The following is a 72,089-nucleotide window of genomic DNA, read 5'->3' as shown; positions in this document are numbered from 1 at the left end:
CGTGCAGTCCTGGAAAGGGTCATGAAAAAGAATCGTGAGAGATGATTTCTAGCCTATTAGCTTGTAAACATGTAAACGTTCTGGCGATACTGATCCTGGTGAAGGTATGTGGACGTTGTTGTTGTTGTTGTTCAGCTGCTAAATTGTGTCCGGTTCTTTGTAACCCCACGGACTACAACACGCGAGGCTTCCCTGTCCTTCACTGTCTCCCAGAGTTTGCTCAGATTCATGTGCATTGAGTCGGTGATGCTGTCTAACCATCTTACCCTCTGCTGCCCCCTCTCCTTTTGCTTTCAGTCTTTCCCAGAACCAGGGTCTTTTCTAATGATTTGGCTCTTTGCATCAAGTGGACAAAATATTGGAGCTCCAGCTTCAGCATCAGTCCTTCCAATGAATATTCAGGGTTGATACTGAAAGGCTGTTGCTGAGCCATGAAAGACGCCAGGATTCTTGGCCTCTGGAGGAGAGGCATTCAATGACAGGCCAGTGACGGGGCTTGATCGCTCACAGCTTTTGTGTAATAAAGTTTTATTAAAGTATAAGGAGACAGAGAAAGCTTCTGACATACACATTAGAAGGGGGCAGAAAGAATGTCCCCCTAGTAGCCTTTAGAGTATGTTATATACCTACCAGCAGGCTGTTAATTAGAAAAAGGAGATGTCTCAAAACTCAGAATGGCACCAGGCCCCTCACCCACAACATGCATTTTGAGATAACATTGGCACCAGGTGAGTCATCCTGGGCCATAAAACAATTGACATGAATCTTGAAGAAAGGCAGGTTTCCAAGTAAATATATAGTTTCATTAACCTAGATTAGGAGAACAATGTATGAGTAAAACATACAGACTTGTTGAGCCCTTATTGGTTCTGAGTCTTAAGTGGGAATGACTTGAAGAAAGACAGAGTCTAGGGTAAATAAATAGTTGGTTAACATAGATTAAGAAAAACATTTCCATAAGAAAAACGCATTGGTTAGCTCAAGGTTTGAGAAAAATTAAGTTCAGGTGGAGTCAGGTATTGTTATGGTAACATAGAATTTTTTTTTTACATTATTTTATTTTATTTTAATTGGAGGCTAATTACTTTAGAATATTGTGGTGGTTTTTGCCATACACTGACATGAATCAGCCATGGGTGACATGTGTTCCCCATCCTGACCCTCCCTCCCACCTCCCTCCCCATCCCATCCCTCAGGGTCATCCCAGTGCACCAGCCCTGAATACCGTGTCTCATGCATCGAACCTGGACTGGCAATCTGTTTTACATATGATAATATACATGTTTCAATGCTATTCTCTCAAATCATCCCACCCTCGCCTTCTCCCACAGAGTCCAAAAGTCTCTTCTTTACATCTGTATCTCTTTTGCTGTCTCGCATATAGAGTCATCATTACCACCTTTCTAAGTTCCATATATATGTGTTAATATACTGTATTGGTGCAACACAGAATTTAAAGAGAAACCTCCTTTTAATTTTGTATACAGAGGACCATGTGAAGTCGTGTCCAACTCTTTATGACCCCATGGACTGTATGTAGCACGCTAGGGTCCTCCGCCCATGGGATTTTCCAGGCAAGAATACCAGGGAAGCCCCTTAATTTTGTTTAGAGAAGGGGAAAAAAAATCTGATACTTGTAGCTTATTTCCTCCTGCCACTTAAGAGAGAGATAAAAAACATCTGAAACTTGCAGCCTATTTCCTCCGTTTGGAGACCCCTAGTCTTCCTGCCTGTTACCCTCTCAATATCCTTTAGGATTCACTGGTTTAATCTCCTTGCAGTCCAAGGGACTCTCCAGAGTCTTCTCTAGCACCATAATTCAAAAGCATCAATTCTTCTGTGCTCAGCCTTCTTTATGGTCCAATTGCCACATTCATACATGACTACTGGAAAAAAACATAGCTTTGACTATACGAACCTTTGTCAGCCAAGTGATGTCCCTGCTTTTAAATATGCTGTTTAGGTTTGTCATAGCTTTCCTTCTAAGAAGCAATCAGGAAACGTCTTTTAATTTCATGGCTGCAATCACCATCCACAGTGATTTTGGAGCCCAGGAAAATAATATCTGTCACTGCTGCCACGTTTTCCCCTTTCATTTATCAAAAAATGATGGGACTGGATGTCATGATCTTGGTTTTTTTAATGTTGGGTTTTAAGCCAGATTTTTCATTCTCCTGTTTCACCCTCATCAAGTGACTCTTTAGTTCTTCTTCGCTTTCTACCATTAGAATGGTATCATCTGTATATCTGAGGTTGTTGATATTTCTCCTGGCAATCTTGATTCCAGCTTGTGATTCATCCATCCCAACATTTCACATGATATACTCTCTATATATGTTAAATAAGCAGGGTGACAATATACAGCCTTGATATACTCCTTTCACAATTTGGAACCAGTCTGTTGTTCTATGTCTGGTTCTAACTGTTACTTCTTGACCTGCATACAGGTTTCACAGGAGACAGGTAAGGTAGTCTGGTATTCCCATCTCTTTAAGCATTTTCCACAGTTTGTTGTGATCCACAAAATTAAGGGCTTTAGTGTAGTCAATGAAGCAGAAGTAGATGTGTGGGAACTCGTATGTATTACAGGAGGGAGTGTGTACTGGGAAAATTACTTTGAAAGTCAGCTGGTCAATCTTGAAATATTTATACTCTTCAACTCAGAAAGTCCAGTTTTAAATACGCATCTTAAAAAACCCTTGAAGAAGTGCAGGAGGAAGTTTGTGCACAGGATTTCCTGCAGCATCGGTGAAAAGAGTAAAATGTTGGGAACAACCTACATTTTAATAATAGAGGAAGAAGTAAGGTGCGGTATTCACACAGCAATACTACGCAGACCTGCCGTTACCCTGCGTAAAAGTTGGTTCAAAAATATGAACACCTTGAAAGGATTTTCATATCTTCATCAAGATGTTTTTATTTAATAGGAAGAAGATGTTGACTGACACTTCTGCAGAGTAGTCCAAATATGTTGTCATCTAAACTAGGACAGTCTTAGGAGGGGACAGCTGACAGATCAGTACTGCCCAGCACACGGGACACACGGTCATCCTAAGGACAACCATCAGAAGTACTTCGTGCGCCCATGACCCAGACGGCCAGCCACCCGACATGCATTGTCATCTAGTGGGGTACTTACTGGGCACCTACTGTGAATCAGACACGTGTAGGTCCCGAATAAACTGCAGTGATCTTGACAGCCTCGGTGGCGCCTCTGAGCTAATACTGAGCAGACCGGCCTTGCCTAGGGCCCACTGCTCCAAGGCAGGACAATGGCAGATTGTGGCTTTTCAGGCTACACGTGAGACTGGCTGTTTACACCAGCGAAGGGAAGGGGGTGGGGAGGGACTGCGGCTGAATGGAAGCCAGGAAACCATAATGGGGATGTTGGCAGCCCATCACTGTGACAGGAAGAATGAAAACATTCTTTTTTTTTCTATCAATATTTACTTTAACATTTTTAAAATTAATTTTTCTTAGAGTATAATTGCTTTACAATGTTGCGTTCATTTCTACTGTATAGCAAAGTAAATCGGCTCTATGTATACATATATCCTAAGAGGGGAAGGATGTTAAATAAGTAATTATATGATTTATGAACTGCAAATGTAATAAGTGATTTCAGAGAGTCCAGGGTGCATGAATGGGAGGATCTGATCCTGCCCAGGACCTCACAGGTGTTCCTAAGGAAGTGACTGGAAGCTGAGACTGAAGAGAGAGATAGGAATGAGGCCAGTGGGAGGGACAAAGGGGATTCTACGAAGAAGCCCGTCTCACGTTGAAAAGAATAAGCACGCAGCACGTCTGTGGATTCAAACGGGAAGTTCATGTGCTTGGTTTATTTTTTATTTTCCTACATTATTAGAAAAAAGAAACCCCATCCTGCTCTTGAAAGCTGCACTTCATTGTGAGTATTTGACTCGGCAATAAAAGGCAACAAAGGGGACTTCCCTGGTGGTCCAGTGGCTAAGACTTCGTGCTCCCAGTGCAGGGGTCCTGAATTCGATCCCTGGTCAGGGAACTAGATCCCACATGCTGCAACTAAGACCCAGTGCAGCCAAATAAGTAAATAAATATTTTTTAAAAAAAGGCAGCAAGGATAAACTCTAAGCAAGCACAGGGAACCATACCCAGTATCTTGTAATAACCTATTGCAGAATTTAATCTGCAAAAATACTGAATCTCAATGCTGTATGCCTGAAACTGACACAATATTGTAAATCAAAGACATCAGTAAAACATAAAATAAAAGGCTTTCTGGCGGTTTCAAGTAAAGCAGTCTGCAGACTCACTGGTTTCCTGGGATGTGCCCAGAGCTCCATGGCAGTCAGAGAGCGGGGAGAATCCCTTCCTGATGCCGACCCTGGGGACGGACCCACCCCTGCTCCAGCGCCGCATGGCCAGGCGTCCCGGGACGTGCGCTGCTGGTGGCCCCAAGCCATCGCAGGCCAGCAGCTGTGTTCTGTCAGGGCCCCTCTGCGTGTTTTTATGAGCTGACTGGTTTTGATGTCCCCAACTCCTGCTTGCTGCTTCCTGTGTTAGGGTTTTATCTTTCAAGTGGCCCCGGATTTCTGTATGCAGAGGAGCCCACAGTGATGGGACCCAGCTGGGGTCACCATGAGACAGGGGCAAATCCGGCGCTGATGAAAAGTCTTGCCTCTGCTGGGATGGCTCTGCCCTTTCCTCTGAGGCAGTAGATTCACTGCCAAGATCTTACTGGGAATCAACCCTGGACATTTGATGCAGGATTCATGACTGACCAGGGATGCTGGGAGCTTACCTTCTATCTCTGGAGTGCTCCTTATTTCTAGGGCTATTTGTGGACAGTTAGGAAATTAATTTTGCTTAAGATAAAATGAGATTTTTTTTTTAATTAATTTTTTTGACTGCCCTGAGTCTTAGTTGCAGCATGTGGGATTTAGTTCCCTGACCAGGGATCAAACCCAGCCCCCTTGCATTGGGAATGTGGAGTCTTAGCCACTGGACCACCAGGGACGTCCCAAGTCTCCTTAACTTTAAAGACCTTTTTACAATATTTATTTATTTATAAATAAGTTGGGTTTATTGGGTTGGGTCTTAGTTGCAGCACTCCTTTCGTTGGATCTTTTGTTACAGCGCACAGACTATTTGCCATGCAGGCTTAGATTCTTCGTAGCATGTGGGATCTTAGTTTCTCCCCCAGGGATGGGACCCACGTCCCCCACATTGTGTGGCAGATTCTTAACCACTGGACCCAGTGAAGTCCCTCTCTTAACTTTTAATGCCCAAACTATGATAATTCAAGCTTCTCTGGTTCCTTTCCTGGTGGTACAGATGGTAAAGAATCTGCCTGAGATGCAGGAGACCTAAGTACAATCCCTGGGTTGGGAATATACCCTGGAGAAGCGAATGGCAACCCACTTCAGCATTCTTGCCTGGGGAAAAATCCCATGGACAGAGGAGCCTGGTATGCTACAATCCATGGGGTTGCCAAGAGTCAGACACGACTGAGTGACTAACACTTAAATAGCCCTTAAAAGGGACATAGCTATCTTTATGTCCCCCTGTCGTTCCGGGAGTCTCTGAAAGGGATCGTGGCGGCAGCCCCCAGCCAGTCTCTGGTGCAGTCACCAAGCCGGCTGCGGTCCCACGCTCCCCTCCGCTGTGCAGCTCCTGGTGCAGGGTCTTGGGGTGCAGGGCGCGGTGATGTATCAGTGGGGGCTGCTATGAGGACACCAGTGCTGACCGCTCCCTCACCCCGCCACTGGCCTGGGAGGGAACGAGACACCTCCAGGACACCTGAAGAGGCTGGTGTAAAGGCTGCCCCCAACACGGGGCTGGGCTGTCTCCTCCCCTCTCTCCTAGTTTGTACTATTCTCCTTAACTATCTCCAGAAGACCTGCTTCTGGTCCTTGTCCAACATCTTACAGAGATGTTCATGAAAAGCGTTCCTTCCCGGGATGGTTCAAACCCCATCCAGGAGGCCTTCCTCTGTAACACAATTGCTCTCATGCATATGGATGAACGCAAGCAGATATGCGAACATGAGTTCCCTATACTAACAGCATCACCTATACTAACAGCATCTGTTTTTGCCCCACCCCAAATGTCCCATCCCATGGGCACCTCTGTTTGTCTCATGAGTGCACAGCAGAATACACAATTAGCTAACTCTGATTTATAATAGGAAGGAATTAGTGATTGATAACCAACTTACATCAGTTTATTTATTGATTAAAGGTAAACTGAATCACCCATATCTTTTTTCCCACATTTATTTAGTTGGCCGGGTCTTCATTGCGTCATGCAGGATCTTTCACTGTGGCGCGTGGACTCTCTAGTTCTGGTGGGCAAGCTTTGGTGGCTGCAGCACACAGGCTGAGTTGCTCTGGGGCATGTGGGATCTTAATTCCCAGACCAGAGATGGATGGAACCCGCGTCCCCTGCATTGCAAGGCGAATTCTTAACCACTGGACCACCAGGGAAGTCCCAAGTCAGCTTAAAAGGCAAAATAATTGACAAAAGTGGACAAAATTACTAGATAATACATTTAAATGTAGATTATTCTGGGGTGCACAAACAATAATAAAAAATACTAGTGATTTGAAAAATTCATTTTGAGCAATAGCCTTTCAGAGGTTTACTTAGAACCAAGAAGGAAATTTTAAATTCATGGAAAACAGTGTTAAGCAAGCAGAGTAAGCACAATGATTCAAAAGAATTAGGAAAAATATCCCCCAATTTGGAAATAATTTTCTTAAAAAATACAGAAAATTCACAGGACTTGTAAATGTTATCATCCTCATCCAAACTCTTACATTGAAAAAAAAACCATGGTTAGTAAAAAAAAAAAAAAAAATGCTTAAAGGCTCATAAAAGTTTGCCAGAATTTTGTTTGTATTTACAATTTTAAAATTTATTTACTGGTCGCACTGGGTCTGGAATTGCCGCATGTGGGCGTTCTCTAGTTGAGGCAAGCAGGGGCCATTAGTTGCAGTTCGAGGGCTTCTCATTGTGGAGCATAGGTTCTAGGGGTGCTTGGGCTTCAGTAGTTGCTTCCCACAGGCTCTGTAGTTATGGCTCAAGGGTTTAGTTGCTTTGCCACACTTGGAATCGTCCCAGACCAGGGATCGCACCCATGTCCCCTGCATTGGCAGGCAGTCTTACCCACTGTACCGCCAGGGAAGTCCCTGTATTTATTTTTATTTATTTTACTATTTTTTACTTCTCTGGCTTTTATAATTGGTTACTTGGTGTCATAAAGCTATCACGTATTTGGTTTGGAAGTGGGGCCACTTTTGTTAAGTGGAGACCACCGTGGAGGTTCCCTGGGCTCCTGGCTGCTTCCTGTCTTTGGCACAACATGTGACATGTTGCTCAGCCATTCTAGAAGCAGTGCTGAACTTAGACTGAGCCACGGTCCAGGTTTCACTGAAGCCCTTTAGGAGGGGGTGTGCTCAGCATGGGTGTCATGGGGGCCGGGACCCCTCAGGGTGCTCTTGCACATGCTCCCTGCTTGTGGATTTCCTGAGGGTCTCTGGTCCGGGGAGCAGCCTCAGGGAGCAGCTCTGCTCCTACAGTCAGGGTTCCCATCCTGGGACCACGTGTTAGCCTAGGATCTGAGGAGGCAGCACGTCTCATGCTCAGCGGAAATGACCTCTCAAAAGGGCTCCTCCTCCCAGTCCTGGCTCAGACCCCAGACCCAGGTGAGGCAGGCTCTGCTCCTGCTGGGGACGATTCTTCTCCATTGCCCCTTCTTCAGTGACCCTCTTTAGTGCAGGTCACCCTGCCCCTTGTCCTTTTCATCCCCCTGTTGCTACGCCCTCTGGGGTACCTGCAGGAACAAGCATGAGGTCAGAAAGGCACCTGGAGGCAGAATTTCAGCACGGGCTGCCTCTCGTGGTCTCCTCCCCAGGGCAGGGCCTCTCCCATCCCATACTGTCCAGGCACTGACGCAGATCTTGGCCTCAGTCCTCAGTGTTCCGGCTCCAGGAAGGCGGATCTGAGGGGGTGCAGGATGGCCACCCATTTACGTGGTGGAACACTGCTGAAAATGGAGCACAGAGATTGAAGCTCTCAGAGACTCCTGAGTGACCCCTGACGGTGGCCTTGCAGAGTCCTCAAGTCCATTCTTCTGCCTGAAATCAGGATTGTATCTGAGTTGTTATGCAAATTTAACATCCTAGAGAAGCCGCCTAATACAGTTTCAACCCATGAAGATCACCCTGGGAGAGGCTGTGAGGTGTGAGGACTCAGGAACTTTGGGTATCCCAGTCATCATGAGCTAGTTCAGTCTCTCTGGGATTCAGTTTGCTTAACAGAAAGATGCTTGCTCCTTGGAAGAAAAGTTATGACCAACCTAGACAGCGTATTAAAAAGCAGAGACATTACTTTGCTAACAAAGGTCCATCTAGTCAAAGCTATGGTTTTTCCAATAGTCATGTATGGATGTGAGAGTTGGACTATAAAGAAAGCTGAGTGCCAAAAAATTGATGCTTTTAAACTATACTGTTGGAGAAGACTCTTGAAGAGTCCCTTGGACTGCAAGGAGATTAAACCAGTCCATCCTAAAGGAGATCAGTCCTGGGTGTTCATTGGAAGGACTGGTGCTGAAGCTGAAACTCCAATACTTTCAAAGAACTGACTCATCTGAAAAGACCCTGCTGCTGGGAAAGACTGAAGGCAGAAGGTGATGACAGAGGTGAGATGGTTGGATGGCATGACTGACTGGATGGACATGAGTCTGAGTAAACTCCAGGAGTGGGTGATGGACAGGGAAGCCTGGTGCGCTCCAGTCCATGGAGTTGCAGAGTCGGACATGTCTGAGCGACTGAACTAAACTGAACTGAAAATGTACAGGGATTGGACCCGGTGCCTTCTCATTCTCTTCTCTCAGTGGCATTTTACGGTGTTTGGAGTCTGGTGGTGTCTAGGGGAACAGTCCTGATGACAGGTGTATGTAGGCAAAGGAAGGGCTTTGCAGGCTGTGGTCAGGGACCAGGGAGAACATGGATACCCCTGGCCTTCTGCCAGCACTCACCCTAGCCCGTGGTTTCTTATCAAGACATAGTCCCCAGCAGTGGAGATCGAAGGGGAGTCCGGTGACCCCTAGAAGCACGTCAGGAAAAGGCATCAAGTCCAGTTCTCAAGTTAATGATGCACTAAGAGATTCACAGACAAGAGCGTCCTCATCATTTGAGAGGGCTTCAGTGATTCCGAGAGCTGGGCCATCATCGATGAAGATGCTGATCCCGAGCAAAGCCTGAGACCGAAATCAATCAAGCAGCCGTGTTTATAGAGTAACGTGTAGAAAATAGATGCTTTTAATTGCTAATTGTTCTCGAGACCCCTACTAAGATTTTTTTTTTTTTAATGTGGCCTAAATGTTCTCCTTGCAGGCATGGGTGAAGGAATTACAGTTTATTCAGAGGCTGACATGCTGCTGATTGAAGTACAAAGCAGGGTAATCAAGGTTGGTTTTGTTTTTTGCATATGGCTTTTAACATTTACAAAGAAAATGATTTCAAGGGGTACACGCTAGAAAGAAACAAGCTGTAAACAGTTACCAATCAGTCAAATACTCTGATTACTAAGAATATCTCCCCCTCCCACCCTCATCTCTTACCACCCCTTCCCCATAATCAGCATATAAATGCAACAGGAATTATTCTTTTGTTCACTACTCTTGGTGGGGAGGGGATAAATGGTCAGACTTAAGGGTGTCCCAAGCTCTGAGACTCCAGTTCCCTGGCTTGGATACCTTCACACAAAAAACCTCCTCCCTGACCCAGGCAGCGAGGCAGCCTCATGGGATTATCTCCAATTCAGGTGATAAGAACAAGAGTCTCTTTGTCTTCCATCCCTGCTCCCCAGAACTGGACTCGGGGAGGAGGTGGGGGGAACTCCTCAATGGTGCGTTTTAATATAGGAGAAAGGTCAGAGAGCATGAGGAAATTGAGTTGACCTAGACAGCAAGTCTGCAGAATGCCTGTTCTTGGAAGAATTCCTCTCTTGCTGGAGTTTTGAGAAAATAGCCTTTTCCTGGAGTCCTGTAGCCCCAGGAGCATCTTGCAGGACACCTTACAATGTCAGTGGGTTGACAGGCCTGGGAACCTCAAGGTCACTGGTAATATAATGTGTTCAAATCGCCCTTGCATTATGGGGGATGGGTAACGCTGTTCACCCACCTACGCCAGGGCAGAATCAAGCCATGGTGACCCTTGAGAAACATCCTTGGGCTATTTCTCAGGATAGGTGGTCGTAAAACCCCTCAGAGCCATGGGGTTTTCCAACATACAGAAAGAACCCCTCCAATCATTAAGCAGCCTTCAGACTGAGGTCTACACCTTTTTAAGGCATGAGTGCCTGGTTGTTGTTCAGTTGCTAAGTTGCGTCCGACTCTTCGTGACCTCATAGACTGCAGCGCGCCAGGCTCCTCTGTCCTCCATTGTCTCCTGGAGTTTGCTCAAATTCATGACCATTGAGTCAGTGATGCTATCTAACCATCTCATCATCTGTCCCCCACTTCTCCTCTTGCCCTCAATCTTTCCCTGCATCAGGGTCTTTTCCAATGAGTCACCTCTTCGCATCAGGTGGCCAAAGTGTTGGAGCTTCAGCATCAGTCCTTCCAAGGAATATGCAAGTTTGATTTCCTTTAGGGTTGACTGGTTTGATCTCCTTGCGGTCCAAGGGACTCTCCAACTGGGTCACTTTTTAAGCTCAGATTTTTAGCCAAGCCTAACTTCAGGACAAGATGTGTACACAGAGGCAATGTGACCTGTGTCTGCTCCCTCCTTTCCTAAGTCCAGTATTAGCCCACAGAACTATTCAGGTCTTCCATTGCCTCAAAGGAAACCACAGTTCAGAGGAACATACACAGAGCAAGAAGTATGTCAGAGACAGGCAAAATGGAGCTCTCTGCAAAAAGCAGCCCTTCCTCCTTGGTTTCATTGCTGTTTTATTTTTTAATTATTTGTTTCCAAGTGTAATGGATCTTTGCCATTTTCCCTGGGAGGTAGTATTCTTCTGGTCTACTGTCTTGGTTGGGATGAGATGGGGGCACAGTTTGAACCTTCCTATCACAGTTGCCCTTGCCCCACAGATGGGGTCCTGCCAGCTGGGAGGTGTACGCATCCTGACTAAGTAAGGACTGGCAATGACCGCAGGGTGGGCCTGTGGGCTCAGTGATCCCCTGATGAATGAATCTGGACCAGGCCCACGTGCTCTGTATACCCTGTGACCACGGTGCTTCTGGGGTCTGTGGAATCAGTGACAGCTCAGATCCCATATCCAACAGATCTCAAAAGTTTGGGGTTTTCTCTTCCCCAGTGTTCAGTGACCACAGCACATGACTCTCTTTCTCTCTGGGGAAAGATTAGGGGAATTAGTACCACCCTCAGAAACTTGTCTCAGATAATAAAGAATCTGCTTGCAATGTGGGAGACCCAGGTTTGATCCCTGGGTCTGGAAGATCCCCTGGAGAAGGGAATGGTCACCCACTCCAGTACTCTTGCCTGGAGAATTCCAGGGACAGAGGAGCCTGGTGGGCTGTAGTCCATGGGGTTGCAAAGAGTCAGACATGACTGAACGATGAACGTTTTCACTTTTCTCAGAGACTTAAAGGGTGGTGTCCCCAGTTCATCTCCATTTAATGCAGCCTACTGAAAAGGGCTTCTCTAATGGCTCAGCTGGTATAGAATACGCCTGCAACATGAGAGACCTGGGTTCGATTCTTGGGTTGGGAAGATCCCCTGGAGAAGGGAAAGGCTACCCACTCTGGTGTTCTGGCCTGGAGAATTCCAGGCACTGTATTGTCCGTGGGGTCGCAAAGAGTTGGACACGACTGAGCGACTTTCACTTTTTTCATTGAAAAGAGCAGACACCACTGTGTATTCAGACTCGAAGCCATTCTTCTCCTGGCTCCTCTTCAGTCACACAAGTCTCCTCTGTTTCTAAAGAACATACCTCCATACAACCTTTACAGGGTGCGGCTCCCTCTGCCTGGAATGGCTCCCCTCAGCTCCAGGTCTTTTCATGGTACTTTTTAGTGATGCATCTCCTGACTATGCTATCTAAAACTATAACCTAGGACTTCCCCACTGGTCCAGTGGGTAAGAATCAGCCTAGCAATGCAGGGGATGTGGGTTTGACCCTAATCAAGGAACTAAGATCCCATATACCTTGTAGCTAGTGAGCCCATGCACTTTGGAGCCCTCCATGCATTGCAAGGAAAGATCATGACACAGTTAAGACCCGAGGAAGCCAAATAAATAACTATTAATTAAAAACACAAACCTGTAATCCACCAAACCCATCCTATCCTCTTTCTAGGCTTTTCTCCACAGCACTTCAGTCAGTTCAGTTCAGTCGCTCTGTCATGTCCGACTCTTTGTGACCCCATGAACCGCAGCACCCCAGGCCTCCCTGTCCATCACCAACTACCGGAGTTTACTCAAACTCATGCCCATCGAGTAGGTGATGCCATCCAGCCATCTCATCCTCTGTCGCCCCCTTCTCCTCCTGCCCCCAATCCCTCCCAGCATCAGGGTCTTTTCCAATGAGTCAGCCCTTCGCATGAGGTGGCCAAAGTACTGGAGTTTCAGCTTCAGCATCAGTCCTTCCAATGAACAACCAGGACTGATCTCCTTTAGGATGGACTGGTTAGATCTCCTTGCAGTCCAAGGGACTCTCAAGAGTCTTCTCCAACACCACAGTTCAAAAGCATCAATTTTTTGGTGCTTAGCTTTCATCACAGTCCAACTCTCACATCCATACATGACCACTGGAAAAACCATAGCCTTGACCAGATGGACCTTTGTTGGCAAAATAATGTCTCTACTTTTTAATATGGTATCTAGGTTGGTCATAACTTTCCTTCCAAGGAGTAAGCGTCTTTTAATTTCATGGCTACAATCACCATCTGCAGTGATTTTGTAGCCCCCCAAAATAAACTTTGACACTGTTTCCACTGTCTTCCCGTCTGTTTCCCATGAGGTGATGGAACCAGATGCCATGATCTTAGTTTTCTGAATGTTAAGCCTTAAGCCAACTTTTCACTCTCTCCTCTTTCACTTTCATCAAGAGGTTTTTTAGTTCCTCTTCACTTTCTGCCATAAGGGTGCTGTCATTTGCATATCTGAGGTTATTGATATTTCTCCCGGCAACCTTGATTCCACCTTGTGCTTCTTCCAGCCCAGCGTTTCTCATGATGTACTCTGCATAGAAGTTAAATAAGCAGGGTGACAATATACAGCCTTGATGTACTCCTTTTCCTATTTGGAACCAGTCTGTTGCTCCATGTCCAGTTCTAACTGTGCTTCCTGACCTGCATACAGGTTTCTCTAGAGGCAGGTCAGGTGGTCTGGTATTCCCATCTCTTTCAGAATTTTCCACAGTTTATTGTAATCCACACAGTCGAAGGCTTTGGCATAGTCAATAAAGCAGAAATAGATGTTTTTCTGGAACTCTCTTGCTTTTTCGATGATCCAGCGGATGTTGGCAATTTGATCTCTGGTTCCTCTGCCTTTTCTAAAACCAGCTTGAACATCTGGAAGTTCTCGGTTCACGTATTGCTGAAGCCTGGCTTGGAGAATTTTGAGCATTACTTTACTAGCATGTGAGATGAGTGCAATTGTGCAGTAGTTTGAGCATTCTTTGGGAGTGCCTTTCTTAGGGATTGGAATGAAAATGGACCTTTTCCAATCCTGTGGCCACTGCTGAGTTTTCCAAATTTGTTGGCATATTGAGTGCAGCACTTTCACAGCATCATCTTTCAGGATTTGAAATAGCTCAACTGGAGTTCCATCACCTCCACTAGCTTTGTTCGTAGTGATGCTTTCTAAGGCCCACTTGACTTCACATTCCAGGATGTCTGGCTCTAGGTGAGTGATCACACCATTGTGATTATCTGGGTCGTGAAGATCTTTTTTGTACAGTTCTTCTGTGTATTCTTGCCACCTCTTCTTAATATCTTCTGCTTTTGTTAGGGCCATACCATTTCTGTCCTTTATGGAGCCCATCTTTTCCTGAAATATTCCCTTGGTATCTCTAATTTTCTTGAAGAGATCTCTAGTCTTTCTCATTCTGTTGTTTCCCTTTATTTCTTTGCATTGATTGCTGAGGAAGGCTTTCTTATCTCTCCTGGCTATTCTTTGGAACTCTGCATTCAAATGGGAATATCTTTCCTTTTCTCCTTTGCTTTTCGCTTCTCTTCTTTACACAACTATTTGTAAGGCCTCCTTAGACAACCATTTTGCCTTTTTGCATTTCTTTTCCATGGGGATGGTCTTGATCCCTGTCTCCTGTACAATGTCACGAACCTCCATCCATAGTTCATCAGGCACTCTGTCTATCAGATCTAGTCACTTAAATCTATTTCTCATTTCCACTGTGTAGTCATAAGGGATTTGATTTAGGTCATACCTGAATGGTCTAGTTTCTTCAGTTTAAGTCTGAATTTGGCAATAAGGAGTTCATGATCTGAGCCATAGTCAGCTCCTGGTCTTGTTTTTGCTGACTCTATAGAGCTTCTCCATCTTTGACTGGAAAGAATATAATCAATCTGATTTCGGTGTTGGCCATCTGGTGATGTCCATGTGTAGAGTCTTCTCTTGTGTTGTTGGAAGAGGGTGTTTGCTATGACCAGTGTGTTCTCTTGGCAAAACTATATTAGCCTTTGCCCTGCTTCATTCCGTACTCCAAGGCCAAATTTGCCTGTTACTCCAGGTGTTTCTTGACTTCCTACTTTTGCATTCCAGTCCCCTATAATGAAAAGGACATCTTTTTTGGGTGTTAGTTCTAAAAGGTCTTGTAGGTCTTCATAGAACCGTTCAACTTCAGCTTCTTCAGTGTTACTGGTTGGGGCATAGGCTTGGATTACCGTAATATTGAATGGTTTGCCTTGGAAACAAATAGAGATCATTCTGTCGTTTTTGAGATTGCATCCAAGTACTGCATTTCGAACTCTTGTTGACCATGATAGCTACTCCATTTCCTCTAAGGGATTCCTGCCCACAGTAGTAGATATAATGGTCATCTGAGTTAAATTCACCCATTCCAGTCCATTTTAGTTCGCTGATTCCTGGAACGTCGACATTCACTCTTGCCATCTCCTGTTTGACCACTTCCAATTTGCCTTGACTCATGGACCTAACATTCCAGGTTCCTATGCAATATTGCTCTATACAACATTGGACCTTGCTTCTATCACCAGTCCCATCCATAACAGGGTATTGTTTTTCCTTTGGCTCCATCCCTTCATTCTTTATGGAATTATTTCTCCACTGATCTCCAGTAGCATAGTGGGCACCTAACGACCTGGGGAGTTCCTCTTTCAGTATCCTATCATTTTGCCTTCTCATACTGTTTGTGAGGTTCTCAAGGCAAGATTACTGAAGTGGTTTGCCATTCCCTTCTCCAGTGGACCACATCTGTCAGACCTCTCCACCATGACCTGACCATCTTGGGTGGCCCCACACGGCATGGCTTAGTTTCATTGAGTTAGACACAACTGTGATCCTGTGATCAGATTGGCTACTTTTCTGTGATTATGGTTTTAGTGTGTCTGCCCTTTGATGCCCTCTCGCAACACCTACCGTCTTACTTGGGTTTCTCTTACCTTGGACGTGGGGTATCTCTTCACGGCTGCTCCAGCAAAGCGCAACCGCTGCTTCTTACCTTGGATGAGGGGTATCTTGTCATGGCCTCCTGACCTTGAATTTGGAGTAGCTCCTCTCAGCCCTCCTGCGCCCGGCACTTAGAACCGCCTAAAATTTTATTGTATTTATTAACTGATTCTGTTGCCTGTCTCCTTTATTAGAATGGATGCTCCAAATGAGGGCAGGGATCAGTTACTGTGTTGGTGATGACTGAGTATCCAGTGCCTAGAATAGAGCCCAGCACAGGGCAGGTACCCTTTGGTGGTGGTGGGTTAGTCGCCAAGTCATGTCCCACTCTTGCGACCCCATGTACTGTAGCCTGTCAGATTCCTCTGTCCATGGGGTTCTCCAGGCAAGAATACTGGAGTGGGTTGCCATTTCCTTCTCCAGGGGATCTTCCTGATCCTGAGATTGAACCCGGGTCTCCTGCACTGTGGGAAGTTTCTTTACTGACTAGGTTACCATGGAAGCCCAGTTCAGTTCAGTTCAGTCACTTAGTCGTGTCTGGCTGTTTGCGACCCCATGAATCACAGCACACCAGGCCTCCTTGTCCATCACATACTCCCGGAGTTTACTCAGACTCATGCCCATCAAGTCGGTGATGCCATCCAGCCATCTCATCCTCTGTCGCCCCCTTCTCCTCCTGCCCCCAATCCCTCCCAGCATCAGGGTCTTTTCCAATAAGTCAACTCTTCACATGAGGTGGCCAAAGTACTGAAGTTTCAGCTTCAGCATCAGTCCTTCCAATGAACACCCAGGACTAATCTCCTTTAGGATGGACTGGTTGGATCTCCTTGCAGTCCAAGGGACTCTCAAGAGTCTTCTCCAACACCATAGTTCAAAAGCATCCTTTTTTTCGGCACTCAGCTTTCTTCATAGTCCCTTAGTTAAATAAATGATTGAATGATGAATGATGTGGGCTTAATTACTCTCCACCCGCAGGCGACCCAACCTTTTCTTAATGCTCACTGTCTCACTTCCTGTTAAAGCCCCACCCCCACCAGTCCCAACGTGCCTTCTGGTCGGTCCTGTAGGCCAAGCAATATAATTCGAGACACGATGTTTCACGCAAGTTCTATTTTTGTTTTGTTTTGTTTTGTTTAGTTTTGAACTGGGAGGGACATCCAAAGAATGTAATTTTTCATACTGATCACAGTAAAAGCTGAATGATTCTTTTAATACCCTTTGAAATAATTTTGTTAGAAATTTGCTTCATGTTTTCACACCCATTTTCTTGGGTGAAATGGGTTTATAGATCTCCTTCCTTTGTGCTATACTCTGTTACATGATTTAATGCTCATTGTTATGTTATTTTCCCAAATATTAAATTGACTTTCTCTCCCTCTGCCCCCTTCCAGGATCTATGTTATGACACAGGAATTACTGGACGTTTGAAAGAACTCACTCATGAAACTCTCTAGGCCCAGTCATTTTTGCAGGCAACTGTGAGTAATTTCTAGTCTCCTTCAGGCACAGTAGTCTGTTCCGGTATTATAGATTTTATTACAGTAATTTTGATAATGTAATATTTTCTGCTAAAATTATCTATTTCACCTATATTTTTCATTTGAGCTCTACAGAGCATATGTTAACAATTTAAAATTTTCCTGTATCTGTCTTAATACATTTCATATCTAATTTTTGTTCAGATATTCTTTTCTTCTAGATTAATTATTAGAAGTTTGTTTTATACTGTTGTGTTTCATTGATATTTTACTCTACATTTCTTTAATGTTTTACTCTATGTTTCTCTCTTAATTCATTAATGTCTCCTTTTAATTTGTTATTTCTTTATCCTGTTTTCCTTAAGGTTACCTTACTCTTTTCTTCAAACTTCCTTATGTGCACCTTTAACTTCATTTATTTTCTCTTATAAATAAAAAAGCATTTAAGTCTATGAATATAGTATTTAAAAATCTATATTTTTTTATGTGTAATGTTACTGACTAAAAGTCCTATAATAAAGATCTTGTCTGATCTTTGTCCTGGGTTCCTGGACTGGAGCTCCTAAACTCTTGGAAATTCCCAAGTGATGTCTGAATCTTTGTTATTCATGATGAGCACTGGATTATAGCTTAGTTTGTCCCAAAGAGGTGGCTCAGGTGGGGGCTGGTCTTGCTGTAAAGACCAACCATGTGATTAGCGGGTTTCTCTTTTGAGCCATGAGATACCAGCCAGCGCAGCCTCCTGCCCTCCCGGTAGGGAAGGTGGAATAGAGATTGAGTTCAATTACATGAGCGATGCAATCAGTCATGCTAGGTAATAAAACCCTAATAAAAACTCTGAACACCGAGGCTTGGGTGAGATGTGCCAGGATGACAGTGCATCCTGACTGCAGAGGGATAGGGCGCCGGAGCTCTGTGCTGGGACCTCCCCTACCATCTCTTCACTGACTGGTCTTGGTTTGTGTCGTTTAGAATAAAGCTGTAACAATAAGCATAGCACATTCCTAAATTCAGTGAGTGTTGCCAGTGAATTATTGAAGCTGAGCGTGATGTAAGAGCACCCCTGGATTGTAGCCAGTTGGTCAGGAGTGCAGGTGGCTGAGGGATCCCCAAAATTTGCCCCTGGACTCTGACATGAGGGCAGCCTTGTTGGGGATCACGCCCCAAAGCTGTGGAGAGGGTGCTAACTCTGAAAGGTTTGCGTCAGAACCGCACTGCAGAGTTGCAGTCTACGCATTATTTAATATTTTATTTTTTAACACAAGTATATATTTTAATCTCTTTGCTCTAAGAGTTGTTTGATATTCCTTTCAGATTCTCAATATAATTCGAAATAGCCATGGGGTATTTTGTTTTTTAGTTGTTGTTGTTTTGTGAACAAAGAGGAGCAGGGGTGTAACCAGCCCACCAGTCCAATGATCATTTCATCAGTCATAAGTCTCTGTAGCTATTCAAACAAGTCATGGTTACAACTTCTTTATGACTTTCTTCTATTTTTCCACACTGTGTGTATGTATGCTGATTTGATGGTGACGGGTAGGCATGTTCCTGGATATGAGGTTAATCTATAAAGTTGCTAATCCAATAAAAAAAATGATTGATGTTCTCTTCAGTGACCAAAGAAAAACATGTCTGGAGAGGAGATGAAAATGATTTTCTATTAAATTGCTATTATTCCTCTGCATGCATTACTTGACGCTTCAGTGGGAGAATGCTCACAGAGTTAGTACTTGGTTGGAATGAGTGTCGGAGGCCTCCGGAAAGCAGAGTAGGCTAGGGCAGCAATCACTGTTTCTAGTTTTCAAATTTATTTTATTTAAAAAAAAATTTGGCCATGCTACATGGCGTGTGGGGTCTTAGTTCGCCCACTAGGGATCAAACCCACACAACCCCTGCATTGGATGCATGAAATTTTAACCACTGTTTCTATTTTTTAGTAAAGGTCTTAAATGAAAATATGGTCAGAGTGTAAACATAACAGATATGTGGCAAACACGCCTGAAATCAGGGAAATCACCTGGAGAAAAAGTGCTGCAGTGGTGGGCTCTGAATGAAGCAAAGGATCTTTTCTGATGAGTCATTATTTTCTAATGGGTCTTTCCCACCCTCTTGGTCCAGGAGATTCTATCTGGAATGCTATGAGAGCCCAAGAGCTTGAATCATCGTCTCTGACAATTAGAGTAACTTCAATTTGTTTAAGTTGAGAGATGCAAAGAAAAAGAGAAGGAGCAGAGACAAGCAGAATGGGCCCCCTGGAAGTAAAAAGAAAATGGAAATAAACATTTAATATTAAGGAGAAATGGCCACCACATAAATATACAACTCATCTTCCTGGACTTCCTTCTTTTCTAAAATAAATACATTTTCTCAAACTCTTATACAGGGATAAAAAAATAAAATATTAGAACCCAACTGACAGGCACAATGAAATTGGCACCAGGGATTCTTTTTTTAACCAACAACATAATATCTAGCAAATGTAATCTGTGATCCTTAACAATGATTTATATTTTTTATAATACAATAATAGCCAGCTGTTAATGGTGATTTATATTTTTGTAACGTGATCTCAACTGGATGTAATATAATGAACATATTTTAAAACCCACAAAAAGTTTAGGAGTCAGAATACAGCACATAAATTGTATTCATAGCCAGTATCTAGCACAAAATATCTTGATTCATCAGACACCACAGGAGGAGTTGAAAGGCTTTTGGCTGGAACCTCCACCTGCCAGTAATTCACCAAATGATGAGCTCCAGTGAAAGAGAGGAGGAACCTGCTGTATGTTCTTTAGACCTTTAGAAAGCATGGAGTTGTTTCTTTGGCCATGTACACGCAAATCTGCCAGAAAGGTGATACTGCAGAGGTCAGAGGAATTGGGACTGTTAAAAATGCATGCCGGGGACTTCCCTGGTGGTTCAGAGATTAGGGCTCCGAGATTCCACGTTAGTGGGCTCAGGTTCGATCCCTGGTTGGGAAAATAAGATTCTGCATGCCATGTTGTTGCTGTTGTCACTTCAGTTGTATCTGACCCTGTGTGACCCCATAGACGGCAGCCCACCAGACTCCCCCGTCCCTGGGATTCTCCAGGCAAGAACACTGGAGTGGGTTGCCATTTCCTTCTCCAATGCATGAAAGTGAAAAGTGAAAGTGAAGTCGCTCAGTCGTGTCCAACTCTTAGCGACCCCATGGACTGCAGCCTACCAGCTCCTCTGTCCATGAGATTTCCCAGGCAAGAGTACTGGAGTGGGTTGCCATTGCCTTCTCCTGATGCATGCCATGAGGTGTGGCAAAAAAATTAAACAAACAACACATACTTCTTTGTTTGTGCCTGTGTATGTTCATTCACCAATGCTCCCATTGCAAAACTGGAAAATTCTACAGTGTCACCAGCATGCCTTTGGTGTTGAAAAGCAACAAGGGCAAGATTCTTGCCAAGAGAATCAATATACATACTGAGCCTATTAAGCACTCCCAGACCTGAGACAGCTTCGCAAAACACATGAAGGAAAATAATCATAAAAAGAAGAAAGCTAAAAACAAAGGCACCTGGTTCACCTGAAGCCCATGCTACTCCACCCAGGAGGCCCACTTCATGAGAACCAGTGGAAAGGAGGCTGAGCTGCTAGAACCCATTTCCTGAGAATTTAGGAGAAAAATGATCCCAGGTTAAGAAGTGAAGCCACAAAGCATAGTCATGAGAATTTATAGGCTGGAAAATATTTAAATTAACAACCTTCAGCTTTAGAAAAATTTCTCAATGATAAACCTCTAAAACATCAATTTTGAATCTGTGTAGCTTTCTGGCAAATTCCCCAGGACATATCAGCTGAAGAATGTATAACATCATCGAACAAAAATCCAATTAAAGTTCTGGAGACTATGCCAGAAAGGAGGACACACCATTACTGGCAACTGAGAGTCTTACGTCTCCACTTCCAAGAATAATGATTAAAATGCCTTCAGATGATTGTGCTTCTGCAGAAAACTATGAAACTGGACATCATACAAAGAGCAACTACCTGGAGGTACCAGAAGCAAATGACCTCCAGTGAAGAACGCAAGCTTACTTGAAGAAGGCACAATGGAACCACACCAGCAAGTCTCATCTGCCCAGATTTTAGCCCGAGGTTAAGAAAAGCCTGTGGTGCACCCTAGTGGGGGCAGGGAGTAGGGGGTGTCAAAGAGGAGTCAAGGGAATATTAGAAAATATGTTGATAGTATATCATATACATGATAATGAAAATATGCATATCAAAATTTGTGAGATGGCAAAAATAAGGTAAACAGGGAAATTTATTTTTTAATTTTAATTTAAAAATATTTATTTGGCTGTGTTGAGTCTTAGTTGTGGCCCTCGGGCTCCGTAGTTGCAGTGAATGGACTTAGCTGCTCTGAGGCGTGTGGGATCTGGGGCTTCCCAGGTGGCTCAGTGGTAAAGAATCTGCCTGCCAATGCAGGAGACACAGGTTCGATCCCTGGGTCAGGAAGATCCACTGGAGGAGGAATTGGCAACCCACTCCAGTATTCTTGCCTGGAAAATTCCATAGACAGAGGAGCCTGATGGACCCCCGTCCATGGGGTTGCAAAGAGTCGGACACGAATGAGAACACACACATGTGGGATCTTAGTTCTCCAATCAGGGATCGAACCTGAGTCCCCTGCATTGAAAGGTGGACTCTTAACCACTCAACTATATGGTAAGTCCCACAGAGAAATTTGGAATTTTAAATACCTGTGAGGGAAAGGAAAAGTCTAAAACTCAATGATGTAAGCTTCTACTTTGAGACACTACAAAAAGAATAATAAATCATACCCAAAGCAAAGTTAAAAGGCTTTGGAGACTAAAATTGTGAGCTGTTATCCATGGGCAATGAGTGGCTAGCAGCATACCAGCATTCTCATCCAGGACAAGAAGAACAGCCAGGCAGAACAAGGAATTATTTATTAATTTATAAATATGTATTAAATTTATTAAATTATAAATTATTAATGATAAATTATTATTTCCATAGGCAGCAGAAAATTTCTGAGGTGACTAGAACTAAAGGGGATAAGATTCTTGTATTAGTTTTCTGTTGCTGCTCTACCAACCAACCAGAAGCTGGGTGGTTTAAGACAACACATTTATTATTTTGCAGTTACACAGAAGTCTGAAAAGCATCTCACTGGGTTATAAAATAGATGTTGGCAGGGCTGTGTGCCTTTTGGAACGTTCTAGGGGAGAAGCCGTTTTCTGGCCTTTTCCATCTCCTTGAAGCTGTTCCCATTCTTGAGCTCATGGTTCTCTTCATCTTTTTTTTTTTTTTAAACAAAAGCACAACAGGACAAATCCACACTTTTATTTATTTTCAAGAAGTTTAAATCCTCGAAGGGTACAGCATCACATGGATTCTGTGTCCAATGGCCTTAGTAGGAAGGTTACTTTAGAATTTGGCACGAACCATGCCACTGTTTCCATGAGCTCGAGTTATCTTTCCCCAGATTACTCTGATTTTGTTAGGTTTTCCACCAGGAGTTACTGTGTTGTTCTTTGCTTTGTACACATAAGCTCATCTCTTGCCTAGATAGAATTCAGTCTCATCTCGAGCATATACACCTTCAATTTTTAGGAGAGCAGTGTGTTCCCTTTGGTTCCATAAACCCCGTTTATAGCCAGCAAAAATGGCCTTGGACTACAGCCTTCCAGACATATTTGTCATTTTAGAAGTCCCGTTCCCAGCAGGCCCCACTTACTTGCCCCCAAAGTTCAGCTGCAGGAACTCCACACACCTCCACAGGGTCCTCTTCCTTCATCTTTAAAGCCAGCAAAGCAGCATCTCTGACCCCAGCCAGGAAAGGTTCTCTACTTCTAAGGACTCATGATTAGAATGGACCCATCAGAGAATGCAGGATAATCTATTTCCCTGCATCAAGGTCTTTAATTCATTCACACCTGCACAGTAATACAGAGAAAAATGGAACACTTAAGCTTCCTTTCTGTCCATAAAGTCTCAAAGAAAATGATGTAAACGTTTTCAGTAACAAATTATTCAAAACTCAATTTGTAAAAAACACTTAAGTTGCTATTACCATTGATGTAATCAAATACCTACTACCAGGCGATCTAATTATTTTTTGGCATTTGATTTAGTCACTTTTTATAAGAGAGAAAATTCACAGACATAGACAAAAAGCAAACAAATTTTAGTAAATATTTTATTTGGACATTTTAAAATTTAACTTTGTAACCACTTGTACTCATTATCACTGAAATCTAGCAGATTCCCCTTGAAATTTAGTTGCAGGTAGAGAGGTTGGAACTAGAGTGTTCAAGACAGTTTATTAACATTTTGGAAAAAAGAAAATCACTCATCCCATGAATCTCCAGGCATGCTCCTGAAACCCACCTTGTCCACAACCCTCCTCCTCCTTTTCCTCAATGCCTCCTTCCATGCTGGAACTGTGGAGGACTCTAATGCCATATTCTCCTTCCTCTTTTCACTTGATCTCTCACATGTATATGTCTGGGAAGAACTTAACTGCGATGGAAAGTTCAGGGTCGTTTTGTAGGAATTTTTTTTTTTTGGTTTATCCATCTGCCTCCAAGCATCCCTAGAGAGTCATGTCCTGCGGTCCAGGCAAAGCCCACAGAAGTCGATTTAATGGAAATAGTTGTCCCTCTGTCATTTTGTGAAGTTCTAGTCAAAGCCAGAGCCAGGGTTGAGTTGACTCCAGGTAGTAAATTAGAGGTGTGATTTGTGTGGTGCCAGCAGCGAACTTAGCCTTGGTTTGGTAGTTAATAAAACTACCATTCCAATGGGTAGTCATTCACATCGGGCTTCCGTGGTGGCTCAGACAGTAAAGGATCTGCCTGCAATGCGGGAGATCTGGGTTCAATCCTTTGGTCGGGAAGATCTGGAGAAGGGAATGGCTACCCACTCCAGTATTCTTACCTGGAGAATTCCATGGCTGGCGGGCTACACCTCATGGGGTCACAAAAAGTCATTCACACAAGTTCTGTGAATTGAATTTGGAAGTGAGGGAGTGGGAGGGAGGGAAGGGGACTCTCGGAGGTGGTCAGTGTTTCCTTGGCTTGAACCTGAGCGCCACGCTGTTGATGCAGAACCTCTGCCCAGCAGGCCCAGGTCCATCGGGGAACACATGGCCGAGGTGAGCTTCACACTGCAAGGAAATCAGTCTCTGTCATCTCTTACCAGGGACAAGGCTCTTTAAGTAAAACCCAGACAGATGAAGAACTTCACAAAATGACAGATGAACCCCACATGGCGGGCCCACTCGCGTCTTTGACCTCGGTGTTGGGGGAAAGTCTATTGTATCAGAATTTGATTCAGAAATGAGAGGATATAGAGCACATGGGGTGGTAAATAGCTCTCTACTTGATCAGTGAGAGTGTGAGCAAGTGATTTAACTTAGGCCTTGATTTACATCTATGAAATGGGGATGATAATTATACCTACGTAACAGAGCTGTTATTATGATTCATTGATACAATGCATTGGGACTTCCCTGGTCCCAATGCAGGGGGCCTGGATTCGATCCCTGGTCAGGGAACTAGATCCCACTTGCCAAAACTAAGACCCGGGGCAGCCAAATAGATAAATATTTAAAAAAAAAAAAAAAAAAAAAGCAGTAGCACAGTTCCCCAGTGAGTGAATCTTGTAGCCAGTATATTATTATTGTTTTTTTCACTGAAGACAAGACTAAGCTACATTTATCTGCTTACAAAACCAGAACGTTTGAGCACCCAAAGATATCAAGTTGAATCTGCTGTCCGGATTTAAGCCACTCTCTCCCACCAGGCTCCCAGGAGAAATAAGCCCCGATGTTAACCTTTAGTACTGCTCTGCTCTGCTTGTAGGCGACATGCTGCAGAGCGGGAAGGGGGCAGAGAGATGCCAGGCACCCTGGACCTTCCTGCCGCTCCCCCTGCACAACAGAATGTGAAGGGTCAGCTCTTTCTTTCAGACCCTCGCTCATTCCCATATCTGCAAGGCTAGAACCAGGCAAGGCTCCTTCTCTGGTCTGCAGTGCCGGGAGTGATGGGAGAGAGGAACCAGTAGCACCTCGGGAGACACCCAGAGTGCTTCCATGATAAAAGTGCTCCTGTCCATAACACCAGATGTGCAAGGACAAGTGAGCTGTCCGCTGCACTCAGGAGGCACAGGGGAAAACAAAACACATGAAACAAAGACACCCACCTGCTTACAGACGACCTCTGTGCGAGCCAGTCCCAGTGAGGTGTCCGCACGTCTCAGGATCCCCGTGTTACTCTCATCAGAGCCAGATGTCCCGTGAGCCTCAGAGAACGAAGGCCATCCCGTGCCAGAGCAGAACTTCTTCTCAGAGCTGTGTTAGAAATCACGACACCTACAGCTGTGCAAACCGCTATGAACAAACAAAGAGCGCTGTGTGCCCCAACCCACGTCTCTACAGAGCACAAACCGATTCCCTTCTTCTTTGCCAGATCTCAAGGCCAGTTCTCTGAACCACAGGGGTCTGCCCACTGCACCTCCACTATTCAAGATGCTGTCTCGTCACATCAAAGGTTTCTTGTTCCTTGGATGTTGAAGGCATCCCTCTCAAGCTTCGACAAGGACCAAAAACACGAGAAGCTTTGTGAACCGCTCCACGTTAGGAAACAGATTAAATGCCCGTGTTCGAAACTCAGGGAAGGGGGAAATCGAAATGAAATGAGTGGTCAAAGGGTTTAGCGTATCGTGGGTTCAGCGAATCAGAGAAATGTGACAACTGATTAAATAGCCGTGTTCAGCCACAGGAACTTTCGGTTATCTGAACACAGAGCCTGACTGCCTTTGGGGATTCAAGAGTTGCCTCTGCCACTTCTTAGCTGTGTGATATTGGACGGGCTGCTTACCCTGTCCAAGTCACAGTTTTCTTACCTGTAACATGGGGACAATAACATCTACGTTACAGAGATGCTCTGAGGGCTTAGGGAGTTATGCAGAGGAACATGTAGTGATTAATAAGCCTGGGCACCCAGACTCATCACTGCAGTGCAGTGACCTTCTCGGGAAAGCCCCACAGGAACGAATGACGCTGGGGGTAGGGGGTGGGGAGGACAGAGGCGCGAACAAAAGAAGGAGGGCAACAAGCAAATCTACTCATCAGAGACCCACTCTCTAAGTACTTTGTTAGGTGAACTCCTTTTCTTTCTTTTTAGGGTGAAATGTCCTATAGATATCGATTAGGTCTAGCTGGTCCATTGTATCATTTAAGGTTTGTGTTTCCTTGTTGATTTTCTGTTTAGTTGATCTATCCATAGTTGTGAGTGGGGTATTAAAGTCTCCCACTATTATTGTGTTACTATTAATTTCCTCTTTCATACTCATTAGCGTTTGCCATACATATTGCGGTGCTCCTATGTTGGGTGCATATATATTTATAATTGTTATATCTTCTTCTTGGATTGATCCTTTGATCATTTTAAAAAAAATTTTTGGCCACACTTTGCAGCATGTGGGATCCTAGTTTCCCTAACTAGGGATTGAACCTGCGTCCCCTGCGTTGGAAGTACTGAGTCTCAACCACTGGACCGCCAGGGAAGTCCCCAAAGATGAACTCCTTTACATCATGCTAGAAAAACAAATTTCAGAAATTTAAATGGCAGGGAAATGGCTCTCTCTATCTGAGGGAGAGACAAGAAATGAATTGTAAATTCTGCAACAACAACAACAACAACAACAAAAAACCTGAGTGAAAAGAGGGGCAAAGTGGCAAATAATCAAACCCCTAGACTATGAGCACAGAAGGAAGCTCAGTTTAGAGCACAAACCCAGCAGAAAGAATCTAGGCTAAGTCAGTGACTCAAGCACTGAGGGGTCTTGGGACCCATCTGTTACTAAAAAATTATCGAGGATCTCTGAGAGTTTGATTTACATGAGTTGTGCCTAGCAGCACTTAACAAATTAGAAATTATGAGTGAGAGTTTTAAAGACATTTATGCATTGAATTATTTTTTAAAATAATAAATTCATTATAGGCTAACACAACCTATTGTTACAACCTGTTGTTACAACAAACTGAAACATTTAGTGAGACGAGTTAACACTGTTTTGTAACTTTGCAAATCTCTTTTTAAAAAATTAATTTATTGGCGTATAGTTGCTTTACAGTGCCGTGTTAGTTTCTACAGCAAAATGAATTGGCCATACATACACAAACGTTCTTTCTTTTTTTGGATTTCCTTCCCATGTAGGTCACCACAGAGCACTGAATAAAGTTCCCTGTGCGATACAGTAGGTTCTCACTAGGTATCTGTTTTATACATCGTATCAATAGTGTATATATGTCAACCCCAATCTCCCAATTCATCCCACCCCCACCTTTCCCCCTTGGTATTGGTATGTTTGATCTCTGTGTCTGTCTCTATTTCTACTTTTTGCAAATCTCTTTAATGTCTAGCCTTAAAAAAATGACAACTGAATCTCCAGACGTGCTCATGCATTCAATCTGCTGCAACACTGTTCTGACTGAAGTGCAGGAAGAGGATGTAGTATCTTGGACGTGTGGGTGTGTGCTAAGTTGCTTCAGTCATGTCCAACTCTGTGCGACCCTATGGACTGTAGCCCGCCAGGTTCCTCTGTCCATGGGATTCTCCAGGCATGAGAACTAGAGTGGGTTGCCATGCCCTTCTCCAGGAGATCTTCCCAACACAGAGATCGAACGCAGGTCTCCTGCGTTGCCAGCAGATTCTTTACCGTCTGAGCCACTAGGGAAGCCCCAGTCTCCTGGATACACAGAAAAGAAAGCACCTCGAAGAGCCCTGGAAAGATCCTGGGAACTCGGGTACAGCTCTGAGGTTGACTTCTGAGAGCCTGGGGTGTGAATCCAGGCTCTGGTATGTCTGTATTACCTTGGCAAGTTATTTAACCTCGTAAAGTCTCTGTTCCCTCGTCCACAGAATAGTAACAGCATTGCTACCTCACAGGGTTGCTGAGGATTGACTGAGATGCTTTCTTCATTTAGCATTTTTACCATCATGTTGGACACATGGTACCTAAGTTAGTGGTTATGATTTTTAAAATATCATTATTATCAGTAGTAACAGGTATCCATGAAATTTGTGCAGCTGTGGGTCCAATTAGAAGTGTCTGCACATTCAGACTGGGGCTTCCTAGGTGGCTCAGTGGTAAAGAATCTGCCTGCCAATGCAGGCGATGCGGGTTCAAGCCCTGGGTCGGGAAGATCCCCCGGAGAAGGAAATGGCCACCCACTCCAGTATTCTTGCCTGGAAAATCCTATGGACAGAGAAGCCTGGTGGGCTACAGCCCACAGGGTTGCAAAGAGTTGGATACAACTGAGCACGTGTGCACACACGTACATTCAGACTGGCTTCTCTGAAACCCCTTTTCTTTTCCAAGGGTTCAAAAATATTCATCTAAGCCACTCTGGTCCAGGGAAAAACATTTTAAATATCCTTTAATAATAGCTTTTTCATCCTCAACATTATATATAAACTAGTGATCATTAAAACAAATCTGATGGAGAATTATGAATATAATAATTTTTTTAATGAATGAATCTAAGACTAATAAAAAGTCATTTAAAACATTTTATGGGAAACAATAAACTTTTATTGATGCAATTAACAGAATCTGGAGATTTTACCAGGTAATATGAGAGGACCATCATATATCCTTTAAGAGGGGCAAACTTAAATATTAAGAGCAATTAGAAATTGCAATATATATATTTAAATGATTAGCAGATTGTAAGACCTGCCCTTGAGAAACTAAAACCATTCTGGACCACCTTTACTCTTAAAGGGAGTAAAGATATATATCATGTATACTCTTTAAGGGATTCCTTTTATTTAGTTTTATTATATGTTTATTTGCTTTGTTTTTGTCATTGCTTCTAGAAACTCCATGGCCCCCAAACCAGCAGCAGAGGCACTTGGTGATAACTGACAACCCTCATGGTAGAAGAATTCCCATTCATTTCAAGGAACAGGAGCACAGAAAAGGTTAACAATATTACCTAGTTCCTACAACACGTTGGATGCCAGGATATTCTGTGAAAAGGGAACTAACCTCAGGCTCTCAGATTCCTTCTATTCTAAAAAGATTTATGACTGTGAAACATGTGATCTCACAGTAGATTTTAATAAACACATCCAGAATTGGAGAGGAGGAAGGAAGGGGAATAGAGGAAGGGGTCAAAGTCACATAATTCCAAGGTTAATGAAGTAACAGTCTGGAGTCCAGTGCTCTTGACCTGGAAACCCTGGACCAAATGACTCTGAGTTGGAGAGTCAGCAGCTCCCCTGAACCGTACTGGTTCAGCTCAAAGGGAAGTCTGCAGGCAGCAAGGAGCCCAGTGGCCAAGTGGCTGTGATCCCTCATCCACTTGATTTCTTAACTGTTAAGTTTTGATTGACTTTTCACCTCCTTTCGACTGTGTGCGAGTATTTGAAGGGATGTTCATTTCTTTTCTACCCCTGCTCTCTATTACTGAGGATGGAGACTGAGGACAGGAAAAGAGGGAAAATGAGAGGTCCAACAGGAATCCTGACAGTTATCTCCCCTCTTGAATGGGAAGCACTGTCAGGAATATAGTCTTCATTTATAGATTCTCATTAACTAGAAGAGATTTCTTAGGAGTTCCTCATTATCAAAAACATTTTCATGTATAAGGCCCTAAGGCAGCTCTGTCTGTAAGAATCTCATTGCTAACATGTATCCGGTGCTTGGCATGTGTCAGGCATTGCTCTGGGGCTTTCATGTGTATTAACACATAACTCAGTTACTCCTCCCAATAGCTTTATGAGCTCAGTACTACTAACATGCTCATTTTACTGGTGGGGAAATCAAGGCACAGAGGGGTTAAGAAACTTGCCCAAGGTCACACAGCAATTAAGCCAGGATGTATATCTATAGACTTCACCACTCTACTACATTGTCTCTCTTATAAACAAACACAGCTTTAAGGACACAGAAGATTCTAGAACATAAAAGATTCTTATGAATACATTCTTATTTTTCTCAGACTAAACTTCAGGAGGAAAAAAATAAAACAACCTCAAAAGTCCTTAAGAAATCAAAATGGAAACTGCAACTAAAACTAAGTGATTAAAAAGAAACAAATAGGTTGGCAGATTGGTAGGTCAGTAAACTGGCTACTTGCTGAAAGTGCTTTTGAAGACCTGGCTGGTTTTATTAGTCTTGGCTGCCTTGGGGATGGTCACCCACCTTCCTTAATTTGAACTAGCATTGTGCTAATACAGTAGTTACTGCTCATGGTGGTCTCTCATGTTTAAATTACCGTAAGTGAAATAAGATAAAACATTCAGTTTTTTAGTCGCATCAGCCACATTTCAGGTGTTCAATAGCCACATGTGATTAGTGGCCACCAAAGTGGATGGAGCAGATATAGAACATTTCCATCACTGCAGAAAGTTCTACTGGACAGAGCTTTTTGCTCAGGTCTCTCCAGTCCCTCCCTGCCCCAGCACTCTGATTCCCCAACAGAGCCTGCAAGGTGGGTAGGAAGAAAGTGTCATCTTTACAGGTGCATAAACTGGAACACCAACGAAGTCAAAATAACAAAGACTAAAATGTAGGAACATGCTCTTGCAAGGATGACAGTCAAGCTAGAAACAGAACCTCTGGCTGCTGACTGCACAGTCACAAAGCCATCTTTTATATGTTCACAACACAGTTGTTTGGCTAAAAGCAGGTTGGCCATCTCAAGGTCCCACCTCTCCCCCTTTAAACAGAACCAAAGGTCAAACAGTAACTAATGGTTCAGAAATATGCGGCATTTTACCATTCCCAGCTTCCCCCAGGCCATCTTCTCAGTCTGACTGCCATCTTTGCCGTCTCTTCACCAGCCATTGACAGAGTGAATAAATCCCGGCAAAGGCCTGCCCTTCTGTGAGCATGAAGGAAAATCAATCCTAATCGTTGCTCATCCTTGCAGGCGGGGTTTGGCCTTCCAAATTCAGGCCCCATTAGCACCCAGCAGCCCAGGAAAGCCCAGTCTGCTGAAAGCCCGGAGCACATAATGAAGCACTGTCTAATGGAAGATTCACAGAGCTGGCTTGATTTATATTTTATTCTAAACCAATTTAGGGTTGATGCAAAAGAAATAAAAAACAACTTTGAACTTCTGAAAAATGGAACTTCAAAGATGTTTTCCTTTCCTCTTCATCGAATCTGCTTTTTTTAGACTGTTTCCTGCATGTCTAAACAAAAAAGCCTTTGTTGAGAGATTTCAGATCCTGATTGACTTAAAAGAGGCTTTGAAATCAAGGGACAATTAAATTTACTTTTAGCTACATAGAAGAGGCATGGTATTCACTACTGTCAAGCACTGTGGGGAATCTATCCTCATAAAATTCTACATTTCCTAAATTAAATTATAAACCCATTTTTTCCCTGGGAGAGATAGAGTTTTAATCACATGGTCAAGCAAATACCATTATGGTTTAGATGTCTTTAAATACTTTCCCAGGGAAAAAACTAATAGCTTTATCTTAAGGTGCCCACCAAGTTTTTTTTTTTTTTTGGTTTGTTTTTTGCTATTTCTTGTGGATACAGAAAGAAAGAATATAGGCTAAGATGTTAATGCTATAAACAGTAGAAATAATCAAAACAGGCAAGAATCTTAAATGAACAGCCCTCCTTATGGTAACCAAGTCAATCAGGAAGGGCAATGAAAAACGTGGTATGTATTGTGTTGGTCAAAAGGTTTGTAAGATCCTATGGAAAAACCCAAATGAATTTTCTGGCCAATCCAATATTTATCCAAGGCCCCAAAAGACAGAGCGGTATGAATTTTGAGGCTCACTCTTCCTTTGGTACCTCTTGGTCTTTATCTCACCTGAAGAGTGGGCTGTCACAACAGACACAGTGATACATCCCTGGTTCCTTGTTATTCAGGTAGATCCCACTGAAAGGCTGAAAGTAAATGAGATATATGTTCAGGTTTCTCATAACACCGGCAGGACATGATACAGCAGATCTAAATCCAAGATTAAGTTCTCCAGTGAAGGAATTTATGAAGGAATTTTTGTACTAATTTGACAAAGTGCAAGTATCACTGGAGAGAAAATTACAACAGGCCCAGTGAAGCAGTCTGCAGGCTTGTTTACGGCCGACCTTTATTGTGCCAAATGTTCAAATTATGACATTAATAATGCTTCGTATTTACATAGCATCTTTCATCCAAGAACATCAAAGCCTGTGGAAAAGCAAGAGAATGGGCCTCTGGATTGTGTTAGATCTCAGCCTCCATTTCAGAAGTTAATACAACAGGAATCTAGTCCACTGACTAAAACACTCTGAAATCTCCAATTAAAGACAGGATATAGATATATTAAAAAGCAAGGCTCAGGCTTCCCTGGTAGCTCAGGCGGTAAAAAGCAAGGCTCAGTGAGATTGGGGTTGTGCCTTTAATATGCTTCACGTGGTGTTTAGGATACTTCATACTGAATAAATGCTAAATAATGAGCGAGATTCTCCCAGTGCCTAAGTTACTACTTAGATGAAATTACCACATTAATTGTGGCTTAAGGAGTTTGCAGGTTCTGAGAAGAACAGGAGACCTGACGCAATGAGTGAGCCAAGACTACTATATATTTTTTAAAATGTTATTTGATAAACTGATCTCATTGTTTGGAACAACAACAACAACAAAAAGACCATTTTTGCCCAATTCCATCTTCTCTATCAAAGAAATTTCAAGAAAGAGAAACTGTTGCATGAGCCTCCTGTGAAAATCCACAAGCAGTGGCTGGTGGCAGGCACTGTCCTATTCTTTGGAAGAGAAGCTGAATACGGGATGGGTCACTGAGTCCCAGAGCTGATTCAGGAAACAAGCGGCCCCTTCAGCCCTCTCTAGACAAATCCCCAAATGGTCACATTCCCTGTGGTAGGAGTAACAGCACATTTTCAGGGAGCAGCATAACAGTCAATTTCAAATTAACCTACTGAGCCCACCATCTGGGCACACTTGGATGTTTTCCTTCTTTAAAAATCCTAAACTTGGCTGCAGACGTCAAACAGTGGTGAGCCGGTCTTTTTCTGGCTTGTCCCCTCGAAGGCTTGCATCTCACGCTGGCACAAAGGGTTATCTGGAATGAAGAGGAGGTTTCGCCTCCCTCCCACCTGGGCTGAAGAGTCAAACACGCCAAAGGGCTACCCACATGTGAAGCTGAACTAGAAATGCCTACTTTTGGGATCCGGACAGCCTGCTAATATTCACAGTATAATGTTTGATATTGCAGGGACAGTTGGACAGAGGAAGTGACAGGGAATTGCTACCACAACAAGTAAAAAAACAACAACAAAAAATCAGACATAAAAGAATCCTTCACTGACATATTTTATGAAATGATATCTCTCCTCTGCCTCCTTGACTGATTTCCTGCTGTCCACCCTCATCCTTTCTCCTTAATTTTATACAAGTCCTGTCATATTATTTAGGGCCACACTCAGCTTCTATTTCACTCGCTCATTCCAGTATTACTTGAAAACCAAGTGTGTATCCAATGCTCCACTGGGTACTAAGGCTGCAGAGATGGAAAAACAAAACAGAACCAAACTAACCCATGCTTCCTGCACTAGGAATTTGCTACCAAGTCAGAAAGAGATGTGAGCTGGCAATGGTCACACCAGTGACCGCAGTTCTGATGGGGAGGTCAGCAGGGAGTGGGGGGTACCACTAGTCCCTTTATTATTAGGGAAGTTTTCATGAAACCTTTCTGGACCAGGTAATATTTGAGATGTCTGAGATCAGGGTTTTCTTTTCCTTTAACCTCTTACCATCATTATTTTTCATTGCGTGGCTGACTGGTGTTTATTACAGGAAAATGCCAAGACACTAAAGTGAGTTTTGAAGGATGAGGAGGAGTTAATCAGATAAAGGAGTTAATCAGATAAAGAAATTTCAGACAGAGCAGCCTGGGCTGGGCTCACGTCACAGAACAGAACAATGTGGAGAAGGAAGATGAGGTTGCTGGAAAGGCAGGGAGGGCCAGATCACAGCAGCTTTAATCAGACCATGCTTCTTCTTGTTCAGGCTCTCAGTCATGTCTGACTCTTTGCCACCCCATGGACTGCAGCACACCAGGCTGCTCTATCCTTCACTATCTCCTGGAATTTGCTCAAACTCATGTCCATTGAGTCGATGATGCTAAAGAGTTTAAGTGCCATCTTACTGAAAATGGAAAGCCATTGGAAACTTTTAAACTGGGTGCGCACACAATCAGAGCTGGTTTTCAGAAGGAGCACTCAAAGGGCAGTCAAACAGCCACCAGTTCAGGCCTGGATTTAACTATGGCAAGAATAGTGGAAATAAAAAGATGAGGACGGATTTAAGAATTGTTTTGAAGAGAGAACTGAAATGAGTGACTGTACAGGGAGGGGGTCAGAGTCAGAGGCAGAATGACTTTCAAGATACCCCCATCCCGGGGTTTTCAAAATCTACCCTATGGACTAAATGTTTGTGTTATTTAGTTGATAAGTCATGTCTGACTCTTCTGCAATGCCACGGACTACAGTCCTCCAGGCTCCTCTGTCCATGGAATTCTCCAGGCAAGAATACTGGAGTGGGTTGTCATTTACTCCTCCAGGGAATCTTCCTGACCCAGGGATTGAACCTGTGTCTCCTGCATTGCAGATGGATTCTTTACTGCTTTACCACGGGGAAGCCCCTAAATGTTTGTGTATCCCCCCCAAATTCATGTTTAAGCCCTAACCCCCAAGGTGATGGTATTGGACTTGGGGCCTTTGGGAGGTGATTAGTTCATGAGGGTGGAGCCCTCCAGAGTGGGATTAGTGCCCTGGGAAGAAGAGATATAGGAGGGGTGACCTGTTTCTCCACCACATTGGGACATGGCAAGAAGGTGACCATCTGCAAACCAAGAAGAGAGTCCTTATCAAACCAAATTGGCACCTTGATCTTGGATTTCTCAGCCTCCAGAACTGTGAGCAACAAATGTCTGTTGTTTAAACCTCCTTGTCTGTGACATCCTGCTAGAGAAGCCCAAACTGACTATGACTATGTGCGCACCAACGAGCCTTTCCCTTCTCTGATCTTGTCAATACCACACACCTGTTGGAAACAGATGATACACTTAAGTGATTTGCAGGTTATTTCACAGAGAACTATTTACAAAGATGGGGACAGGGCCAATGGATACCACCAAGGGAAGGTGAAGCATCCCTAGGCCAGTGACCGAGAACACACCATGGGGCACAGAGTGGGCAGAAACCAAGAGGCCGAAGTTGGAGGGGTGGGCTGCCTGTTGCGGGGGTGGGCGGGGAGGCTGCAAGCTGTGTGGGAGGAACACAGCCCCGGGGGACCCTCGATGCCTGTTTTTCTACTGTGTCCTCTGATTTGCTGGCATCTCCCAGGGGTCAAACTCAATCAGGAGTCAAGAGGGCAAGGGAGCTGCTTGGCCTTCCCAGAGTTCAGAGCAGAGTGAAGCACGTGGATGGCAGATCTGGAAGGCAAACAGTAACCTGCACAAAACCTAGCTTCTACTGACATTTGACTTTAAAAAAATATATTTCTTTATTTGACTGCACTGGATCTTAGTTGTGGCACATGAGATCTTTAGTTGTGACGTGTGAACTCAGTTGTGGCAATATGGGATCTAGTTCCCTGACCAGGGATCAAACCCGGGCCCCCTGCATTGGGTGTGTGGAGCCTCAGCCACTGGACCACTGGGGAAGTCCCTGATATTTGATTTTTAATTACGGCTCAACTAGTCTGTGAACCCCCTTGTCATACCTGGCAGAGGGCTAGCAGGTTACTGCAGCCCAACAAAAAGCACATGCAACTGAATTCTAATTTTGAGTCACCAAATAGAAGGCTGAGGTGTTTCCCTTCTCTTTTCTTAGCCTCATGGAGCTTATGGAGGCTTATCGTTCTGCAGCATTCTAAAAAGTTACATGTGGAAATGAATCAACTGAAAGGGATTTATAACATTACTTAAAATAATGGATGATGCTCATTTTGTAAAATGGCCAAATGCAGAGTATATCACACCATCTGTTTGAGGATCCCATGTATTTATTCTCCTAAACATCTGGCAGCTTATCTCCAGGCTGCCATTTCCATCTCCAATCCCCGTGTGGCTCTGTCCTTCAGAACAGGGCTGACTTACAATGCTCTGGGAAGACACACAGCTGCTCAGGGCATCACAGGTAGGTAGCTCTCTTGTGCGATCTGCATAAAGGTTAGTGTAAGTGTCTTTCCTGGGCTTACCTGGTAGCTCAGTGGTAAAGAATCCATCTGCCAATGCAGGAGATGTGGGTTCAAATCCTGCGTCAGGAAGATCCCATGGAGGAGGAAGTGGCAACCTGCTCCAGTATTCTTGCCTGGAGAATCCCATGGACAGAGGAGCCTGGTAGGCTACAGTCCATGGGGATGCAAAGAGTCGGACACAACTGAGCACACACACACATAAGGAGTACCTACCTGCCCTATGCTGGGCTCTTTTCCAGGCAGTGGAGACCCAGCCATCAACAACACAACTGACCAGCTAAACAGCAACAGTCTCTTTCCAAGGGAAGCCTTTATTAAAATCCCACCCACAGGAAGTTTTCAAAAATACCAGTATTTCACCAGAATCTACGGAATCTTCTGATCTATGTAATGACTTTGGCATTGGCAGTGAAGTTGAAGGTGAGGCCATGATTATATGGCTCCAGCACATGGACAGCTTACCTGAATTTTGCAGGGACTGCTAACTTCAAAGATATAAATACCCTACAACATTCAGAACAGCTGTGCTGTGGTCCACTCTAGGGGGTCTGTTTCACAAATGAAAATACCTACTGCTGCTGCTGCTGCTGCTAAGTCGCTTCAGTCGTTTCCGACTCTGTGCAACCACGTAGACGGCAGCCTACCAGGCTCCTCCGTCCATGGGATTTTCCAGGCAAGAGGACTGGAGTGGGTTGCCACTGCCTTCTCCGGAAAATACCTACTAACCTGCCTCAATAGCTATTTTCCAGTGGTCATATTTGGGTTAAAGACAAATGACTTGCTGTGAAACGCAGCGTGGTAAAAATGGTACTATACTGAGTAACAACTGAGGGCTGCTTTCTCAGGAAAGTCAAGAAAGCTGAGGTTATTGAAGACAGTTTCAGTAATATGTCCCCCTCTTGGCCTGCAGTCATTCAACTGTCCCAACGCTTGATTTTTTTGAGCACCCGCTATCTGCAGGGATATGTCATGTGCTAGGATGGCAGGTACTGAGCAGGGAAAACCCAGCTTGGGGCTGGGGGAAGGCTTCCCTTTGGGGGTTGAGATTGGGGCCAAGAGCTGAAAGGTGGGTCTGAATGAGTTGGAGTTGGGGGAGGACACAGGGTGAAAGGGCCTGAAGTGGGGAAAGCCCAAGGTCTTGGAGCTGAACAAGGAAAAGTAGCCAGATCTGAGGATGGGGGTGGGAGGCAGGGACCAGAGCTTTAGGGCCTTGTTAGCCACTTTTAAACTTTCTTCTTTTACTTTGAAAACAAGAATTTAGAGTAGGGGGTGATGTGGTCAGATCTGTTTTCAAAAGATCTCTTTGGCGGCTGGGAGGAGAATGGCGAGGTGAGGAGCAAGGACAGCTGGGAGGAGCACAGCTGAGGCAGCTGCTTTTGACCCAGGGATGGTGGGGCCTGGACCAGCCTACAGGGGAGAGCGGCGGAGAGAAGCAGGGTGATAAGGGCATTTAGGAGGCTGAGTGGGTGGACCGGCCACCGGAGGGCAGTGTGTCCAGAGAGAGGTTTCTGGCTTGCATAACTGGATGGATATTCATGGCCAGAGGATAACAGTGGAGGGTGCCAGATTAGTAGATAAAATGATGAGTTGTTTTTTTTTTTAATTGGAGCCACCTTATAATATTATGATGGTTTTTACCATACGTCAACATTAACCGGCCATAGGCATACCTGTGTTCCCTCTCGCCTGAACCCCCTCCCACCTCCCTCATTCCTCCAGGCTGTCACAGAGCACTGGCTTTGGGTGCCCTGCTTCATACATCAAACTCCCACTGGCTATCTATTTTACATATGGTGAGGAGAAGGTGGGATGATCTGAGAGAACAGAAAGTAGTTAGGTTTTGTAGTGAGATCGATTCCAATTTGTCATGCACCACACCCAACACATCTACTCAGAAACTGTAGATGAGTGTAGCTTACCGGCTCTGTCCCTTTTTCTCTCGTGACATGGAACTGCTCTGGAGTCAGCTTCTTTTGCCACTCACTCTTGGAGAGAGCCGGCTGACGTTTTGGAAGAGACCCTGTATTGTTAAACAGGAATTTCAAAAAAATGAAAACAGCAACGAACACTGAGGTTGACTTCCTTGGATTTGTCTATGACAATTTAGTTATTTCCCTAAAGAATTAGAGTCATGCCTTCACTATAGATATTTGTATTTTAATTGTTTCTTTGTATTTCATTGCATTGTTTAGAATCTCAAAATAACAACTCTATAAGAATGTATTTAATAGCAGAGGTTGACAATTGCAAATTATTAGATGGGTGCTATTGGCTTCAAATGATGTCTTTGATCAAGTTACAGATTTTTATATATTTCTACATTATTAAAACATATTTTGCTTTAAGAAAAAAACCCAGCAAGGCACAATGACCTTTTCTTGCTAAGCCTCTCTCCTGAAGTGCACCAGTTGCCAACAAAATATACCGTAACTTCCCCTCTGCTCCCACCATTTCCTCCTTCACAGAGACCAGAAAGCTCAGGTACAAAATGCTTTAATTGACTCATTAGTTTAGTAAGAGATGAGTAATAAGCAGAGAGCCAGTTTTCCAGTTGCACTGGGGCACAGAAGTTAAAGAGGTGACTGAAATATGAAATAAAGCAGAATAAATTCTCTTTGGTTTGCTAAGGGTAGAAATCAATCCCTCTTCCATTACTACGTTCAAAGGAGTATTTCCTGTCAGGATACAGGTGGGAGTAGCTGACAGACTGGAGAGAAAAGATTGTTGAGCCAGTGGGTTATTAAACCCTCTTCCTTGCTGGTTTATAAAGATATCTCTGAATTTATTCATCAAAGAAGGTCTCTATTAAAAATTCTTCTTGTGTGAAAAAAAGAAGACTCCCACAGCACACATTCCTGAAAGGGAAACTGAGACCTACCATAATCTATGATTGGGCTTCATGGTTTTTATCCACTTGTGTCTTCCTTTCTTCTGCTTCCTACAGTTTCTATGTTACTTTTATTCCAGTGAGTATAAACAATGTAACTAGGATAATATTCTCTTTGGCCAAAGGGGGGGTGGGGCGGAGGTGGGAAGTCTAACATCTATGATAATGTTCTAATCATCCAATGTTAAGAATATGAAAGGATCGTATCATCTGCACACCTCAACTTACACAGGAGAAAACAAAGTAGTGATCGAAGGCTTTATTAGGAAGGTGGCATTTTGGCACAGAGTTGAAGGAAATGAACAAACACATCAGGTGAGTACCTGGAAGACCACTGCAGGCAAGAGAAGCAACAGGCTGGGTGCCTGGCATGTCCTATGAACAGCAAGGAGGCCCTAGCAACTGGGGGGGAGTCAGCAGGGAAGGTTAGTGGAAATGAGAACAGACAAACAATGGGGGCCAGATCACTTAGGGCCTTGAAGACTATTATTTCAATCAATCAGTTAAGGCTGAGCTGGGTCTTCCAGGCTGCGCTGGTTTTCTCTAATTGCGGTGAGTGGAGGCTACGTCTCATTATTGTGCGGGAGTTTCTCATTGCAGTTGCAGAGCTTGGGCTCTAGCTGCATGGGTTTCAGTACTTGCAGCACGTGGGCTCAGGAGTTGTGGTGCACGGGCTTAGCTGCCCCAAGGCACGTGGGATCTTCCCGGACGAGGGATCAAACCCGTGTCCCCTGCATTGGCAGGTGGATTCTTAATCACTGGCCCACCAGGGATGTTCAGGCCTTGAAGGCTTTTGTAAGAACACTGGCTTTTGCTCTCAGTGAGCTTGGAAGGCAGTGGAAGGTTAGCAGAGGCATGGAATGATCTAACATATTTTAAAAGAATTAGTGGCAGATGTTCCAAAAAAAAAAATGAAGCAGGGTAAAGGCTGAAGCAGGAGAACCATTACAGAGGCAGGCCTTTACCCTGCTTCATTTTTTTTTTTTTTTTGGAACATTTCTCTGAGAACTGTGGTAGTTTATGTCATGGCTGCAGCCTGATCATGTTTACTTCTTCCACCTGATGGGGGTTTCAATCTCTGTAAGACAGCTCACAGGCTATGGCTCAGAATATTATCTGTATCTTTGGCTGAGAGGCAGAAACCTGGATTGGGGTGGCAGCAGTAGAGTGGCTTAGAAGTGATCAGTCGGTGGACACCGTCAGATGGTGGAGCTGGGGGATCTGCTGATGGGCCAGCTGTGGAGGCGAGAGAAAGCAAAGGGTCAAGGGTCACAAGCCACAGCTTCTGGGCCCTGGAAGATGGGGAAGACTTCAGGAGGAGTAGGTTTGGAAACCTGATTTTGAATTTGTTAACTTTAAAAATGCCAATGAGGTATTCAAGTGCAGGTGTCAAGTAGGCAGTTGGCTATATGGATACAGAGAGGGAGAGGTCTAAGGTGGAAATGTTAACTTTAGGATTCCTCAGCTTGAAGCTGTTTTTTACCCTGGGGGCTGGAAGATCCTCAAGTCAGTGAGTGTAGCCAAAACAGAAAGGCCTGAGGATTGTACTCTGAGGTTCTTCTCCATATACAGGTTGAAGATACATGGAGGCAAGCAGGGAGGTGGGAAGGAAACTGTGAGATGCAGTGTCCTAGTGAAATGGAGCAGGACCCTACGGTCCTTCCCCAACATGTCTGCCTTTTGTCTGTGAAATAACTTTAGTCAAAGAATAAGTTTAATCAGGAACTTCCCTGGTGGTCCAGTGGCTAAGACTCTGAGCTCCCAATGCAGGGAGCCTGGGTTCAATCCCTGGTTAGGGAACTAGATCCTGCCTGTCACAACTAAGATCCCAGAGTAACCAAATAAATAAGTATATTAAACAAATAATACATTTAATCAGTGAAGTGAGAAAATACAGAAACAAAAGAAAACAGTCAAATGGGACAAAATAACAATAATTTAGTCATTAAGCAAAGTCAAGAACTTTTAGTTCCTTCTCAAGGGATACAGATAATATTCAGAGCCGTTGCCTGTGAGCTGTCTTATACTGAAACCCCCACCAGGTGGAAGAAGTAAACATGATCAGACCGCAGCCTTCACAGAAGCTGCCAGTTCTCAGAGCCCGCCTGGAAACAGGAACAAACCTACCCTGGAATTGAAGATGAACTGTCCCTGAAACAATCACACTGATTAGATAACCGCAGAAGCAATTTCAAGACTGTCAGAGCTGACCGTGCTGTTTCAGCATGTACCCCCTCCCATCACCGACTAAAGCTCTTGGGCCCTCAGGGGGGTGGGGGAGTCAGCCTTCGGACAGGAGTCCTCTTCACCCCTGCCCCGCCAAGCCCAGGTTGCTGGCCTGTGAAATGAAGCAACCTGTCCACCATTCTCGCCTCTTCATTGGCTTTTGAGCAGCGAGCAGCGGGAGACGCTACTTTGAGTTAGACTTTTGGGCTCTCATCATGGGACCGCTGAGCTCTCGCAACACCTGGCTCGCGAGATTTCCCTGAGCAGTGCTGCGGCCATGATGAGGCGCCAGCGGGGCTGTGAGGAACTGCTGCTCCGGGCTTGCTGGCCCCAAGAGCAGGGTATGAGGGGACATCCCTAGCAGCTGCCGAATCCATTTTGTTTCTGGGATCCTCCCTGTTTCTCCGCTGCTCGGCACTGGCTGTCAACGTACGCTTTTCTTCGGTGGAATGGAAACATGTGTCTGGATGAGTTGACGAGCTCCAAGACCCAGTAAGTCAGTCCATCGGGGTGCAGCCGGGCTAACTTCTCTTTGAGCACGAAGTACTATTTGGGTATTTCGCCAATTGGTTCTGACATGGGTATGATGTCCAGGAGCGTTTGTGTTGGGGATTCTGTATTGGTTATTGTCTTGAAGGATTTGTGACAGTTCTGTCTTCTAGTGTGTGAGTGTATATTCCATTTGTGTGATTGGTATCTTTCTTGTCTTTTATAAAATGGGAGATTTGGTTCAATTTATGTGAAAAATTTTAGCTATGAGATTATGATTAAAGAAAAAGAAAGATAATTTTTTCAACAACATATGACAACAGTATTAGACTCCAAGAAAAAAATGGGTTAAGATGAAACTCTTCTGAAATTCCAAAACTGGTTCTTTTTGCATATGCAGTTATGAAATATGTACGTAAGTCTGCCTTAAGTAAGTGTTGGTTTAACAGTCCAATTATTTTTGGGTTTTTTTTTTTAAGGCTTTAAACGGTTAAAAATTATAATACGTAATTAAAGTTACTAAAAATGATGAGGGAGCATTTCAGTGTGTAAAGCAAGTAGGATACATGTTGTTGGTGAGAGAAGGTATAAAGAATGGAGGTATTTTTTGTTGAGGAAAAATGATGATAATAATTTTGTCTTGGAACTAGTTGTGATCTCAGAGGGGAGAGCAGTGAGTGGTTCTAAAGAGAAAACTTAGTTTCCTGCCCAGGAATTGAACCTGGGTAACCTGGATGAAAGCCAGGAATCCTAGCCAGCAGACCACCAGGGGCAAGAGGTTAGAAGCAAAGTGGTCCTGGCTCTTTGCCTCATTTGAAAGCAAGAATGTTTCAAGGAGGCAGAAACTGTAAAAACAGGTACAAAGTTTATCATTAGAGTACACAGCACAGTAAGTGGGAGGGCATATAGATAAATCATTTGTTATTTAAGACAGAAGAAATACACAGCTGGAGAGAAGGGGCATGGGTACCCTCTCTAACGAGGAGGAGAGCATAAGAAGTAAGGCAGAAATACATACCCAGAGAGGAGTGTGGGTGTCCTGAATGAGAAGTGCAGTAAAAAGGTGATTTAAATCCCTTAATTGGACAGTCCTTCCCCATATTTTTGGAGAAGGAAATGGCAACCCACTCCAGTATTCTTGCCTGGAAAATCCCATGGACTGAGGATCCTGGTAGGCTCCAGGTCACAAAGAGTCGGACACGACTGAGCGACTTCACTTCCCCATCTTTGTTTACCTTTGGCCAATTATTACTTTTTTTCACAACTGACTGGTTCTTGGACTCTCCCCATGATGAGTGCGCAACTTTTTGCTAAGATGGATCCCATCACAGAGGCCTGGGGGTGATGTCCATGTTTATTATAGACCCCCAAGAAGCCTTCCTGTGCATGTGTAGACAGGGAAGTTTTCTTTGACTTCAGGAGTTGACACCTTGTCTCTTACCTGAGCTCAGTTTTTGCCACTAGCTTTGTCACTGGAGGGTCTGGGTGAGAAAAAAGCTTGAATTTTATTCCCCTTGACAAACACCAGCTGTTCAGCCCAGGGGCCTATGTATCTCCTGTCTCAGTTGTTTCTGGATGGGGACAACTCATATGGATACAAAAAGTGATAAACGGTTTGTGAAAAAAGGGAGCTTTGAGAAGAGTTTTATGCTTGTCAGGAGTGATTAAGATTAGACTGGATTTAATTAGGTAAATATACTTTGTTATTAATAGTAAGCTGGTATAAAAGTGGAATTTGGTTTTCTTTCTCCTTGTTAAGAGATCAAAACTTTCCTGGAATATTGAGTTGTTTTTGACAACAGATTGTAAGTTTCTTTCTCTAGCTAACTTTTGAGTATCCCAAAGGGCCTTTAGGCATCTCAGAAGAAATGTTAAAGTAACTAGGATTATTTAGTATGTTAAATTATATGGAAAACATTTGATTTACTTTCAGGTTATAATGCTGAACTGGGTAAGAAATTTAAAGAATTCTAATGGAAAGCTATTGTTTTACTTCAAAGCATATTTTTGATCCCAACGTTTGGGATGGAAGTTATCACAGAGTATAATTACTTATGATGTGTACCACTGCTGGTTTTAAGCTTACTGCTAAAAGTACATACAATGGTTGTGTGACAACTGTATATAAGTGATAAAATGTATAGGCTATAAAATGTCTCCCTGTCAGCATATCTCTGTACTTGTTGTCTGATTAGTTTTCCCTCAATGTGGATTATTAAGTCCACAGCATAGGGTTAAATATAGCTACACTTTTATCCTTTCCATTCATTTATGTAATTACAACTAATGCTTATTGTATACCTACTAAGAACCAATATTGTGACAAAACATATTTAGTTTTTTCATTTATTCTGTGTAATAACCCTACTATTATCATTATTTTATAAAGAAAAAAACAGGCTTATGCATACCAAGTTCAAGACATGCTCAAAGACACACAGCCAGTGGGTGTGGCAGTCAACACTGAAAGCCCTTAACCACAAAACTATTACCTGCCTATCATTCTCAATGGTTGCCTACTAGTTTGTTGAAATGAACTTTCATGGTTTACTTAAGCATTCCTTAACTGATAGACATTTGGGTTATAGCCAGTTTCTCCTTCTTAACAGTAGTGCTGTTAAAAGCATCTCTGCACATATAACTTTGTTCTTCTTTTGAATTATTTCCTTAGAATAAATTCCCAAGAGTGGGTGTCTGATAAGTTAGCAGTTCCTGTTAAGTACTGGTGTCTGGCCAAATTTTAATGTTGCTGAAGAACCTCAGATTCCAGGGCAGTTTATTAGGCTGTTTCCGACAGCAGTAAGTACAAACATAAAGTGCAAATTTCCGCTGAAACCACCACCGTCTAAAGGGGAATGAGGAGGGCTCCAGCCCAGAACTGTGATGCCTGAACCACCACTTGTGGTTCTCAGGAAGTCTACACTTAGCACTGAGTAGGCAAAGAACAAATAGGAGATTGGCTGACTAGAGACACCAGGAGGGGTCTTAAGTACCTGACCCCAAGTCATATTTGATCAGCTCCCATTGCACCCTGCCAGGGCTTATTTATTTAACACTACATTTTGAAATTTTCAGGGGATAAAAAGAATTCCGAGTGACTGGGTACATTGATAGCACAGATATTTATCTTTAAATATCTTCAATGGACACATAACAAATGGATTCCAAGATGGGCTACCTGGGGCAGTTGCCCAGAAAGGCAGTCAACACATGGCACTGTGTCCCCCAAACTGGACATGAAATACAGTGCCAGCTGACTCAAGATCCCACTAGAGTCCCCTTTAGTGACTCTGTACTAAAGGATGACGTGTCAGCGTGCCCCAATCCCACAGAGCAGCCAAAGCCATGTCGTAGAAGAAACACACACTTTTCCCCGGTTTGTGTCACAGCCACTGACTAACGATGGTTATCAGGTTAGAGGGGGGAAGGGATTACGAGTCCTCACGTTCCCCCTGGGTCCTGGAAACACAGAAATAGAGGTCAGGGAGCGGATCCACAGGCATGCAAAGTTAGAACTGCCTGCTTCTGAGGCGCGGAAAGCAGCAGGCATAACTGGACGAGAGGGACCGTGTAATGAACAGAGCAGGGGATGGCTGCAGCAGAGAGCGCTCTGGGCGGGCTGCTGACCCAACACCGCCGTCCTTCACCTGGAAGCCCGGCTCCAGAGTACATTTTGTACAAAAAAACCAAAACAAGCATGTGTGCACGTGGGAGGAGAGGACCTATACATTTCCACAAACCCTCATACGGGTCAGTAACTCCCCCCGCCCACGCCCCTGCAAGTTTACAGCCCGCGGTCCTTAGATGGCAGAAGGTGGGCGGGCAGGAGCGCCCGACGGAGCTTCCCGAGAACGGACTAGTCAGGTCCAGGATCAGCCGGCGGGGGCCCCCCGAGACCCGGCAAGCGAACAAAAATCGAAAGCCGGGAGGTGGGGGCGGGGCCTGCGAGGCCTACCTGCTTGCGGGGATCCAGCACCTGCGCGGAGGCCGCCGCAGTCCGCTCGGCCCCGCGCAGCCCACCCGGGTGCCTCGCGGAGGGGAAGGCCCCGCAGAGCTCGCAGGAGGCCCGCCATGACGCTGAGCGCGGCCGGGCGGAGCCCACGCCGCGGCCCCGCCCACTCGCGTAGGGCCCGCCCCCGACTTCGAGACTCGGCTCCGCCTCTTTCCCCCTTCCGCTCCAGTCGGCACTACAGCCACCACGACGCTCCGCCCTTCTTTACTTTCTCGAGATCCTGCGCCCCCTACTCCTCCCCTTCCTGCATCCCTCCTCTTAATCCCTTTCTGCTCCTGTACCTACCTGCCTCCGCTTGGCCTTCTTTGGTACCCTCTGCTCACGGAACCCTCCTGCCTCCCTGCGTGCCTCCCCTAAACCCGTCCCTGCCTCTACCCTTGCGGCTCCTTCTCTGGTCCCACCTAGCAGCATGCATTCCCACTCTGCTCCCCACCCCCAGCCCACTAATCTGTTTTAGTTGATTTGCATTTTCTAGAATTGCTTATAAATGGAACTTTTTTTTTTTTATTAATTTTGTCTGGTTTCTTTCATGCAGAATAAATGTCTTGACACTCCTTCCAGTTTTTGCATGTAGCAACCATTCGTTCCTTGTTAGTGCTGAGTACTATTCCATTTGTAGCCGTACCACATGTATTTATCTAGTCACTTGTTGATAGGTATGTATACAGTTACCAGTTTTTCCTTATTAGAGATAAAGCTGCTGGGAACATTTCTGTACAAATCTTTTGTGTTACCGACCACAGTTCTTGGACTAGAAATTGATAAAGAGGCCAGATAAGAAATTCAGACAAGGCTTAACTGGGACTTGTGCTGTAACAGGAGAGTGAAAACAAGTAACAGGTGCCCTTGATCCCTCCCTGAGCAGGGGTGAGCTGGTTCCTTATATGGAGTGAGGGTAGGGGTGGATCCAGGGGTCATGCTGGAGGGGTTCTTTGGGTGGTTTGCCCACCCTCTTGATGGTGCTGTGTGCAGGTTGTATGCGCAGTACCCTGTTTTTGCTCCTGGCTCTTCAGCAATGGCAGTTGTGTTTTTGGTCTTTTTGTACCTTGTTCATAATTTGTCCCAATTGCATGCACTTATTGTTTAGTCCCTTATAGTTTCTTTGTATTTTTGCTGGAGGAGACATTTGTCCAGGTGCAAGCACTAAAGCGATGCGTTCCGGGTCCCAGGTCCCAGCCTGACTCATCTGTATGGACATGTGATTTCCTTTCTCTTGGGTAAATAACTGGGAATGGAATGACTAGGTCGTAAGATAAGTGTAACTTTTTAAAACTACCAAAATGTTTTCCAAAGTGGTTGTTTCACCTTCCATTCTAGGGAGGGCCACCAGTCTTACAGACTCCACCAAGGCTCCTGTCTTCCAGAAACACCCTCACAGATATACCCAAATTATATTTAACCTGTTGTCTGAAAATCTGCTGGCCCAGTCAAATTGACTCATTTAATTAACCATCACAGTTCCAAGTTGGAAAAATAAATAGGAAAACAATAAGGGGAATGATGTAATAATCTACAAAGATTTACTGTTATGAATGTAAGGAAAATTAATATTATCTATGTGGACAATACTCAGCTCTGATTGGACAGATGGCTAAAGGCTATGAACAGATGGTTTGCACAGGAGAAAATACAAATTGTGAACAAACACTTGGGAAAATGTTTAGCTTCCCTAATAATTAAAGAGTTGCAAATTGGAAGAGCCCAATACACTACTTCCTATATATTAAATAATAGATTAAAAAGAAAAACAAAATTAACAGCACTTTGCAAACTCAGGTATACCCATGCATTGCCTCTGTTTAGAGGCATAATTTTTCTGGAAAGAAATCGACAACATATACCAAGCATTATAGAATTCATCATATCCTTCCATGTGGCACATCTGCTCTGGGGAACAAATCCCAAGGAAAGAATTTAGTAAGGGGAAACACCTGATTTTTGCATAGATGTTTATATTTATGCTTTTCATAAAGTGAAATCACTCAGTCGTGTCCGACTTTTTGCAACCCCATGGACTGTAGCCTGCCAGGCTCCTCCATCCATGGGATTTTTCAGGCAAGAATACTAGAGTGGGTTGCCATTTCCTTCTCCAAGGGATCTTCCTGACCCAGGGATTGAACCTGTTTTCCCGCATTGCAGGTGGATTCTTTACTGTCTGAGCCACCAGGGAAGCCCTACAAGAACTTAAAAAAAAAAGTTCAAAAGCATCAATTCTTTGGCGCTCAGCCTTCTTTATGGTCCAACTGCCACATCCATACATGACTACTGGAAAAATCATAGCTGTGACTATACGGACCTTTGCAGGCAAAGTAATGTCTTTGCTTTTTAATATGCTAAGTTTGTCATGGCCTTCCTTCCAAGGAATGTATTCTAAAATCTGTCAGTATGCATCTACAACTTGATTTTATCATTCAATATTTTGGTTTTTCAAGATTTATTGTAAAAGACACAGACAGATACAGATCTACTTCATTCATTTTAAATGCTGTATAGAATGCATTGTACTGACAAAGCAGAGGATATCCATTATTCTACTTAGACACAGTAGATGTTTTCATTCCTTGCTATTGCAAACCAAACTACCATGTTACAAATGAGTGACTTTGAACAAACCTCTTTGTTCATCCAAGATTACTTTAGAAAAGACATCTAGAACTACTGGATCAGAGATTAACGCATCTTCAGCTTTCCTTGGACTTCAATAATTGCTCTCCAAAGTGGTGGTACCTATAATTTGTATGAGTCCATTTCCCTACATCTTCACCAATGTTTGATGTTATGAGATTTACTAATTTTTGCCAATATGATGGGTGCAAAATCATTTTCAATTTCAAAATCAGGTTTCAATTTTCATTTCCTTGATTGTTAACAGGGTTGAGAATCTTTTTAGATGCTTAATAGTTACCAATTCACAATTTTTGTGAATTGTCTACATTCATGTCTCTTTTTCTTTTAGATTTTTAGTTACAGCCATGTTGGAATTCTTTATTATATATCAATTATTTGATGATTATATGGGTTTTAATTATTTTCTCCCATTATGTGAATTTAATTTTTACTTTATCTTTTACTATATCTTTTATATAGAAGTTTTAAGTTTTAAGTAGTCAGCGTTATCTACCTTTAGAGTTTGCTTATGTTCTTCTATTGTGTTTGTTCCCATACATGTGTGTACATAATTTTACACAAACAGTACATAGTACTATTATCAAAATGTATGCATTCTTTTCCAACTTGCTTTTCTTACTCAATATTTTGTTTTAATATTTTACCTGTATCAGTCAGTCAGTTCAGTTGCTCAGTCATGTCCAACTCTTTGCAACCCCATGGACTGCAGCACGCCAGGCTTCCCTGTCCATCACCAACTCCCAGAGCTTGCTCAGACTCATGCCATTTGAGTCAGTGGTGCCATCAAACCATCTCATCCCCTGTCATCCTCTTCTCATCTTCCTCCTGTTCTCCTCTTGCCTCCTCTTCTTCACAGCATCAGGGTCTTTTCCAGTGAGTCCATTCTTCACATCAGGTGGCCAAAGTGTTGGAGCTTCAGCTTCAGCATCAGTCCTTCCAGTGAATATTCACTGATTTTCTTTAGGACTGACTGGTTTGATCTCCTTGCAGTCCAAGGGACTCTCAAGAGTCTTCTTCAACACCACAGTTCAAAAACATCATTTCTTTGGTGCTAAGCCTTCTTTATGGTCCAACTGTCACATCCGTACACGACTACTGGAAAAACCATAGCTGTGACTGTTATGGACCTTTGCAGGCAAAGTAATGTCTTTGCTTTTTAACATGCTGTCTAGGTTTGTCATAGCTTTTCTTCCAAGGAACAAGTGTCTTTTAATTACCTGTATGGATTTTTAAAATCTATTTTATTTCTCTTAACAGATCTTACATAATAATGATATTCTCTTATCTTCTAAAGCTTACAGTTTTATTTTCATATTTAAGTGCACCTGAAATTAATTTTTGTGTCTAGTGTGAGGTAAGAATCTAATTTTGTCTTTTTCTGTATGGAGAGACAATTGTCAGAACCATTTATTAAACAGTCTGTTCTGTTCCATTATCTTTTTTGTCTTTTTCTATGCCAATACCCACTGTCTTAATCCTATAATTTTATGTTAAACCTTACTATCTAGTGAATATATGTCTCCCTTCTTCAAAAGCACTTCTTGGCTCTTCATTCATCCAAATGAAATATATTATCACCTTTCACGTGAAATTTAGTTGTATAAAAACAATGTTATTGAAGTGTTTGTTGAAATTGCATTGAACTTACAAGTTAAAGGGCAGACAACTGCTATTTTTGATAGTATTCATTAAAGTAATATGGCTCATTTATTTAGATTTTACTTTATATTTTTCTACAGGTTGATGTTATTGATAAAGGAGTTAATAAAGTTTATTTATAAAGGAGTTGCCCATTTTTTGTTAGATTTATTCATAGAAAATTTGTATCTTCTAAAAGAAAGAGATTTATTTTGTCTATTAAAACTCCAGTTATCCCTCCTCTAGCTACTACTAACTGGGTATGTTACAACAAAATGGCAGACCAAGGGATTGTGATTTTAATCATACAAGGCTCAAATCTAGGACTTGGAACTCAGGAATACTTCCAATTCAGTGTCTCTTCTCCAGGCTGAGGCAGTCCTATGCCCCATTTTGACAAGAGATTATCACAGTCATTGTTGCCCTGTTCCCTAAATTAAAGCTGAGCAGGACTCTGTGGGGTGGCGACTCTAGAGTACAGATCTGCTGTACTGTATAATATAGGCTTTATTCAGCCTCCTTGACCTTCCCTGAGTTCCAAAGGGTAGATTCAAACAATTGCTAATCAGGGAAGAGAAAAAATACAGAAACAGAGGGAAAACAATCAAATGGTGGTACAGCCTTGAGACGGGTCCTGGTTCCTACTCAAAGAAATGTACATAACAATGTCTTTTGAGTTCTTCTACAGAACTGGAGCCCCCACCCAGGTGAAAGATGGTAACTTCAGACTGAACACAAGATTCCTAGAACACAGCTCTGCTGCTTGACCACCAGCCAATCACCCCAAATGTTGCCTCCTGTTTCTGGGGACCAGTGATGACCATCATGTTAGGTCTCCTGTTTGGCCCCTGTCTATTTTATCTCTGAGAGGCGCCAAAGTTTCAAACTAAGTTGCTGTTATTACAAGAGTAAAAGCTGGTTTCAGATATAAAACACCCCAACTTAGGTCAGTTATAGAGAGACTTCTGCTCTGCTAGGCAGGCCTACGCCCAGACACAGCAAGAAGAAGTTACAGAAAAAAGGAGACCTCCGCCCCAATTCCCAAAAAGCATCTTGAGTATGAAGTCTCTCAGGGGGGAGTTGTTAGGGGAAGCACACTGATTGAAACCGCCCACCCTGGTCAGGCACCATAGTAACCATTTGCATGAGTTGTTTTATGACAGGAGATCCTGATAAGGAATACGGAACTAATAAGCCACCACCAGCCGGAAGAGTTCGGGAAAGATCGAGAGGAGACACTACCTGTCTGTCCACTTTCCAGAATCCCTCTTGCTAGCATCCATCTTGGCTGAGCGATGCGTGCGCCACCAAGAAAGACTCTGAATTAGAATGATTGGCCAAAGACTACCCGGAAACGAATCCCATCACCATAAAACCCAAGACTGCGAGCCATGCGGCAGAGCAGTTCTCCTGGGTTCCCTTACCCTCCTGCTCTCCACCCGGGTGCCCTTTCCCAATAAAATCTCTTGCTTTGTCAAAAAAAAAAGAAAAGAAAAGAAAAGAAAATTTGTAACTTCTATTGCTAGTTTCTGTTTCATTTCATGTTCTAATTTCTAATTATTTGTTGTTTGTGTTTTTGAATGCAGTTCTAGTACACTGTTATTTTATCTAGTCATCTTGACAAATTCTCTTCTTATATTCCACAGTTTTTCTTGAAGAGTTTCTTGAATTGTCTATGAAAACAATCTTGTTGTCAGATCATCTTTCTTTCTTTCTAGCCCTTGTATCTTTTATTTCTTATTGTGCTGGCTTGGACTTCCAATAAACGTGTAATAGACGTAGTGAAAGCAGGCACCTTTGTTTTGTTCCTGACTCTAGAGAAAATGCTTCTAACATTTCTCCAATGCACATGATATTTTTTATAGATTTTTGGTAAACTTTACTAAGATGTGGATGTTCCCTTCTGTTCTTAGTTTACTAAGAGATTTTGCTTCAGTGAGTGTTGAATTTTATTTGCTGGTTTTCCAGTATCTAGTGATATGGCCTTTCTCTTTTACTATGTTAATATAGAGCATTACATCAATAAACTTCATCCTAATGTTAAGCCATCACTGAAATCTTGAGATCATTATGACTTAGTCATTATGTATTGAGTTGGCCAAAAAGTTCATTTGGGTTTTTCCATAACACTTTGCAGACAAAACCGAATGAACTTTTTTGCCAACTCAATATTTTTTTTACACATTGTTAGACAGTTTGCCAATATTTAGTTAAGGATTTTCACATCTATATTCAAAACTGAGTTGACTTTATAAGTTTCTTTTCTCATTGGGCCACTGCATGGTCTAAATCAAACTTATGCCACCAAATGAGTCTAGAGGCTTATGGATATTGTTCACAATCAGTCAGTGTATCTTAACTTTAATGGTTTCAGTATTGTTTACATCATAGTTGACTTACAAATTAAAGACAATACTATGTGTCTAGTTTGCCTATAATTTTAATAGTGAAGATGTTAAATATTTAATAAAACCTATTTTAAAATAATCTGTTATTTTCCTGATTGATCTGACTCTGCCTCCATATCACAGCAGTTTTCAAGTCAAATTGGTATGGCTGGCACTTACTTTTTTTATTGAGGTTCAGTTCTTCTTCCAGAAGACTGACATATTGACTGCTCTGAAGACTGGCATCATTTCAGATGACCTGGGTTGGCCCAGGGAACTTGAGGTTGGTCCTTGACCTCCTGGGCCATCTTCTCTCTATCCCCAGATTATGCTAATTCATTTTCTTCCATTAAAATGTGAATGCTTTCTCTGCCTTCCATACTCCTTTGGGTCCTCTACTCTCTTAAGACTAGTCTAAATTTGTTTCTGTGTTCTTTTTTTAAAAATTAATTTATTTTTTAATTGAAGGGTAATTGTTTTCTGTCAAACCTCAACATGAATCAGCCATAGGTATACATATACCCCCTCTCTCTTGAACCCCCCCTCCCATCTCCCTCCCCATCCCACCCTTCTAGGTTGATACAGAGACCCTGTTTGAGTTTCCTGAGCCATACAGCAAATTCCCTTTGGCAATCTATTTTACAAATGGTAATGTAAGTTTCTATGTTACTCTTTCCATATATCTCACCCTCTCCTCCCCTCTGCCCATGTCCATAAGTCTATTCTCTATGTCTGTTTTCCCATTGCTGTCCTGTAAATAAATTCTTCAGTACCATTTTTGTAGATTCCATATATATGCATTAAAATATGATATTTATCTTTCTCTTTCTGACTTACTTCACTCTATAGAATAGGTTCTAGGTTCATCCACCTCCTTAGAACTGACTCAAATGAGTTCCTTTTTATGGCTAAGTAATATTCCATTGTGTATATATACCACAACTTCTTTATCCATGCATCTGCCAGTGGACATCTAGATTGCTTCTGTGTTCAGCTATTGTATATAGTGCCACAGTGAACAATGGGATACATGTGTTTTTTTCAATTTTGGTTTCCTCAGGGTATATGCCTAGGAGTGGGATTCCTGGGTCATATGGTGGTTTTATTCCTAGTTTTTTAAGGAATCTCCATACCATCTTCCATAGTGGCTGTGTCAATTTACGTTCCCACCAACAGTGCAAGAATGTTCCCTTTTCTCCACACCCTCTCCATCATTTATTGTTCTTAGACTTTTGATGATGGCCATTCTGATTGGTGTGAGGTGATATCTCATTGTAGTTTTGATTTGCATTTCTCTAATAATGTGGTATGTTGAGCATCTTTTCATGTGTTTGTTTACCATCTGTATGTCTTCTTTGGAGAAATGTCTATTTAGGTCTTTTTCCCACTTTTTGATTGGATTGTTAGTTTTTCTGGTATTGAGTTGCACGAGCTGCTTGTTTATTTTGGAAATTAATCCTTTATCAGTTGTTTCATTTGCTATTATTTTCTCCCATTCTTAGGGCTGTCTTTTCACCTTGCTTATAGTTTCCTTTGCTGTGCATGCAAAAGCTTTTAAGTTTAATCAGGTCCCACTTGTTTACTTTTGTTTTTATTTCCATTACTCTAGGAGGTGGGTCATAGAGGATCTTGCTTTGATTTATGTCATGGAGTGTTCTGCCTATGTTTTCCTCTAAGAGTTTTATAGTTTCTGGCCTTACATTTAGGTTTTTAACCCATTTTGAGTTTATCTTTGTGTGTGGTGTTAGGAAGTGTTCTAATTTCATTCATTTACATGTAGCTATCCAGTTTTCCCAGCACCATTTATTGAAGAGGGTATCTTTGCCCCATTGTATATTCTTGCCTCCTTTGTCAAAAATAAGTTACCCATAGGTGCATGGGTTTATTTCTGAGCTCTCTCTCTTGTTCCATTGATCTACATTTCTGTTTTTGTGCCAGTACCATACTGTATTGATGACTGTAACTTTATAGTATAATCTGAAGTCAGAAAGGTTGATTCCTCCATCTCCATTCTTCTTTCTCAAGACTGCTTTGGCTATTTGGGGTCTTTTGTGTTTGCATATGAATTGTTAAATTTTTTATTCTAGTTCTGTGAAAAATGCCATTGGTAATTTGATAGGTATCACATTGAACCTGTAGATTGAGTTTGGTAGTATAGTCATTTTCACAATATTGATTCTTCCTATCTAGGAACATGGAATATCTCTCCATCTATTTATGTTGTCTTTGATTTCTTTCATTAGTGTCTTATAATTTTCTGTGTACAGTTCTTTTGTCTCCTTAGTTAAGTTTATTCCTAGATATTTTTTCTTTTTGTTGCAATGGTGAATGGGATTGATTCCTTAATTTCTCTTTCTGATTTTTCATTGTTAGTATATAGAAGTGCAAATGATTTCTGTGTATTGACTGCTAAATTCACTGATTAGCTCTAGTAATTTTCTGATAATATCTTTAGGGCTTCCTATGTACAGTATCACATCATCTGCAAACAGCAAGAGCTTTACTTCTTTTCTGGTCTGGATTCCTTTTATTTATTTTTCTTCTCTGAGTGCTGTAGCTAGGACTTCCAGTACTATGTTGCATAATAGTGGTGAAAGTAGACACCCTTGTATTGTTCCTGATCTTAGGGGGAGTGCTTTCAGTTTTTCACCATTGAGAATAATGTTTGCTGTAGGCTTATCATATATGGCCTTTACTATGTTGAGGTAGGTTCCTTCTATGCCCATTTTTTGAAGACTTAATCATAAATGGGTGTTGAATTTTGTCAGAGGTTTTTTCTGCATCTATTGAGATTATCATATGACTTTTATCTTTCAATTTGTTAATATGGTATATCACATTGATTGATTTCTGTATATTGAAGAATCCTTGCATCCCTGGAATAAACCCAACTTGATTATGGTGTGTGAACTTTTTGATGTGCTGCTGAATTCCGTTTGCTAAAATTTTGTTGAGGATTTTTGCATCTATATTCATCAATGATATTGACCTGTAGTTTTCTTTCTTTGTGTTGTCTTTGTCTGGTTTTGGTATCAGGGTGATAGTGGACTCATAGAATGAGTTTGGAAGTGTTCCTTCCTCTGCAGTTTTTTGAAAGAGTTTTAGAAGGATGCGCATTAGCTCTTCTCTAAATATTTGATAGAATTCTTCTCATCAGCAGATTCATGTCAATGTATGGCAGAACCAATACAATATTGTAAAGAAAATAAATAAATAAAACTGTAAGAAAAAAAAAGAATTCTTCTTGTCTCCCTGTCTACAAGAAACCCACTTCAAACCTAAAGACACATATAGACTGAAAGTGAGAGGATGGAAAAATATATTCCATGCAAATGGAAGCAAAAGAAATTTGGAGTAGCAATCCTCTTATCAGACAAAATAGACCTTAAAATAAAGAATATTACAAGAGATGAGGAAGGACACTATATAATGATCAAGGGACAAACCCAAAAGGAGGACATACAATTGTTTCTGTGTTCTTCAAGGGAGTCAGCCCTTATCTGACATACTAGCGTGATCCTGAGAGCTGAATTCTGACTCACAGTAATTTCCCTGTTAGTCCCTCCTTTGGCTCACTGTTCCATTTCATGAGCCTTTCTCTTTATCTGTGCAATATAGTTTCAGGACAGTCTCCACTGACTTTTATCACATCTTTGTAAGAACTCAGGTCGTTCCATGAAACCCTGATACCACCCTCTGTGGTGGAGGAATATTAAAACACAAAGGAAGGACTAGATTTTCCTTCAGTTGCATTTTAATTTCACTGGGTCAACTGAACAAGGTTTTCAGAGGAAATATCATTTGTACCTTGTACCTTAGAGCAACTTCAGCAACTTCTTCAGAACCATGGTGGCAGATCTCTGAGCTATTTACAGGGGAAGGTGAATCCTCTCTCTCCAGATGGCTCTCTACAAGTTAATCCTGCTTTGTGTTACTGGTGATTGAATTCTCCCCTGAGAAGGAAATTGTATGAGATCCACGAATATTTGATGTATGGATATTTCTAAACAGCCTGACTTGGAAAAGATTAAAACAGCCTTGTATTCCCAATCCCTCAAACCTCCTCACCGACAGGACCCGGATTTTAATCTGCTCCAGGTGGCTAAACTCAGGAAGGCTTATAGCTCTCAGCATCTTCAATTAATGCCAAGTGTAATCACAGTTGGCAGAGTGTGGGGTGTTCTGGCACATCTCGGGTATGGGCATAGAACTTCTCTGCCAAGTCCTCAGACTACTGTCTTTTGGATTGCACTTTTCATAATCAAAAGCTACCATGATTAATGAGCTGCAGGCAATAGGTAATCCCCTACACTTAAAAATCAGAACCATGGGGGAAAAAATAAGAGCAAATTATTCTACATAGCCCTGGGCATCTCACCCTCAAAAGGTTTGTGCAGAGCCCTTTTTAGGACCTTTGCCATGCAGACAGCTGAGTCTGATTGAGTTGTGTTATATTTGAGTGTGAGAGAGGTTGCCCTCTGTTCTGCATCAGTGTGTGTATTTATTTTGATTTTGCTCATAAGTCCAGAGGCATTTGGAATTGGAACGTTTTAAAGTAAAACAAAGCATCAAAACATTGTATATAGGAAGTGATCATGTAAGTGGATTCGCCTTTGGCTGCTTGATTGGCTTCTGGTCTGAGGCAATCTGAGGCAAGACGTTTCCGGAGCTCGTTATAGGGACAACTCTGCAATGGAAACTGGAGACAACCTTTAGCAAGTCATAGAAGTACAATTTATACTCAAAGTATGAAAAAGGAAGTTATACCTCAAAAAAAATTAGGGGGCTTCCCTGGTGGTCCAGTGGTTAAGAAACCACCTTGCAATGCAAGGGACATCGGATTGATCCCTGGTCCTGGAAGATCCTACATGCCATGGAGCAACTAAGTCCGTGTGCCACAACTACTGAGCCTGTGCTCGACAGCCTGAGAGATGCACCTACTAAAGCCTGGGTACCTAAAGCCTGTGCTCTGCAACAAGAGGCACCACTGCAGTGAGAAAGAAGCCTGAGAACCAGAAACTCCAGAGAAAGCCCACATGTGGCAACAAAGACCCACCATGGCCAGAAAAATAAATAAATCTTTTAAAAAATTAGGTGTTGAATGTTTTTCTTGTATTTGATGGCTGCTGCAAGGTTAAAAAAGTGAAGCATCCTAAATTCCATTGGAAAAACAAAGATTTCAGAATTACAAATCAGATGAAGGAGAGAATAGTCCTTGTATAAATGCCTTCTTAGATAGACTACCAAGACGATGGAGTTAGAAAGTCACCTCTGGACACTATAAAAATCGTATGTTTTTGTTGTAGGTCATAACTTGGCTTGGCTTTTAATGACTATCAGTAATTATGAGAGAACTAGAAAATAGTGTTGGTGTATTTGGACTGAAGTAAAAAGAAAGTAGGTCCTTGGCATCTCTCTCAATTTTATAAATTACTAAAGTTTGTATTTAAATTAGATTTTATTAGTCATTGTAAAATGGTGCATTGACTTTATTACATGTTGTTTTTAAATGCTGGATAAATGGAATTCTAATTCTGTTTTATCACACATGACATAAAAATGTTTGTAATGACTTTGTTTCACCAGACTCCCCACCAGTTGGGAATGTTATCAGTCTCCTATTCCACGGTTTATAGATGGAAATAACAAAGCATGTGAATGTTAAGCTGCTCTTGTTCACATTATGATAACAGTGATGGGAATAAATCGCAGACATTATCTGTAAAGGAAAAATTTGCCTCGATATATGAAACCTGGAGCCCTCCAGTGTTTGGACAGAGAAGCGCTGTAGAAATGATATCTCCCAACCTACAGAGAGTCCACACATAGGTCTCTATTTTATCCCATTGGTTGCATCCTACCCCTTTGTCTTGCTCTGCTGTAAATAACAACAACAAAAGAGTGTGTTGGGTTCCCCTGAGCACAGTGCAGGTGGGAGGGCAATTTCTAAAGAGTGTGAGAAAATGCAAAAGGAAAATCAGAAGGAAACAAGTGATTTTCCATTCACCCATGTCTCCCACAGTCCACTTTCACTGTACCCAGGTTCTCCCTTCTTCCCCCGGATTCCCTTCTAATAGGGTCTTCTGATGTGCCCTCTGGAACTCTTTCTACCACAAACAAACCCCTGCTTTGAGGCTCTCAGGTTGCCTATGCCTACAGTGCCTGGGATCTGGTCCTCTGTCCTGCCATCTGTCAACCTTCAGGTCACTCTCCCACATTAACTGAGGACATCTGCACCTGGCCCTTTTTCCATCTCTCCAGCCTCACTGTGGGGCAACCTAAGTCCACACAGGGGGACTGTTTAATACTCTAACTGTGGGTCTGTTTGGCTACAAAGTTTAACATCTTCCTCTGCCTCCTTCAGGAGGCCAAAACATCACAATCACGAAGCCTGGCAGCTTAAATAAAAGATGATACCCAAAGCTTTTTGTCTCAAGCAGCCACTGGAACACCCAAACATAGAATCAGAAATACCTCAATGATGGGGGAAATTGTTCTTAGTCCTAAAATGTATTATCTGAGGTAAATCCCTTACGATTATACAGTAGAAGTGACAAACAGATTCAAGGGATTATATCTGATAGAGTGCCTGAAGAACTGTGGACGGAAGTTCATGACATTGTACAGGAGGCAGTGATCAAGACCATCCCCAGGAAAAAGAAATGCAAAAAGGAAAAATGGTTGTCTGAGGAGGCCCTAAAAATAGCTGAGAAAAGAAGAGAAGCTAAAGGCAAAGGAGAAAAGAAAAGATATACCCATCTGAATGCAGTTTCAAAGAATAGCAAGGAAAGCCATGAAAATCTTCCTAAGTGATCAATGATTAATGCAAAGAAATAGAGGGAAACAATAGAATGGGAAAGACTAGAGATCTCTTCAAGGAAATTAGGGATACCAAGGGAATGTTTCATGCAAAAATGGGCACAATAAAGGACAGAAATGGTATGGACCTAACAGAAGCAGAGGATATTAAGAAGAGGGGGGAAGAATACATAGAAGAACTATAAAAAAAGATCTTCACGACCAAGATAATCATGATAGTGTGATCACTCACCTAAAGCCAGGTATCCTGGAGTCTGAAGTCAAGTGGGCCTTAGGAAGCATCACTATGAACAAAACTAGTGGAGATGATGGAATTCCAGTTGAGCTGTTTCAAGTCCTAAAAGATGATGTTGTGAAAGTGCTGTGCTCAATATGCCAGCAAATTTGGAAAACTCAGCAGTGGCCACAGGACTGGAAAGGTCAATTTTCATTCCAGTCCCAAAGAAAGGCAATGCCAAAGAATGCTCAGACTACCACACAATTGCACTCATCTCACACGCTAGCAAAGTAATGCTCAAAATTCTCCAAGCGAGGTTTCAACAGTATGTGAACCAAGAACTTCCTGATGTTCAAGCTGAATTTAGAAAAGGCAGAGGAACCAGACAAAATGTGGTCCACTGGAGAAGGGAATGGCAAACCACTTCACTATTCTTGCCTTGAGAACCCCATTGATGGTATAAAAAGGCAAAAAGATAGGACATTGAAGGATGAACTCCCCATGTTGGTAGGTACCCAGTATACTATGGAGATCAGTGGAGAAGTAACTACAGAAAGAATGAACAGATGGAGCCAAAGCAAAAACAACACCCTGTTGTGGATGTGACAGGTAATGGAAGTAAAGTCTGTTGCTGTAAAGAGCAATATTGCATAGGAACCTGGAATGTTAGGTCTATGAATCAACGCAAATTGGAAGTGGTCAAACAGGAGAGGACAAGAGTAAATGTCAACATTTTATGAATTAGCAAACTAAAATGGACTGGAATGGGTGAATTTATCTCAGATGACCATTATATCTACTATTGTGGGCAAGAAACACTTAGAAGAAATGGAATAGCCATCATGGTCAAGAAAAGAGTCCGAAATACAGTACTTGAATGCAATCTCAAAAACGACAGAATGATCCCTATTCGTTTCCTAGGCAAACCATTCAGTATCACAGTAATTCATGTCTATGCCTCTATCAGTAATGCTGAAGAAGCTGAAGTTGAACGGTTCTATGAAGACCTACAAGACCTTCTAGAACTAACACCCAAAACCCCAAAAAGATATCCTTTTCATTATATGGGACTGGAATGCAAAAGTGGGAAGTCAACAAACGCCTGGAGTAACAGGCAAATTTGGCCTTGGGGTACAGAATGAAGCAGTGCAAAGGATAATAGAGTTTTGCCAAGAGAATGCACTGGTCTTAGCAAACACCCTCTTCCAACAACACAAGAGAAGACTCTACACATGGACATCACCAGATGGTCAATACCAACATCAGATTGATTTTATTCTTTGCAGCCAAAGACGGAGAAGCTGTATACAGTTAGCAAAAACAAGACTGGAGCTGACTGTGGCTCAGATCATGAACTCCTTATTGTCAAATTCAGACTTAAATTGAAGAAAGTGGGGAAAATCACTAGACCATTCAGGTATGACCTAAATCAAATCCCTTACGATTATACAGTGGAAGTGACAAATAGATTCAAGGGATTACATATGATAGACAGAGAGCCTGATGAACTATGGTTGGAGGTTCGTGATATTGTACAGGAGACAGGGATCAAGGCCATCCCCAAGAAGAAGAAATGCAAAAAGGCAAAATGGCTGTCTGAGGAGGCCTTACAAATAGCTGTGAAAAGAAGAGAAGAGGAAAGCAAAGGAGAAAAGGAAAGATATTCCCATTTGAGTGCAGAGTTCCAAAGAATAGCCAGGAGAGATAAGAAAGCCTTCCTCAGCAATCAATGCAAAGAAATAGAGGAAAACAATAGAATGGGAAAAACTACAGATCTCTACAAGAAAATTAGATATACCAAGGGAACACTTCATGCAAAGATGGGCACAATAAAGGACAGAAATGGTATGGACCTAACAGAAGCAGATGATATTAAAAAGAGGTGGCAAGAATACAGAGAACTATACAAAAAAGATCTTCATGACCCATATAATCACGAGGGTATGATCACTCACCTAGAGCCAGACTTTCTGGAATGCGAAGTCAAGTGGGCCTTAGGAAGCATCACTATGAACAAAACCAGTGGAGGTGATAGAATTCCAGTTGAATTATTTCAAATCCTAAAAGATGATGCTGTGAAAGTGCTGTGCTCAATATGCCAGCAAATTTGGAAAACTCAGCAGTGGCCACAGGACTGGAAAGGTCAATTTTCATTCCAGTCCCAAAGAAAGGCAATGCCAAAGAATGCTTAGACTACCACACAATTGCACTCATCTCACACGCTAGCAAAGTAATGTTCAAAATTCTCCAAGTGAGGCTTCAACAGTACATGAACTGTGAACTTTCTGATGTTCGAGCTGATTTTAGAAAAACCAGAGGAACCAGAGATCAAATTGCCAATATCTGTTGGGTCATTGAAAAAGCAAGAGAGTTGCAGAAAAACATCTATTTCTGCTTTATTGACTATGCCAAAGCCTTTGACTGTGTGGATCACAACAAACTCTAGAAAATTCTGACAGAGATGGGAATACCAGACCACCTGACCTGCCTCTTGAGAAATCTGTATGCAGATCAGGAAGCAACAGTTAGACTGGACATGGAACAATAGACTGGTTCCAAATTGGGAAAGGAGTACATCAAGGCTATATATTGAACCCTGCTTGTTTAACTTATATGCAGAGTACAGCATGAGATACACTAGACTGGAAGAAGCACAAACTGGAATCAATATTGCTGGGAGAAATATCAATAACCTCAGATATGCAGATAATACCACCCTCATGGCAGAAAGGGAAGAAGAGCTAAAGAGCCTCTTGATGAAAGTGAAAGAGGAGAGTGAAAAAGTTGGCTTAAAGCTCAACATTCAGAAAACTAAGATCATGGCATCTGGTTCCATCACTTCATGGCAAATAGATGGGGAAACAGCGAAAACAATGACAGACTTTATTTTGGGGGGGGGTCCAAAATCACTGCAGATGGTGACTGCAGCCATGAATTTAGATGATGCTTGCTTCTTGAAGCAAAGTTATGACCAACCTAGACAGCATATTAAAAAGCAGAGACATTACTTTGCCAGCAAAGGTCCATCTAGTCAAGGGTATGGTTTTTCCAGTAGTCATGTGTGGATGTGAGAGTTGGACTATAAAGAAAACTGAGCATCAAAGAATTGATGCTTTTGAACTGAGATGTTGGAGAAGACTGAGAGTCCCTTGGACAGCAAGGAGATTCAACCAGTCCATCCTAAGGGTAATCAGTCCTGAATATTCATTGGAAGGACTGATGCTGAAGCTGAAACTCCAATACATTGGTCACCTGATGCAAAGAACTGATTCATTTGAAAAGACCCTGATGCTGGGAAAGATTGAAGAGGGGAGGAGAAGGGGATGACAGAAGATGAGATGGTTGGATGGCATCATTGACTCAATGGACATGAGCTTAAGTAAGCTCCTGGGGTTGGTGATGGACAGGGAGGCCTGGTGTGCTGCAGTCCATGGGGTCGCAAAGAGTCAGACATGACTGACTGAACTGAACTGAACTGAGGCAAGGCAGATATTCAAGCTTTTTGTTTGAAGTGCTAGGAAAGAAGGTCCTAAAAATTTATCTTGAGTGCAACATAGTCAATGGGACTCGCTAAGAACCTATTCATACTAATTTAATATGTTAACTTATTAAAGTTAATAAGTTAGCACAGTTAGCATGGGCTTCCCCTGTGGCTTGGCAATAAAGAAATCACCGCAATGCAGGAAATGTGGGTTAGAGCCCTAGATCAGGAACATCCCCAGATCAGGAAGATCCCCTAGAGAAGGAAATGGCAAACCACTCCAGTATTCTTGCCTGGGGTATCCCATGAACCTAGAAGCCTGTTGGGCTACAGTCCATGAAGTCACAGAGAATCGGATGAGACTTAGTGACTAAAACTAAAGTTTGGATAGACATCACTGTTGATTTTGTGTGCCACTATGCTAATGTGATTTAATGAATATAACAATATTTGTAAGATCTTTTTCCACAAGAAGTGAGCTACTCCCAGGCACTATTACACTTGGCCTGGGCATTATTTGCTTTTGTTTTCTAATTGCTCCATCTGTTTTTTGTTTCTTTTTAAATCTCATTTCTTGAATTTTTTTGGATTGAGATTTTTGGTATTCTACTTCCCCCCTTCTGTTGGCTTTTTAAGTTTTTTTTTTTTCTTTTTTCTTTTTTGCTAAAAGCTGTGGTAATTTCATTATGTTAGCTCATGCTTTAAACAATATTTAGATTTAGATATTTGACCTTTTAAGTTATACCTCTTTATTTTTTTTAGTGGTCGCCCTAGGGATTACCATATACATCCTTAACTTATCACAGCTCATTATACCATTTTCCAGGTAAAATCTTAAACCATATGCATCCACTTACTACCATGTCACTTTGTGCTGTTATTGTTATGCATCTTCAGCATACACTATAAACACCACAGCACATTGTTTTATTTTTGCTTTAAACAGTCAATTAACCTGCAAAGAAAAATTTTAAAAACAACCAAAAAAGATTTTTTTAAGTTGATCATTTCTGGTTTTCTTCATTCCTTCATGCAGATTTGAGTTTCCAACTGACATTAGTTCCCCCTTTAGCTTGAAGAAGGCATTGGCACCCCACTCCAGTACTCTTGCCTGGAAAATCCCATGGATGGAAGAGCCTGGTAGGCTGCGGTTCATGGGGTCGCTAAGAGTCGGACACGACTGAGCGACTTCACTTTCACCTTAGCTTGAAGAACATCCTTTAGTATTTTTTGTGAAACAGACCTGCTAGCAACAAAGTCTCTCTTTTTAATTTCTTTTTCTCACCTTCATTTTTTTTGAAGAATTAGATTTTTTTTATAGCAATTTAAAGAATTACTCTATAGTTAATTTTACAATGTTTTTTAAGTTTTTTAAGTTTCTGGTGAACAGCAGAGTGATTCAGTTTATATATATATATATATATATATGTGTGTGTGTGTGTGTGTGTGTATACACATATATATGTATAGCTTTTTCATATTCTTTTCCATTATAGTTTTTATAAGACATTGAATATAGCTGCCTGTGCTATATAGTAGGGCCTTAATGTTTAGCTCTTTTATATATAGTAATTTGTTATCTGCTAGTCCCAAATGTCTAATTTGTCCCTGCCCCATTCATCTTCACTTTTAATATACATGTATATATTTATAAGTATATAAATATAAATAGATATATTTACTTTTAGCTTTGCTGGGTCTTCATTGTTGGGTGTGGGCATTCTCTAGGTGGGTGTGTGGGCTTCTCATTGGTGTGGCTTCTCTTGTTGCAGCGCGCAGGCTCAAGAGTAGCTGTGTCCCACCAGATTAGTTGACCCTGGGCAAGTAGAATCTTCCTGGACCAGGGATCCAACCCATGTCCCCTGCATTGACCAGGTGGATTCTTAGCCACTGGACCACCAGGCAGGTCCTCACCTTCAGTTTTGAAAAATATTTCTGCTAGTTAGAGAATTCTAGGTTAACAGACCCTCCCCGTCCCCCAGCTAAACACCAGCACATTAAAAATGTCACTCCATGGACTTCTAGCTCCACTGTGTCGTAGAAGTCGATGGTGATTTTCAGTCTCCTTCCTCTAATGTGGTTTCCCTGTGCCACAATTTGGAAAGTGCCCTGAGGGAGATTGCAGGGTGGATGTGCCATTTCCTTTCTTTCAGAGATTACAGCCTCGAGCAGCCTGTTTGTCTACTGCCTGAGAACAGTTTTGTAGTTTTTGTTCAGTTTTGTAGTTTTTACGTTGGGAGGGTGAATCTGATTCTTGTTACTTCTTCATGACCAGACCCAAAAGTCAGATCAAGGATTTTTAGAAATATAAAGCTTCATGTATTGGGGGAAGGAACACCATATTTTCATTTGTCCATTCATTTTCCTAAGGTAGTACTGAAAATATATCTGCTGATCTTTAAATTTCTCTCCTTTCCTTTTCTCTATATCCAGTTCTTTCTTTTTTTCTGATTCTCCATAATAGGAGTGCCACAAGGTTTGCTTATATGCAAACTGGAATTTTGGCAGCTACAGAAAAATTTTATACAACAGTAAGTCTGTATATACTAGAGTTTTACCTAAAAAGGAATTGGGGAGGAATTTAGGTATATGCAGCTTATAAACAGCTAGTTTTAGAAAGACTAGGAACACACAGCTGGCAGAAAACTAGTTTGCCTGCTCTTCCTCCCATTCTCCTGTGCAAATGAACACATTCTTATTTCTCACTATTCAAGAGTGGTCTCAAAACCCTGTCTTTTCTTCAGATCAAACCATGGGAACCCAGTTCAAGCTTCCTAACTTCCCTGAGCCTTTTGATTCATTTTCTAGTCTAGGAAAGTGCCTTGATCCTAAGAGAATAGCAGGACTTTAATGCTCTGAGTTTGGTTATGTTTAAAGTGAAGTTCCACCCCAGAAAATCTATCCACACCACCACCAAGCTAGAGAGCAGTCAACCCATTACAGTTCATGAAAAATGTTTTAAAAGGTGCAGTAATCTTAGCATTTATAATTAGGAACTCGAGTATAATACATAGCATAGTAGGAGTTTATCTGCCCAAGATAATGCAAGAATTGTGCATTATATCAGAGTTATGCAAGACTTGTGTTGAATATCAGAGTAGAAGGGTGCTTAAGAGTCATCAGATTCAACCTTTTCATTTGCATTTTAGTCAAATGGGGTCCAGAGAGGATGACGTTTTCCCCAATCTCACACACCTAAAGGATCAGAGGCAGATTGACAGCATGTGTTATCTGACCTACAGTGTAGATTATGTTTTACTGTGCAAATGGAAGATTCATCTCTTCTGGTTCCCTTATCAGAGGTAGATCTGATTTTCAGTAAGTTCTGTTCACTGGTGAACTCTGTAGGCAGCCATCGTGAGACAGAAATCATTAATGATCATATCTGTTTTGCCTTGATTATCTTGATGCATTCTAACCTCCTTAATTCTTGGTTTTACTGCTCTAAAGGCCTATGTTTTAATGAACATATTCATTTCTGTTGTAATGAGTGCATACATTTTATTTAAAGTATCCACTTTACAGCTGAATAAGCAGGCCATTGCAGGTTATTTTCACTATATTTTACCTCGCTTTCTTACCCAGATCTGTCTGGGCTTTTGAATGACTGAATAGCAAACTGAAAAGCAGAACTTCACACACCTTTTCTCTGAAAGCTAAGTATGTAAGGCATGGTTCCAGCGAGGCAGAAAAGGAAAGACGACCTCAACAGAAGTAGGTTACCTTTATTCAGGCAAGGAGGGGCGACAGTCATCCTAACGACCAGGCTGAGCACCGAAAGGGATCAGGGAGGCTTCATACTTATAGGGAGGTTTGTGGAAGCGATAAGGGAAAACGTCAATCAAGTGGGATATTTTGAGTATTCTTTTGTTGAGATGACACTTGTAGTTGGGCAGGGGGTGATAAGTCTTCTGGGCGAGTGTAGGGGGTAGAAGGTTTCCGGACAGGGTGTGATAAGTCCCAGATAGATGTAACTGGCCTGGAGCATCAGGATGGAACTAAAGTTAAGCTTTGTCTTCTCTGAAGTTAGATGATTCAGCAAGAGGCCTTTGAGACTGTAGTTCTCTTTTCTAGGCCCAAAAGACTCCTTCAGAGTTCACACAAATTTGATAATTATCCACACAGGGTGTCATCTATTTTTATGCCTTTGTAAATAACTAATCTTCACTTGAATAAAAATCATTTACTTCTTGATTCTGTAGTATTTATAATTTTCTAGAACTTTATATGTTCACATTGGAGAAGGAAATGGCAACCCACTCCAGTACTCTTGCCTGGAGAATCCCAGGGACGGAGCAGCCTGGTGGACAGCCATCTGTGGGGTCGCGCAGAGTCAGACACGACTGAAGCGACTTAGCAGCAGCAGCAGCAGCAGCATATGCTCACATTATGATGTAAGAGACATCATCTGTAGACACTCAGCACTGTAACTGCTCCCTCATTGAAGGACTAAGTCAACAAGTCTTTAGTAAGCACTCATGAAAATTCATAAAATAAAGGACTTGATAGTATTTCTGTCTTCGTAATGTCTCCAACCAAACTGGGTGGTCAAGATGCACAGCTGCAGAGCAGAAGCATCCCTGTGGAGAAGCTGGGAAAGTCAGGGATGGTTTTATAGTGAGAGTGAAGTAAGTATGGAGAGAAACCCTTGAAATTGGAAGGAAATTATTCAAAGCAAAAGGAGCGCAGCAAACAGATGCAGAGCAAAGAGGAGGCAGGCTGTCTGTGAGAGCTACATTGGTTGAGAACATCAAGAAGAACCAATACCATCTAGCCTTCCTTGAAATCCAGGTACTCTACCTATTCCAGTACATGCTAATCTTGTTTAACTTCCCCAAGAATGTGGCTTCTATCAGAAATAGATATTATCCCTGCCACTCTTTCATAGATGAAGAAATTGAAGTTCACAAACGAAAGCGATGTGTCCTAGGCTTCACAGCCAGTGGTAGGGGGGAGGGGTATGGGAATTGGATGGTCCAGTTGCCTGGCTCTACTTTCCGTTCTCTTAACCATCATGCTCTCATGTGGCTTCCACAAGGGGGATCAGATATAACAGGAGTGAAATATCTATTCTTATTAACTGTGGGAGACTATGGGACTGATTCTGATTTAGGATTTTGCAGATAGCACCAACACTAATCCTAAATGCATTTGTCTGCCTTGCAAACCAGAAGGCTGAGAAGATTTATACCCATTAATATTATATTTTAGATTCCATTCAATGGGAAGTGACTTAAATTCAGCTTCACCCCACTTTTCAGCCTCAGGTCTGCCCCCTGCCCGACACTATTTTAAGATCACAGTTTAGTTGTGGATAAAGTTTTATCATAACTGTGACTATTATAGCTTCCAATTTTGAATTTCTAACTTCCATTTCATAGAAGAGGTGAGACTTGGAAAAGGTCTTGAAGAGGTCAAGTTGAAGGAGTGATTGATAAGCATTAACAGGCATGAAGGAAAATTCTCACCAAATCCCACTGGTTGCAAAAATATTGAATTACTATGTTGTACACCTGAAACTAATATAATACTGTAAATCAATTGTACTTCAATTTTAAAAAGCTTTGGTTGGACCTGCTGCATGAAAAATCTTCTTGCTGGTATTAAATTTTTGTTTTGCTGTACAAATTTACATCCAGGTTAAAATATGTTGGAAATCATTCCTTCTGATTCGGTGATCAGACTACTTGCAGTCAAAGTTTAATGCGGCTTTAGTAGGATTCTACTGTCCTGCTTTACTCTGTTATGATAAAGAATAAAACTTGAGATGTGATCACATCTGAATTTCTACCTATATTTTGCAGATGTGTCACATTATATACCAGCAAAGAATACTGAACTCTCAGATGGGGTATCTGAGGATAATAAGATTGCCAACAAATAATATCATCATACTAGCCAGTATTTAATTAGTCTCCAAAAGACAATACATTGTTTAATACTTTAATCTACCAAAACTGTGGCTATTTACTCATGGATGTAAGATTATCCTAGCACTTAGGAAACAAGTGCATGCAAGAGTAAGAAGACTTTTTCTATAAGGAAGTATAGGGTATGAGTATCCATGTGGACTAATAATGAATCAGCAGCATTTTTGAGGGTACCACACTATGCTGGGAGGTATCTATATATTTCATAGTTGATGTGAAATTCTTGTATAAACTCTGGTTTGTTAGGCCATCTCTTCGATCGAAAGTTCTGTTCCTTAGTTTTCTAATTAGACTTGAGTCATTGACCAAACTGTATACGTCAAAGTATTTAACCCACCACCACACACACACAGAAAAGTTTTAGGCACATGAGTATATTAATTAATTTCGTCTTGAGGAACACTCCATCAATCCTGACATACTAATGCCAGACAAGTCAAGGTAGTTGAAGGTTGTCTTTTGGCCATGAGGCAATATTTCCCTGTGTCATATTACATGATGCATAAGGAACTTTCTTCTCTAGGTTTAAGAGACAGTGAAAGAGAAAACCATAGCACGTACCTCGTTGATCACTAGTGGAAATCTGAAGATCACATATGTCTCTTTTTCTTCTATATAGTGAACTTTTTAGGAGTTACTCTTTCTAAGAGAAGTGAAACAATATTCTAGTTCTTTCCCTGAGGACTTTGATTCTATTCCTTTTTGATCAAGTCAAATATATTCCAGAAGAGTACTTAAGCAAACTCTGCCTTCTTTGTCTGTTTCTTAACTTAACTCTCTCTTCCTCAAGATAATTATTTATAGAACTTGCAGTGCTTGCAATAGACTTGATTCTGATCCCTTTGCTGGAGGCTTAACAAGTTAGAGCAAAGGATGCCGAGAGAATACATAAGAATACTTAGCGTGCCTTCTCTGGAGTTTGGGGTGTACAAGCACAAGAGAGCTGTTGTCAGTTTTAGGTCAGGGGTGCCCAGTAAAGTACTCTGTACTGGCAAGTCTTGAACCATGATGGTGGCCTGGAAGAAGTAGGGTGCAGTCTCACCCCAACCAACTTCTCTGTGCTTCCTGAGAGAAGGGGGAAAGTAGTCTAATTATTCTCATGGCTCCACATGAAGGAATATGGAACCTGGAGGAAGGGTAAGAGCTGTGAGGCTTCCCAGGAGGTCCTCAAGCCAAATGATGGGGTGGTCCATTCTGAGAAGGGGTCGGACATGAGGACTGCTAGAGAGGCAGAGAGGGAGCTTAGCTGTTGCTCTGAGGGATCTGCTGTAACAGAGGGGCTGAGATGGAGCTGAACACCATCCATCTAAAGAGGAGAAGCCCCCTGTGAGGAGTTTACCCCATCAGCCCAAGTCACCAACTATCAGACTCAACCAAAGGCAAGTCAGAGAGCTGCCTTTCTGAGTTCTATAAAACAACATGTCAAACCCATCTGTTCATTTGCAACTGGGTGAATATCCAGCTATATATGGGCTTCCTTGGTGGCTCAGGTGGTTAAGAATCTGCCTGCAGTGTGGGAGACCTCAGTTTGATCCCTGGGTTTGGAAGATCCCCTGGAGGAGGGCATGGCAACCCACTGCAGTATTCTTGCCTGGAGAATCCCCATGGACAGAAGAACACTTGGCAGGCTATAGTCCATGGGGTTGCAAAGAGTCGGACACAACTGAGCGACTGAGCATACAGCACAGCCCCAGCTATCTATAAGGTTATTGCAAGGTATTGAAACATCAGTCCCTAAAAGACATTTTATTATCACGACCACTGCTGCTTATTCAGTGCTGTGAGCACAGTGCTGCAGTGGTACTTTCCTTCTCTTTCCTCCCCTTCCTGCCGGGAAGCAGCTGGACCCAGGGGTGGAGCCACTACTCACATCCAACTTGCTAGGGTAGGAGAAGGAAAGAATAAGCAAACCATGGTCCAGACCCCACTCCTAGCTCTTGGCCCCCAAACATCTAGCTTGTGTTAGGTACAGGGAGGAGATTTGAATTTAGCTATGTTCTAATGACTGAAAGTAACCAACGATGACAGATTCTGCCGAAGGGCATCATTAGAGGGGGAAAGTTCAATGGATGTAGCACCACTGAAATTGGTGGTTGAGGGGAAAATAGTATCCTTATATTAACAAAGAATTGAAGTTTCTTTGGTAAATCATGTACACATATACTTCATTTTAGAAAGATTGCCATCCAAGGTGGCAGATTTTTTTTTCTCTAAGTTTGGGATTTTAAAGCAGCAAGATTACTGTATCTAGAAAGTTAATTTATAAGTTATCAATCTTTTTTTTAGATAAAGTATCAATACATTTCCTACTTCATCACTTGTCGTAAAAAATAAAATACAGAGAAATTACCGGGATCTGGGATGGATAGTGTTCTATTAATAAGTGAAGTAGATTCTTCAAATAGAAAACATCTTATCTCTTTAAGTATGAAGAAAGTACCACTTACATTCATTCACCTATGGTCAGTATCTTGAAACGGCAGTTTTCCCTATGGTGATCTCATGGGTGAAATGCACTCATGTATCTTATCAGCTTGAGCCATTGAGCCCCCTCTCACCTGGGGACCTGTCCTCATGTGTCATGAAAAATACAAAGTAGAGCTGATGAAAAATTACAGAGCAAGAAATGGATAACCCCTTCTTTTCTTTTGTGTGAATTCCTTTGCTTTGAGTAAAGAGATTTTATCATCTTAAGTGGTCCAGTTACCACCAACAATGTCGAAGTAAATATAGACAAATTCCCATAATGTTAGCATATTACTTACAAGTTGGACCCTCTGTTTTTGATGGTCTTTTGGTAAAATTTTCACCTTGGCTTTGTAGCACTTTTCTTATAGTTTATATTTTATCTCTGGTGTTTGAAAATTTGGGATTAAAAACAATCTTTCATTATATCGAACATTTCACATTAAGCAACTGATGTCACTTCTACATAGCTTTAGGAACAAAGTGTAATGGCTTTTAAAGAATTGAATATACAAAATAAAATTGAATTCCTTGCCAGTGTTCTGTCCTCAATTGTGGATACATGCAGGGGCTTTCTGCGATGTGT

General features: G+C 42.4%; 1 protein-coding gene and 1 pseudogene across 1 annotated transcript; both read right to left on the bottom strand.

The window, feature by feature from the left end:
* Positions 1-22,406: 22,406 nt before the first annotated feature.
* Positions 22,407-22,786, bottom strand: LOC136159178 (large ribosomal subunit protein eL33 pseudogene; annotated as a pseudogene).
* Positions 22,787-23,268: 482 nt separating this feature from the next.
* MSRB2 (methionine sulfoxide reductase B2) lies at positions 23,269-46,043 on the bottom strand. Its single transcript, XM_065921088.1, has 5 exons — positions 45,881-46,043; positions 38,243-38,343; positions 31,932-32,008; positions 25,286-25,433; positions 23,269-24,248 (listed from the first exon to the last, which is right to left on the bottom strand). Exons 1-5 carry the CDS (start codon positions 45,996-45,998, stop codon positions 24,144-24,146), a joined length of 549 nt encoding a protein of 182 aa, XP_065777160.1. The 5' UTR covers positions 45,999-46,043; the 3' UTR covers positions 23,269-24,143.
* Between the last annotated feature and the right edge of the window lie 26,046 nt (positions 46,044-72,089).

Source organism: Muntiacus reevesi, chromosome 2, assembly GCF_963930625.1.
Source record: "Muntiacus reevesi chromosome 2, mMunRee1.1, whole genome shotgun sequence".
Classification (NCBI taxonomy): domain Eukaryota; kingdom Metazoa; phylum Chordata; class Mammalia; order Artiodactyla; family Cervidae; genus Muntiacus; species Muntiacus reevesi.
The sequence above is the reverse complement of the archived record's forward strand: the minus strand, read 5'-3'. Positions and strand labels throughout refer to the sequence as shown.

Bases quoted from the DNA above. Each gene is read 5' to 3' on its own strand.
- MSRB2 (XM_065921088.1), bottom strand. From the start codon at position 45,998: ATGGCGGGCCTCCTGCGAGCTCTGCGGGGCCTTCCCCTCCGCGAGGCA. The intron at 38,344-45,880 runs GTAGGCCTCGCA...TTAACAATACAG, and splicing joins TGCTGGATCCCCGCAAGCAG to GGTCTCTTCCAAAACGTCAG. The intron at 25,434-31,931 runs GTGAGATAAAGA...TTTCTAACACAG, and splicing joins TGTGACAGCCCACTCTTCAG to CTCTGAGAAGAAGTTCTGCT.